A 70,569-nucleotide genomic window follows, 5' to 3' on the forward strand; every position below is an offset into this window, starting at 1 on the left:
AAGTCTAGTGGATAGGACTATTTGGAAAACCTCGAAGGCATGGTTACTTTAATAATGTCCGAGTGACTCACCATACCCCAGAAGTTTATCCATAGAATGTCTATCTGTTGAACCCAAATCTAAACCTGAATCTAACACAAGTTAAAAACAAATTCTATAATTGAATATAACTCATCTCACAAAATTATAGGATTCCTTGATTGATAATTTAGATCGGGTGAGATGAATAAGGAAATAAAATATTTTTTAAAATTAAATTAAAATTTGAATTAATTTAAATTTCAAATTAAATTAAAATTTGAATTGAATTAAATTGCTGTTTAAATTAAACTAAATTTTGAATTAAATTAATTAAATGTTTACTTAATTTCGAACTAAATTAATTTTAAAAAAAAAACTATCTTAAAAATCGTCTTAAAAAAAACTATTTTAAAAATTATGAAAAAATAAAAAAACATTAAATCATTTTGAAAAATTCTTTTAAATATTATTTTTCACTTTAATAAAATTTTGTTAACTTAAAAAAAATTAATAATAATAAATTATTTTCACTTTAAAAATTATTATTTAGACTTTAAACTTATTTTTAATCCTAAAACATTATTTTAAACTTAAAATTACTTTTAAACTTATCTTAATTTAACTGAAAATTAAAACTTAATATTGAAATTACAATTAAAATTAAAAATTTTTAACTTAAACTTAAATTGACCACTAATATTAATTTAAATCTAAAATCAAAACTGAATCAAACGTATGTTAATTGCCATGAAACATATTATAAAAATTAGTTTAAATTCCTTTTAAACACTGTTTTAGAAATCCCGTTAGAAATCCTTAAAAAAAATTTAATAATAATAATAATAAATCTTTTAAATTCATTTAAGACTTAGACACCTATCTTAAAAACTTAAATTCCATTAACTTAAACTTTAAACCTAATTATGTATAACTTAATTGTTTATGTCTCACTTTAGTTGAAAATCAAAATTGACTTGAATTAAACCTTACTTAACTGTGTTTAATAACTTTAACTTCATGCTAACTTCAAACTAAATTAATCCTACTTAAAAGGAAGTAAATAAAAATAATAATAATTATAACTAACACTTTCATTGACCAACTCAATCAATTAATACGAAATTTAAATTATTTCACTAAGTATTAAATTACTAAATCAATTAAAAACTAATCAATAAATTATTAACTGTTAGAATTAATAAAATCTTATCTTATTTAACCTTAAACTAAAGTTAAGCACCTGAATCTAAAATTAACTATTGATTAATCAAACTCAAATAAATAATTATACCAAGGATACAGAGATAATTATGTGTTACTAAATCCCCTAGAACACTCAGGTAGAAAAATGTGTTAGAGTTTTAAAATTTAACACACTCAAACCTTAGCAATAAATTAAGGGAGAGTAATAAAGGAGTATCAAATTCAGGGAGAGGTTTATTTTTTAATCTCCTTAAGTGTTATTTTTTTCTCTTTAAAATCTCTTTAGAAAATTCTACCTCAATTTATTTAAAAAAAAAATTCTTAGCAAATATTTTCAAAAGCTTTATTTCAAATGTCAGGTTTAGGGGAGGATTAAATCAACTTATTTTCATACTTAGTACCAAAATTATTTTCTCCACATTAAACATAATATCTTTTCTAATATTTTTTCGGTATTCAAATTAGTTTTTGGTTTCAAATTTAAAGTTTTTACAAACTTAATAAGTCTTGAAAAGAAAAGTTTTCAAGCTTAATTTTTTTGAAATCTTATGTTTCAAATATTTTTAAAACTAGCTTTTATAAAACTAAATTCTTCAATTAGATTTTATAAACTAAGATTTTTTCAAACTTAGTTTCAATCAGTTTTAAAAAGTAAATATTTGTTAAAACTCAGCTTTGAAATCGTTTTCAAATTTGAAAAAATGTTGTTTGAAAAATCTAGTTTTGAAAACTCAGCCTTACAATTTTAATTTTCAAAACTTATGTTTGAAAAAATACTTCAAAATTGAAACATATTTTGAAAAGTTACCTTGATCCTAAAATTTGACACTTATACACTTATATTAGAAAATTAGCTTTTCAAATTTTTTCTCTTTTAAGTTTGCAAAGTGAAAATTAAATTAATTTTGTAAATGATCCTTAAAAATTGGTCACTCTTTCAAAACTTAGCTACTTTCCAAAAGCTAAAGCTAATAATTTAAACAACCCCAAGTTTACTAGACATCATTCCTTACATTTTTTTATGTATACTGTATTTTTAAATGTTTAAATTATATCCTTGTTTGATGAATGCCAAAGGGGGAGGGATGGGTGGTTAAGTTAGAGAAACAAAATGTCATATTTTAAAAAACTAACTTAAACCTTATAAATCATGCTGGTCTTTTTTTTACTAGCATATTTTTCACTAACTTAACCAGGTTGTCATTCCATCAAAAAGGGAGAGATTATTGGTGCGGTTAGCAGTAACGATCTAACTCAGGTTTTGATGAATGACAAATCAGGTTAAGTTAGGTTTATCGTAATTTAACACTCTGACCGAGTGTGCAGGATAAGTCCAGACAAGTCGACGGGCTGACCGGATGTCTGGCACGAAGTCCAAGCGGGTCGACGGGCTGACCGGACGTTTGGCGAGAAGTCCAGACTGGTCGAAGGGCTGACCGGACGTCTGGCAGGTGAGTAAAGGTAAGTCACTGGAAGGGAGTGACTGTGAGGACGCGTTCCTAGGAAGGGTGTTGGTTGCTACTCGGAAAACCTAGAGGTTCCACTGTACAAAAATTTTGTACAAAGGTCTGAACCTTTTCCTAGCTACCATGTGTTCTTTTAAATTAAATTTTGGATCGCCTGCGGAACTTAACACGTTTGATCCAAAACTTAATCTATTCGTTCTTTTAGGTTTTGACTTGGGTCTCCTGCGGAACTTAACACGTTCGACCCAAATCACCTTAAGTTATTAATTCCATTAAATATTAATTTCCATAATTAGTTCCCAGTACTGACGTGGCGAGGCACATGGCCTTCTTGGATATGGGAGCAACCACCACCGACTAGACAAAACCTTTTATAGAAAGCTAATATTTAATTTTCTAAAATAACTTTAGGTTAACCGAAAAGAACAATCAAATCACAAGGAAAAATAAAATAAAAGAACACAACATTGAAAAACATATTCGAAATACTAAAATCGTAAGCCTCTTGTATTTGGTATTATTTCCATAAATAACTAGCATGATGCGGAAAAGGAAAAACTACTAGTTATACCTTCTAGAAAGACTTCTTGATCTTCTACCGTATTCCTCTTCTAACCTCGGACGTTGTGTGGGCAACGATCTTCCGAGATGAGAACCACCAAGCACCTTCTTCTTCCTTACAAGTTTCGGCCATCAAAACTTTTCCTAGGATGAAGAGGTTCGGCCACCACCACCATGCTCCAAGGGATGTTAGAAAAGAGACTTCTTTTCTCTCCTTCTTCTCCTTCTTATATCCGGCCACCAAAGCTATCTCCACCATGAGAAGGTTTCGACCACACAAAGGAGAGGAGAGGAAAGAAAGGGCCGGCCACACCCAAGGAGAAAAGAGAGGAAAAATAGAATAGAGTCGTTCGCCTTGAAGCCTCCTCTACCCCCTCTTTTATAATCCTTGGTCTTGGCAAACAAGGAAAATTTAATAAAAACTTCCTTAATTCTTTTGTCAATGAAAAGGAAAATTTATTTAATTAAAACAATTTTTTCTTTTCAAATTTCAATGGCCGGCCACAACAATAAACTTCCAAGCAAATAAAATTTTAAACACCAATTAAAACTTCCTTATTTGCTTCCAGAAATTTATAAAATTTCTCCAATAATTTTATCCCTTCATGATTGGTTTATAAAAAGGAAATTTAATAAATTAAAATCTTTCTTTTAAACATGTGGATAAAAAGAAAGTTATCTCTAAAAATTAAAATCTCTTTTAATCTACAAATAAGGAAAGATATCAAATCTTTTCTTAATCTTTTGTAGAAACTTATAAAAGAGAATATTTAATTTTAAACTCTCTTTTAAATCATGAACATGGTTAAAAAGGAAAGTTTTCTTAAAATTTAAAATCCTCCTTTAATCAACAAATAAGGAAAAATTTCAAATTTTAAACTCTCTTTTAAACATGTAGATGATTTACAAATAAGAAAAATTTTTACCAAAAATTAAAACCATCCTTTTAAACTACAAATAAGGAAAGAGATTAATCTCTTCTCTTAATCTTTTGTAGAAAGTTATAAAAGGAAATTTTTAATTTTTAAACTCTCTTTTAAAATCATGATATCCACATAAGAAATAATTTTAATAAAAATCCTTTAATACTAGTGGCCGGCCACCTAAGCTTGGGACCCAAGCTTTGGCCGGCCACCTACATGACTCATCCACTTGATCTTGGCCGGCCCTAGCTTGGGTTCCAAGCTAGCTTGGCCGGCCCCATTGGATGGGTAAGAAGGTGGGTATGCGGTGGGTATAAATCTCTATATGCTAGAGGCTACGATAGGGACCGAGAGGAGGAATTGGTTTTGGTCTCCCGATGAAATTAAGCATCCCGTGTTCGCCCCGAACACACAACTTAATTTCATCAATAATAATTCATTCCACTAAAGAACTATTATTGAACTACCGCACCAAATCCCAAATTACATTTTGGGCTTCTTCTTATTATGAGTGTGTTAGTCTCCCTGTGTTTAAGATAACAAATGCCCACTAATTAAGTAAGTTACTGACAACTCACTTAATTAATATCTAGCTCCAAAAGTAGTACCACTCAACTTCATCGTCATGTCGGACTAAGTCCACCTGCAGGGTTTAACATGACAATCCTTATGAGCTCCTATTGGGGACATTCTCAACCTAGATCACTAGGACACAATTTCCTTCTATAATCAACAACACACACTATAAGTGATATCATTTCCCAACTTATCGGGTTTATTGATTTATCGAACTAAATCTCACCCATTGATAAATTAAAGAAATAAATATCAAATATATGTGCTTGTTATTATATTAGGATTAAGATCACACACTTCCATAATAACTGAGGTCTTTGTTCCTTCATAAAGTCAGTATAAAAGGAACGACTTCAAATGGTCCTACTCAATACACTCTAAGTGTACTAGTGTAATTATATAGTTAAGATAAACTAATACCTAATTACACTACGACCTTCCAATGGTTTGTTCCTTTCCATCTTGGTCGTGAGCTACTGTTTATAATTTATAAGGAACCGATAACATGATCTTCTGTGTGTGACACCACACACCATGTTATCTACAATATAAATTAATTGAACAACTACATGTAGACATTTGACCAATGTGATTCTTATTTCTAGATAAATGTTTATACCAAAAGCTAGGCTGACCGGACGTTTGGCGAGAAGTCCAGACCGGTCGAAGGGCTGACCGGACGTCTGGCAGGTGAGTGACTGTGAGGACACGTTCCTAGGAAGGGAACATTAGGCGTCGATCCGGCTTAGATCCATTTCGGATATCTAAGTCGAGATCGTGACTAGATTCCGGTCTCGGAAAGACGAAATCTAAGTCATAACTTTTATGTTAAACTTATGAACTGTGCTAACACTCTGTTTTGTAGGATATACATTATCTATTTGCCTCGTACTAACCTTGTTTTGTAGGAAAGGTGTTCCCTGGAAAAAGGTGGTACAGGCGCCTGGAGGGGATCCGGGCGCCCGGGAGACAAAATTTATCCAAACGCGGTGTCGCCACATGGAGCTCACTAGTTGGACCTGCCACGTCTCACCAGGGCGCCCGGAAGGGATCCGGGGTACCCCGAGCTTCATATAAAAGAAGGGGCAGAGGCAGAGCTTCAACAACAACTCAGAATCTGCTTTCCTACATTCCTGCAATGCTGCGAAGTTCCAACAACGCTTTTCTTTTAATTTCTTCTTCTGTCGGTATAGCTTTACTTTGTTTTTCATTAGCATTCCTGTATTAGTTTGTAATAGTTATCGAATTGCTAGTGAATTGCCCATCGAAAGCACCCTCATGTGTGGGCCTTGGAGTAAGAGTCGACACAGGCTCTGAACCAAGTAAAATTGATTCTGTGTTAGTATTGATTTTCTTTTCCGCTGCGCTTACTCTTATCAAAATTTTCGTAATCGATATTCACCCCCCCTCTATCGAAACATCACAATCCAACACTTAGTTATTATGGAAGTGTGTGCTCTTAATCCTAATATAATAACAAACACATATATTTAGTATTTATTTCTTTGACTTATTAATGGGTGAGATTTAGCTCGATAAATCAATAAGCCCGATAAGTTGGGAAATGATATTACTTATAGTGTGTGTTGTTGATTATAGAAGGAAACTGTGTCCTAGTAATCTAGGTTGAGAATGCCCCCAAGAGGAGCTCATAAGGATTTTCATGTTAAACCCTGCAGGTGGACTTAGTCCGACATGACGATGAGGTTGAGTGGTACTACTCTTGGACTAAGATATTAATTAAGTGAGTTGTCAGCAACTCATTTAATTAGTGGACATTCGATATCTTAAACACAGGGAGACTAACACACTCATAATAAGAAGGAGCCCAAAATGTAATTTCGGATTGGTGCGGTAGTTCAATAATAATTCTTTAGTGGTATGAATTATTATTGATGAAGTTAAGTTGTGTGTTCGAGGCGAACACGGGAAGCTTAATTTCATCGGGAGACCAAAATCAATTCCTCCTCTCAGTCCCTATCGTAGCCTCTTGTATATAGAGAATTATACCCACTTATACCCACCTTTCTACCCACCTTAAGGTGGCCGGTCAAGCTAGCTTGGAGCCCAAGCTAGGGTCGGCCAAAGCTAATGGTGGAGCCAATTTTAGGTGGTCGGCCAAAGCTTGGGTCCCAAGCTTAGGTGACCGACCACTAGAAAATAAAAAGGGATTTTTATTAAAATTATTTCTTATGTGGATATCATGGTTTTAAAAAAGAGTTTGAAATTTAAATCTTTCATTTTATAGCTTTCTACAAAAGATTAAGAAAAGATTTGAAATCTTTCCTTATTTGTAGATTGAAAGGTGGATTTTAATTTTAAGAAAACTTTCCTTTTTTAACCATGTTCATAATTTAAAAGAGAGTTTAAAAATTATATATTTCTTTTATAAGTTTCTACAAAAGATTAAGAAAAGATTTGATATCTTTCCTTATTTGTAGATTGAAAGGAGATTTTAATTTTTAGAGATAACTTTACTTTTTGGAAATCATTCACATGTTTAAAAGAAAGATTTTAATTTATAAAATTTCCTTTTTACAAACCACCATGAAGGGAAAATTATTGGAGAAATTTTTATAAATTTCCAGAAACAAATTAGGAAGTTTTAATTCTTGTGTTAATTAAAACTCTCCTTGTTTTGTTTTTAAAAAGTGGTCGGCCATTACAATTGAGAAGAGAAAATTGTTTTTAATTAAATAAAATTTTCTTTTTCATGGCAAAAGAATTAAGGAAGTTTTTATTTAAATTTCTTATTTACCAAGACCAAAGATTATAAAAGAGGAGGTAGAGGTGCCTTCATGGCTAACGACTCTATTCTATTTTCTTCCTCTCTTTTCCTCCTTGGTGTGGCCGGCCCTAGGGTCTCTTCTCCTTCTCTTCTCTTCCTCCTTTGTGGCCGGTGGCATCAACACAAGAGAAGTCCATGGTGGCTGGTTCTAGCTAGGAGAAGAAGGAGAGAAAGGAGACTTTGTTTCTAGCATCCCTTGGAGCTTGGTGGTGGTGGCCGAACCTCACATCTCTTAGAGTTTATGTGGTGGCCGAATCTTGCTTGGAGAAGAAGGTGGCTTAGGTGGATTCTCATCTCGGTATATCATTGCCCACACAACGTCCAGGATAAGAAGAGGAATACGGTAGAAGATCAAGAGGTTATTTGCTAACAAAGAAAGGTATAACTAGTAATTATTTTCTGCATCATACTAGTTGTCTTTGTATAGTTATTTTTGGAAATACCAAACACAAGAGGCATACGATTTTAGAGTTTTTGGATTTGTTTCGAATTTGTGTTTCTTTTGTTTTATTTTTCAAATTTGTGATTCGATTGTTCTTTTTGGTTAACCTAGAGTTATTTAAGGAAATTAAATATTAGTTTTCCTTAAAAGGCTTTGTCTAGGTGGTGGTGGATGCTCTCATACCCAAGAAGGCCATGTGCCTCGCCATGCAGTCCTGGAATCCAATTTTAAAAATTAATATTTAATGGAATTAATAACATAGGTGGATTTGGATCAATAGTGTTAAGTTCCGCTTGCGATCCAAATCTAAACCATCAAGAACAGATAAGTAAAATTTGGAATCAATGATGTTAAGTTCCGTCTGCGATTCCTAATTTAACTTCTAAAGAACACAATATGTTATTTAAGGAAAGGTTCGACACTTGTACAAAATTTTTGTACAGTGGAACCGGTACGATTTTCCTAAGACTAACCAACAATTTGAACCATGTCTTTAGGGGGAGCTACTCTTTAAAGATATGAAAATTTATTTTCAAAAATCATGGAAGGTGGTTAAGCCTTCGTTTTGAAGAATGTTGAAGGTTGAGCATTGGGAAATGATAGAAGATTGGATATCTTCATTGTTGAAAAGAAGTAATTCTTGAGGGTGAGCATTTGATACAATGGGTATGAGACCTTCATTGGTGAAATGATGAATGCTCTAGGATGAGCATTGTGAAGTGGATCTTTGCTCAAGAGTGAGCATTGAAGACAATGAAGGGTATGTGACCTTCATTGTGGTGTTGTTAACAATGAGAGTTGTGAACAACGTGTAGATAACTCTCATGGAGAAGAATTTTTGATGTGTGTCAACGGGGGAGAATGTAGGGTTAAGTTAGGCCTTCATCCCAAAGAGAGAGTTTGCCCTCTAGGAAAGGAAGAGAATGAAGGAAATCCTCATTCATGCTTTGGCATGAAAGAAAGTTGAGGCTATAAGATTAGCTTAACTTAAAGGTATTGTCAAAAATAAAAAAAAGGGAAATTATTGGTGCAATATCCCTTGGTCAAAGTTGACCAAGTTGACTAAGCTTGAGTTGGCTAAAGCTTGAGTCGTGATGTTTGAGTTTCGATGTTTGACAATATATGAAAATTGTAGGTGTAATCATCCGTTAGGGGAGATTGGTCAAGGATGACCAGATCGATATGAAGAAGAAGTCAAGTTAGGTCAAGGTTGACAGGATACTTGACTGTGAAAGCCCTAACTGGAGGTTAGGCAAGGAAAACCTGATGAGTGAATCTAAGTGAAAGCTCTCGTGAGTGAAGCTAGGTAAAAGTGAAAATCCTGGTGAGTGAAGTCAAGCAGACGAAAAATCCTGGTGAGTGAAGCCAGGTGAAAGCCCTAGTGAGTGAAGTTAGGTAGAAGTGAAAGCCATGGTGAGTGAAGCCAGGCAAAAGGAAAATTCTGATGAGTGCAGCCAAGTGAAAGCCCTAGTGAGTGAAGCTAGGCAGAAGTGAAAATCCTGGTGAGTGAAGTCAGGCAGAAGGAAAATCCTGGTGAGTGAAGTCAGGTGAAAGCCCTAGTGAGTGAAGCTAAGTAGAAGTGAAAGTCCTGGTGAGTGAAGTCAGACAGAAGAAAAATCCTGGTGAGTGAAGCCAGGTGAAAGCTCTAGTGAATAAAGCTAGGCAGATAAAAGTCCTGGTGAGTGAAGCCAGGCAGTGGAAATCTAGATGGGTCAAGGATGACCGGACATCTGGTGATTGGAACTTCAAGTGGGTCAAGGATGACCGGACACTTGGCATGAAACGATAAGTCCAAATGGGTTAAGGTTGACCGGGCATTTGGTACGAGAAAGGTCCAAGTGGATCAAAGTATTAATTGAACACTTGGTGACAAGTCCCAGCAGGTTAAGATTGACCAGATGCTAAGCACGAGAGTCCCAACATGTCGCGGTTGACCGGATGTTGGGTTTAGAGAACCTTGGACTTGAGTTTAGCCAAGTCAAGGGTGGTTAATCGATTAACCGATCGATTGAACCATAGTCTAATCGATCAACCGATCGATTGGAAGTGTACCGCGAGTGGAGGCTGGCCCAATTGATCGATCGATTGGGGAGCATTATCGCGAGCACAGAGAGGTCCCCAATCAATTAGCAGATCGATTGGGCACCTCCAATTGATCAGTAGATCGATTGGGCACTGCCAATCGATCAACCGATCAATTGGGGATGGAATTCTCGCGCGGACGCGAGGAAACCTGAATCGATTAGTCAATCGATTCAGGGCTTTCCAGTGAGAGCACAGAGGCGGTCTGAATCGATCAGCCGATCGATTCAACCTCCCTTATCAATCAATCGATCGATTGGATATGACCGTTGTGTAGGATAAAGCCGATGACGAGCAATTTCTTCGCAGATCTTCTCATCTAGCACTCCCGATCTTCACGCGATTCTTCTCCACCGAGCTCAGCGACACACACCAGTTTTTGGAAGCTTAGAGAGGAGTGTTGTTGCACTTCCAAGTATCTCAATAGGTGTATTCAGGTAAGAAGAAGAGGAAGTTAGGATTTATTGTGTAATCTCATAAGATTCCTTTTTGTATTAGCTTCTTGGTTCTTTCTTCTTGTATTTTGTCTGTGTGAGCTTGTACGAGGCTTCTCTGCCTCTGGCTATGATCGAGAAGGAGTGTTTTTATAGTGGATGAGTGAGTGAGGGTCGGATCCTTGGATTAGTCATCTTTTCTTGAGGTAAATACCAAGTAACTCCTTTATGTTAGCATTGGAGAGTTGCTTCTAGTTTTATTCCACTGTAAATCATTATGAAGCAAGCCAACGATGAGCGCACAACAAGCTATTCACCCTCCCCCCTCCTCTCTAGCTCCAATCGACCCTAACAGATCATGCCTGAACCATGTCTAGTCCGGTTGATTCTTTTTGTCACCTCTACATTTTGATGAGTTATATGCTTCTTCTATTATTTTTCCTAGGGGTGTAATCGAACTGAGTCGAGCCAAACTCTTAAATATTTGAGTTTGGTTCGTTTATAATCGAGCCGAGCTCGAGTTTTATTTAACGAATATATTCATGGCTCACGAGTTAATTCGAGCTTTTTATCGAACTTAAATGAGTTTAATAAATATAAATTATAAATTTAAATATTCATACAAACTAAATTATATATTTAGATAAAATTATAATATTTTATTAAAATTTATAATTTTATTCTAATAAATAAATTTAATAGATTTGTCTATATTTTTTATAAATAATGAAAAATCTATAAATTCAATATCAAAACTATTATTTTTTTATTTAAAAGTTATTCATGAGCTTACTAACGAACATGTTTATGAGCTAACGAATGAGTATTGTGAAATTTAAACTTGATTTGTTTATCTTAACGAGCTTCATTAAACGAGATCAAATGAGTTTTTATCGAATTGAATTTCGAATAATTCATGAGCATCTTGGTTCATTTACGCTCCTAGTTTTTCCTAAAAAAGGTAGATCCGCTACCTTAGCGGCCTCCTAGTGCCGATCTCACGGATATAGAGGGAGGTACATGCAGGTACACAGGTCATAGACGCATAGTGAGGTAAACTCCAGGTCGTCAGTTCTTAAGAAACAATCTCTGACCATTACACCAGAGATATCATGTGCCCATTGTCTACGCTACACCCTGAGGGCTAGTTTTTCCTAAACAATTGACACTAAGTTTAGCTCGGTGCATCATCTAAATGGCCCGATCATGCTTAGGTCGTGTCTAGTCCGGTCGATTCATTTTGTCACATTTGTATTTTGATGAGTAAATTGCTTCTCCCCCGTCCCCCCCCCCAAAAAAAAAAAAAAAACTCTTTTGTCTCCCTTTGAAATGACCTTTCTGTTGGGACCGAAAAGTAGCTAGAGGGGGGATTGAATAACTCGTCGCGTGCTAGGTGCTCGTCGTTGCTTGTTTCTTCAAAGATGCGCAGTGGAAATACAAGAAACAAACCACACAACGCTAACAAGGTTGGTTTACTTGGTATCCACCTTACAAGAGGTGACTAGTCCAAGGATCCACACCTACTCACGCACCCTCCACTAAGAAAACCCTCCTTTTCGGTAACTACCGAAGGCGGAGAAGCCCTACAAGTTCACACTACAAGAGGAAGGGGAAAGAATACAAAATACAAGCACAAAGCTTACAATGAGTACAAGAAAACCCTAACCCTAGCTTTCTTCCTCTTGCAATAGATCCGCCTCTTGACTTGGAAGAACCTCCAAGAACTTCAAGCGGCGTGAGAGCTCGTGTGAGTCGCCGTGAAGATCCGACCTGCGCCGTGGAAGATCTGCAGGAAATGACGTCACGCTGCGCTATCCGGCGTTGATCCCGATCGATCGATTCCCATCGATCGGGAGGCTTTGATCGATCCACGGACGATCCAGCGCGCTCGATCGACCTGATCGATCGATCCGGTGGATCCAGGCTTATCGCGCGTAGCAGCCCCAATCGATCCACCGATCACTGACCTAGATCGATCGGAGGATCGGATCGATCCACCGGATCGATCGGCCGATCACGATCAGATCGCCGATCGATCCATCGACGATCGGATCAATCGGCCGATCAATCAAATCGCTAGATCAATCGGTGCCAATTGGCGCAGGCCGGATCGCAATCTCCGATCTTAGTTTTTGCCCAAACCAAGTCCAAAGCCCCTAAACCAACATCTAGTCAACCATGACTTGTGGGTACATAAGGCCTAGCATCGGTCACCCTTGACCAACTAGACTCTCTCACCAAGTGTCCGTCAACTTTGACCCACTTGGACTTTTCTCTTCTTGCAAGTATCCGGTCAATCCTCTCACCTACTTGGACTTTTTCTTCCTCGCGCCAAGTATCCGGCCACCTTGACCTATTGGACTTTCACCAGATGTCCGGTCAATCTTGAGTCATCTGATTTCTCCGTGCCTGGTTTCACTCACCGGGACTTCAATCCTAGTTTCCTCATTAGGACTTCTTTGCCTCGGCTTCACTCACGGGTCTTCACCTAGCTTCACTCACTGATTTTCACCGACTTCACTCACTCTTCTGCCTGGCTTCACTCACCAGGACTTTCACCTAGCTTCACTTACTAGGATTTTCCTCACTGCCTAGCTTCACTCACTAGGTCTTTCCTTCTGCCTAACACCCCAGTTAGGACTTCCCAGTCAAGTATCCGGTCATCCTTGACCTACTTGACTCTTCTTCAATCAACCTTGCATTGTCAAACATCGAAACTCAAACCAAGACTCAAGCTTGGTCAACCAGGTCAACCTTGACCTGAGGGATGTTGCACCAACACTTTCTACCCCTCTTTACTTGTATTTTTTTCCAAATTTTATTTAATTTTTATTTATTTTTCTTTTTTAATCAATTTTGTTTATTATTTTTATATCAATTTTTTTTATTTTATATAATTTTTAACCTTTGTCACTCATTATATGACACATGTTTATTTGTGGTACGAAGTAATAGGTACACCTTCAAATGCGTCGGAGCAAAATTTAAAGGCAATATTGATTAAAAATTTTATTTTTTATATATTTTAGTGTGTTTTTTTTATGTGTATTATTACGTGTCCTCAGGAGAAGCAGATCTTCTTATCCACAAAAAAGTGGACCAAGGGATAGACCATTCTTAATTGTGATCGGATCTTGACCACGATCTGGCCGCAATTAATTGCGATACCTTTTTAGATTGACTGTCCCATCTAAATTATAGTTTGGATCAGAGCGAGCGGCTGGAGGCCGCCTGAAAGCCGCCACTGCTCGATGCCCAGCAGCCTAGCCACTTGCCCACCTCCAGCGGCTTTCAGGCGGCCTTCGGCGACCCGCTCCGATCCAGACTATAACATGGAGAGGATGGTGAACCTAGGAAGGTATCACAATCAATTACAACCGGATCATGGTCACGATCCAGCCACAATTAAGAGTGGTTTATCCCCTAATCTATTTTTTTGGACCAGAAGATCTGGCTCCGTCCCCGGGTTATGATGCTGTGATAGGATATTCAGATTATTATCCAGACATCCGCGGTTAAATTCCCAGCTATGACATATTTGCAAAAAAATTGGGGTGGGCTCAAAAAGGAATGTATCAGGAGAGATGCGAAAAGCACTTCTCTTAAATTACTCATCCTTCAATTCTTACCTATATCAAAATGCTACTCTCCTTTTAAATTACTCTCTTTAACTCTTGACATAGGTCAAAATCTCTCTTTCCTTTAAATTATCTCTTTCCAAACTTTTAAAAAAAAATTGATAAAACAAAACCAATAAAAAAATAAACAAAATTTAAAAAAAAGGAAGAGAAACCAGATTGCGAAGGTGTAGATGGAAGATCGAAGATGGGGGTCAAGAGGGGGGCGATCAAACAATTGGCAATTTCAGCCCTCTTGTAAAAGCACCTCTTTTGATGATGTCTTGCCTCAAACAATTGGCAATTTCAGCCCAATCCGCTTCGACTCGGACCAATTAATTTCGGCTCGGCCCAATCGAAGTAGCGATCTCCGCTTGCGTTTATAAGGACGGCGACGGCGGGCCGGGACTCGCTGCCCTTCCACGCCGCCGGCGCGAGCAGAGAGGCGATGACGTTTCACCGGCGGGCTGCTCAGTATCTTGCTCCCTTTCTCTCCAACCTCAACAATTGCAACGCCTCCTCTTCCTCCTCGAGGTTCTTCATCTCGCGTCGTCTGTAAGCGATCTCTCACCTCTATCTCCTAATATTCTCTGCTGTTGATTCCATTCGGAGCTGCGTTGTGTTGATCGAATTCATCTCGAAGTTCCTTCTCGGCCGCTGCTTCCTCCGCTACGGAACAGGCTGATGGCGCCGGCTTCAGTGCAGGGAGGAGAACGAAAAAGTCTTGGGGTCGGCAACTCTTCCAGATCGGGTTGATTAGCCTGACGGGTGGTTTGTTTCTCAGTGCCGTCAACGATCTAGCCATCTTCCATGGGTGTAGCAGGTGCGACTTCACTTCCTGCTCCCTTGTTACTTCTAGTTCCTCTTACCCTGTGGATTTTTCCTAGAACTCAAAATTTGATCTTGCTGGTTAACTTGATTGCATGATGCCGATTGATCAGCTACAGCACCACTTATTTTATGCCTTGTGATAGAGAGAATGGATATCTCCTGATGGTCTGTCTTCTGCATAGCCGCAGTCCTCGTTCCAAGAAATAGTTTTCGGTTTTCCTGTATACAAAGATTTCATTTTTTTTTTTTCGATTGGGTTCCAAATTCTGGATTAGGTTGAATCATAATAAGGATAGTTGATCTTTGCTAGAAGTTTGAGACAATTGTAACCAGTATAAATGGCCTACAAAAATTTGTGACCAAAGTAGATGCTAATTGAATTTGATGATTTTATCACATGGATTACCATTCTCATAGCTGCTCAAATTCATGTTAGAATTTACCAAAGAACTCATAATCGATTGATAGTTTTTTTTTTTTTTTTTTTAAATTGAGCTGTTTTCGTGATGAGAATCTTATGGTTTCCCTCTTATGTTCATCTAATTCAGTAAGGCAATTGAAAAGGCTAGCCAAAATCAACAGATAGTGGAGTTGCTTGGCTTGCCGATTATAAGGGGCCCGTGGTATGACGCTTCTCTTGCAGTAGGCCGCAGAAAACATTCAGTGTCTTCTACATTTCCTGTTTCTGGACCTCAAGGAACTGGCATTTTCCAGTTGAAGGCAATCCGTCGAGGAGGTTTACCTTTTGTTCAGCAGCTTGTTTTTTTATCGTACATATTTCCATTTACTTGCATACTTTGCTGATTTACTCTATGTTTAAGGTGCTTGACGTCACTTTTTCTACTGATTCCTTATTTAGACACAAGTTTTCGTGCATGACGTTTTGTAGTAGGATTTTCTTACAAGAACTTTTCTTTCAATGAGAACCAAGGGAGGATATCCACACGATGCTTTTGTTTGGTGCTCTAGATAAAATTTTATACCTTCCATGAAATTAGGAAAATGAAACCTGCTATTAATATCTCAGTCCTCACTTTAATTAAAATTCAATCGACTATCAGCCATCCCATATGGCAATAAGCATTCAAAAGTTTCCATTCTTTGCATTCTCTTCTAGAGGTCAAATCACCAAGAACATCCACCTAACACTATAAGAGGAACTTATTGATTCTCTAAGTTAATTTTTATATTCCCTCTTCTGGATGGCAATAGAACATTTTCAATCGATATCCTTCCGTTGTCAATGGTTTTGAATTCTTGCAAATTTGCTTTATCGTCGATTTCTTGGGTCCAACTACTGAACACTTCAAACTTGGTTTCATTTCCATTAGACAGTTTGTTTTTTATTTCTACTTTTTTATTTTGTTTGTTCTCTTTGTGGCCAGTCATTGTTAAAACATTCAAAACTTAGAATAAATGACGAAAACTTCATGGCTACCTAGTCGTACTCAGTGTTGATCTAGATATCGATGTCCCCTCTAGATATCTATCCGATTAAGGACTGTTTTCAGATTAATATACCCATTAATCCGTGGGACTTTATCATTAATCATATACGTACAGAAAAGTAAATAATTAATGATAAATTCTTGCCTTTATTAAATAATTATCCACAAAATACATAAGGAGTGTCTTGGCACATAAGTGCACACACTAACAACAAGTACACAGGTCATAGGCGCATGGTGGGGTAAACCCCAGGCTGTCAGTTCCTGAGAATTGACCTCTGGCTATTACGCTAGAGATGTCATGCACTCACCATCTACGCTACGCCCGGGGATAAAGTTCATGCCCCTAGTTGGAACTCGGATGACTTTGTTACCTTATATGGTAAGGGGTCAATTCCTACTAACTCATTCTTGGAGGATTAAATATCTTCCCATTTAGGAGGCGGCTCGGTAACATAATTTACCTTCCCTTATCTTATTATGGGACTGGTGATGAGGGGTATTTGGGCGAACAAAATCATCTTTTTACTTCATTATCGAGTATATTCTTGAATATTTTATTCAACTCATTTTTTTTTTTTGGGTAATCTAATTATCCAATTCTTGGAACTGACTAATCTTTGCGGACGCCTATCCAAGCAGTTAACTTTTTTAATTTGTCATCCCACTAAAGGAAAATGCCTAAAAACTCTGTTGGAATTTAAACCTTAGATGTTTGATTATTTACTGTTTAAGAGGTCTAATCGTAGCCCATCCATTAGCTGATTTTATCCGGTTTCGACCAACAATCAAAAGAAAATCCATAAAATAAGTAAGAAGATAAAAGAATCACTTAGTTACAACGTAAGTGGTTGTTAATCCAAGGCAAGTGAAAGTACACTAGAAATTCTCCTTCATTGAAGGCAGAGTAGTCTTTTATAGACTTTGAAAGTTCACAAATTAGCTAGGAAATGATTACAGTGTTTGTTATTGAATTCCTAGCTCCAAAGAGTTTTTTATAGCCTCTAGAAAAAGAATTATCGTTACTTGAGGCGTCTGTAATGCCATCTAGGACCTCTCCAATGTAGATAAAGTTTTATTCACGTTCTAACGATCAGCCAACGACTCTGACAGGTTGGAGGCGCCTTCAATGTCATTGGAGAGGTCTCTGCACTTCTACTTGAGGCACCTTCGAACTTGTTCGAGGCGCCTTTATGCCTTCTTCATCCAAGCCGCCTTAAACACATTGGAGGTACCTCAGACACTAAAATTTGACAGATTTACTCTGGCACCTGAGGCACCCTCAATCATAAATGAGGTACCTCGGGTCTTCAAGATCAACCTCTAAATTAATCTTCTTCGATCCCGCTCGCTTGAGTGATGTTCCGGTCGTTCGAAATTGAGCTCACCCGCATCCAACTCTGATTTTCTCCTCGAGTAAGCTTCCTCCTCGGCTTCTTGTCCCTCTCGTCCATCGGTGTACCCTTCCGCAACACCTTGTCCCTCGGATGCACTGAACCTGTCAACTCGCTTCTCGTGTCATCTTTCTTGCTAACTGTGTCTTCTGCTCGACTTCTTATGTTCTTAATTTTTTGCACACTCAGACACAAGGCATCAAAATATCAGGACCTAACTTGACCCTGTTTTTTCATATCAAAACTATCCCCGGGTACTTACAAATGGACTTAGAGAGCTCGAAATGACATAAAATCATGTCTTATGTGTTCATATACTTCTTTTGATATATTCATGCCCTCAAATATTAATTTGACATATTATATTGAGAGCAGTGATTTTTAAATACGAATCAAATTTTTTTAATCAATTCATGTTCAAAAAATTATCATTCAAAATATATTGTGTCAGGTCATGAATTTAATAGGAGAACTAGACGAATACATATGATCTAGCTAGTTTCATGTCATTTCGAGTTCTCTAGATTTATCAGTCAATTTTGTCTAGTTTCGATCAAAAGTAATTGATAGACCTAGAAAACTCGAAATAATATGAAACTAGATTATATGTATTCGTCTAATTCCCCTGATTATATTATCTTCTTAAATATCATTTCCATACGTCATTTTGAGAGCAACAATTTATGAACACAAAATGAATAAAAAACATCTATTTTGTGTTAAAAAATTATTTTTCAAATAATATATTCTATCAAATTGATGTTTGTTTAAAGTTATGAATATAATTAGGAGAACTAGAAAAATATATGAAACACTCCTTAGGTCTATCAGCCGATTTTAACTTGATCTTGATTAATGGAACTAGAGAGATCGAAATGACATAAAACTATATATTATATATTATTATTTTAACTTTTTGCATACTATATGAAAAGTAATAATTTTTACAAGTTGTTTTTATGGAGTTAAATTTCACAAATTACCGATTCTTACACGACCACGGAATTATTCCCAATCAATTTCTATACTATCGATGGGCATTGATAGATGATTTTTTTTTTTCATTTTTTAAATTTAGGTACGTGATTCCAGAATTTTGTTAAGTGATTTGCCGTTAATTTTCAAAATATAAGGAATAATTAGAAATTTAACAAAACAAACTATTCTTTTAGCATTTTGCCCCCTAAATATAAGCATTATTATCATGGCAATCGAACAAGATCATCATCAAGTCTTCAACGACTCCAGCGATCTGTTCGTCAAGGTTCGTCTCCTTCCCACCCGCCTGCTCACGGTTCCACTAATTGACTAACGGAGCTCCGATTGCAGCAAAAGGCGGAACCCTCGCCCTACCCACGGTCATTATGAGAGAGATAAATCATAGCACCCGAGTTAACATGGGACGGATTGGATGAGATAGGAATAGAGGATTTATTCTCCCGTTGCCACTGAATTTCGACCCGATAACCTCATTGCAGCAACTTCCGTCCCATGCCATCTCCGATGACCCGGGGTCGACTAGCGGAGCTCCAAGCCGCAGGAAATGGTGGAGCAAGAGCGTAGGTCGTAGGAATCCAAGGGCGTCCGCATCTAGCACGCGTTCCGCACCAGCCGGAGCGGCTACCAATCCACCGCTTTCCCCCAAGGCCTCGAGTAGCCCTACGCTGTCGATTGGGGTTTCGTCGCCATCTTCGACGCCGAGTTCCAACCCCGACCTCGCTCTGGTGCAGGTCAGTTGTAAATTTGGTGAGCCTAGTTGCAAAATCGAATTCTCTTGATCCCCAATTCATGCATTGTTGAAGCTTTAAAATGTTATGCTATCTTTGCTCATCGATATGAATTCGCAATCGTGCAATGTTGGAGTTGAAAAAAAGAAGTCATCTTGGTTTCGACCTAAAAAGCTCATCTTAGTGATGAATGCATGCTGACACAACTCCAAGACGTGGGATCATCGTCTACCCACACATTTTTCAGATACAATGGTGAATTCTGCTAGCTTCGCAATTGATCTTTAGTACTTGATCTCAGGTTTAACTTAATTGCAGGGACTTCTGGAGTGTGGAGGATGCAAGCCCTGGCCAATGCCGGTGGATGGAAAGATCAAACCACTATTGGAGACATGGATTTGGCTATTAGAGACTCCTGAAGGCTGGAAATTTCTGTTCATTGAAACCTAGCAGGGGTTTGTTTTTTGCTTGAATTATGTTGTTCAAATTTTGAGGTGTTTTTTTGCTTCCAAAGTTTGTACCTTGCAGGCAAAAAATGAACTACCGAGCATGTTCAAGATATATACATTTCAGCAACACAGATGGTCTTGACTCGTGTCGCCCTGCAAATTTGTTTAGTAAGATGTTCAAAGAAACAATACCCTGCAAGGTAATACGATTTGTTTCAATGATATACTCATTGTCAAGTTCTTCTACTTCAAATTTATGAGCACAACAAAGACGATGATCTAACACCTCTCGCAGTCAATCCAAATGAAATTTAAACCTTGATTGAATCATAAAAAGAATACCAAGCTCAAGAAAGCTTCCTAATGGCACAAAGTTAGAAGAACAAATATAGAAACAACAAGTTAGGGTTGGAACATTTTGCTGATAAATTTATTCCAGAAAGTTGAAATTGTTAGATAACTACTGAATTTGTTTGTTTACAATTCAAAGTTGGAATGTTGCAGAGGGTTTCAGTGTGGAAGAAAGTTCATCTATTCTATGCATTTTTCTTTGCAGGAAGGCCTTTTTCGTCTATTGAGTGATCATTCCAGCTTCCACTCTGCTATCAGAAGTTCATCATCCAAATTTTATCGCTGTATATATTCCACGGTATATCAACTCCTTTTCAGTCACTTGTTTAAGATCGAACCTACAGCTTTAAGTAATTAACCACAATGCATGGCTTCTCAAGCAACACTCTCAAGAATGTTATTTACTACTTTATGTTTACAGTGCAGGGCCTTTCATCTCATCATCTCCTAGATCTTGTTTGAGAATGCCATAGCAATGCACTTGCCAAAGGAAACCATATCTACGAATCGATCGTCACTGCAAAGCTAGGGAATCTGCAAGAAATAAGAGCAATTTCTAGATCACAAAAAAGATATCATTGCCACATCACACACAAAGGTATGCCATGAAAGATCAACATGGAGCCTTATACACCATGTACCTTTTGTGTATCAGGATTCACCCAATGAAGTCTCGTCGACTTGTTCATCCAATCTATGCCATTCTTCCTCATGAGATTCAGTAGATGTGTTTCCAACTGATGAAGATGATGCTCATTACCTTGGTCAACATCAATGGAGTAAGAAAATATGTTCATAATGTTAAGATGAGTATTTGTTGTTTATGTTGATGAATATGGTTCATAAGCTTTATTCGTGGATACTTTATCGTCTCTACCAAAACGAACATCAAATTTTGTATGTCTAATTGTTTATGTCGATGAATATAGTTCATAAGCTTTATTTGTCCAGACTTTATCATCTCTACCAAAGTGATTATTTTGTATGTTTAATTTGTGTGCAACATAATTCTTTTAGATGTTTTTTTAGGCATAATAATAATTTATTATAGAATATTTTTTTTCTGAACAAGATATTTACTTCCATTATACTGGTAATGTATTATCCACTCTCTTTTTATTTATATGTATAAAAAATTATTTACCCATTCGGGTGCTGCTACGTGTCGCAGCGTAGCGAACTCTTCTCCTGTGATGGTCCACATCGGACGGCTCTCCTGCGCCCGCCAAACCGCCACCGCACGTATTATCATTGCCTGCATGACCGTCTCGTAACTAATGCGTGAGAATCACCCGCTTCTTCACCGATAATTTCTATTGGCTGTTTTTGAGGAAGAGCATTCTTAATTACATGGGTGTTCGTTGGGTACGTTGGCGCTATTGATGTCTATATATTGCCTTCGGCCACCCCTCCGATCACCCCCTTCGCCAGGTTCCATTTCCTCTCGATCCACATCGAAAAGGAGAAAGAGAGAAGGCGAAGAGTGGCCGCCATGGGAAAGGTACGATCGAGTTCCATCCTCTCCTTCTATGCATCCTCCGATCGATCGTTTCTTTGATCCATTGTATGCTCGTATTGGCTTTCGCCGCAGAAGAAGCAACAGAGCGAGGACGGGCCGGCGATGGCCGGCAACGCTGTGGTCGAGGCGACGGACGAAGGCGGAGAAAACGATGAGGAAAAGGAAAACAGAGTCGGAAGCAAGGGAAAACCGGAGAAGAAGGACGATGGAAGCATCACTGTCGTCTTAAAGGTCGACATGCATTGCGAGGGCTGCTCCAAAAAAGTCATCAAATCCGTCCGAGGCACCCAAGGTATGAGCCATCTCGTCGTCTCTTCCTTAATGCATTCCTCTTCCGATCGATATCTCCGTCGAGGGTAGGGGTGGAGGCGGTGAAGGCGGATGCTGGGATCGGGAAGCTGACGGTGGTCGGGAAGCTGGATCCGTGGAAGCTTCGAGATCAGGTGGAAGCGAAGAGCCACAAGAAGGTCGAACTAGTCTCGCCGGCCAACTTCCCCAGGAACGCCAACGCCGCCAAAAAACCCTCAGCCGCCAAGCAAACCGACGAGAAGAAGAAACCTCAGGAAAAAGTATACCATCATTTCTATCATTTTTTTTTCAAAAACAAAACAATTATTAACATTAATTTTCAATTATTTTTTCACGATCCAAAAATCTTCAGCTGGTGGTGACGACGGTGACGCTTAAAATTCGATTGCACTGCGAAGGATGCATCCGTCGAATCCGCAAAACCATCCTCAAAATCAAAGGTGAGTTTTAATTTCCAATTTATTTCTTCATGTTTTTTTTGGGTGCAAAATTCTCGCGAACTCGAAAACGTAGAAATGACTTTTGGCTGACAAATTTCACTCTACCCGTCAATTTTTTTTGTTCAAAATTTTCAGTAATACTCCTATAAGTTTCTTCAAAGCATCAGTTTATTGTTTTTACGATCGATGATGAAACGAACGGATTTGAAAATCGAAATTCCAAGGGGCTAAGTGAAATTCCATCAGTTTTTTTCTGTTGCGCCGGATTGAACATGTACGGCTTATAACGTACCTTCACCAGCAGCATCGAGGAATATTCGCAGGCTTTTGGCTTTCTGCCTCCTTTCCGATTCGACCCTGGTATCGACTCTAATTACCGTTGTGCCACTCAGGTGCCGAGAGCGTTGTATTCGACACGCAGACGGATCAGGTGACCGTGAAGGGGACGATGGACGCGAAGCCGCTGCCGGAGAAGCTGAAGTCGAAGCTGAAGCGAGACGTCGTGGTGGTGCAGCCTAAGAAGGATAAAGACGTCGGTGGTGGCGGCGACGGGGAGAAGAAGACTAAAGACGGCGGCGTGGATAAAAAGAAAGGCGGAAAGGGAGGAAGTGGCGGCGGAGGGGAGAAGGAGGAGATTTGGAATCCTGCGGCGGCGGGGGGTGCGCCGGCCGGATACGCGATGGAGTACTACGGTGTGCACGCACCGCAGCTCTTCAGCGACGAGAACCCCAACTCGTGCTCCGTTATGTGAACCAAACCGGTTCAAAGACGATGTAAATAACATAGTTCATGCGTTTTGATATCAAACAAATGTTACGATACGGCAATATACCGCCACGACCCGGATGTGGTACCCTCTTCGTGGGTCTTTTTCTGCTACAAGCGTTACCCGGATGGTGTAGCACTCTTATTACAAATTAGAATTTTTGATTTCGCGTCTGAATTTTGTATGAGAAAATGTACGAGTTGTTCACCTCAAACTAGGGTGGTCAAGGAGCCCAGCCGAGTTCAAACCCGCCTAAGCTCGAGCTTGACTTGGCGATTTATGCTGGTTCAACTCGAGCTCATTTGAACCTATAGAACTGATATTTAACTATGAGCTCAAGCACAAGTTTGATTTTTTTTAAAAAAAATTAATAAATAAATTTATATATATATATATAAATATAAATTATTACCAGCTCATTTGACCGAACAAATCATTGAATCAGTAATAATTAGATTTAACCTCGGTTTGATTTCTAATCAAGCTGATTTGAACTCAGCTCCATCAATTTTGAACTTGAGTTGAATTTTGATCAAGCGGCTCATGACTTGATTCACTTACACCGATATCTAAAACTATTTAAATCACATCCTTGCAACAATCACACAACCACACGCAATATTTAAGAAGGGTAAAATGAAAAATTCAACAACTCAAGCAACGTAATTTAGACAATTTCAAAACCATCTAAATGATTTGGATAAATAGCAAAATCAACTACATTATTTAGAAAATCACCGTTAAATTAATTATAATTTTGTAACTAATAATATTAGATCATATAACCATTGCAACTATATATTAATAATTATGTAACTTATACAATATAATATTAATCAAAAATAAAATATTCATATTATAAAATTTTAAACTTTAATTATTATAATATAATTTGATTAGTATTGATTTAAATTAAAATATTCATGTTATAATAAATCCTTTATCTGCTACAATAATATTTAAAATAAAAATATATTTTTTATAAAAATATAATAAGATAAAATATCATTTTAATAAAAAATGAGAAAGAATTCTCTATTAACCATTCGAATAAAAAATATTTTTTTTTATTTTTGCCCTAAGAAAGCAATACATGGTTTAATTGAATAAGGATATTATATATCTTTATTTATTTTTTTTTTGTTGTCAATCATCGCGATCGGCCTCTTCTTTGGCTTTCTGCGCCTATGTCTATGTCGATCGGCGTGTTATCCCTCGCCTAGGCCCGGCCAACCCCCTCCAAACTTCTTCTGATCGGACGAGGACGAGGGGCCTTCTGTCACCGACTAGTCTCTCGGTTGACCACCCTTGACTTCGACATCTACCAAAGCACTGAACTTTCTTAGAGAACTTCCTTGGAGATGGACCCTTCTGGGTCATCACCGGATCAAATATTATTTAATAATAAATAAAAAAGAGTTCTCTATTAACCATTCGAATAAAAAAATGTTTGCTGTTTAAATTTTTGCCCTAAGAAAACAATACATGGTTGAATTGAATAAGGTTATTTTTTCACATTTTCAATTGTCTTATTCAAAACTAGGGGCAAATAATTCGATTTGTTAAAATCGAATTGTTCACTAACTTTCCAAACCGAAAAAATATTCAAACCATATTTGAAATTATTAAATTCAAACCAAACTCAAATATATGTTCGATAATTTTTTTAAACTGAATTTAAATCCATCATATTTCATTCAAATATCTACAAACCAAACTCCAATTAAATTCTAATTATTTTTTCATAATTTTAATTTAAATAACTAAATTTAAATTTAAATTATTTCAAATTATAATAAAAATATGCTCAAATTAAGATTCTAACAAATTGAAATTTTATTTCAAATCAAGTTCAATTCAAAATTATTTGTATTTTCATATTATTCCACCTGATTCCATTCGTTTGCATCCCTATCCCAAACTCATCTTTTTCTTACCAAAGTCGTCTCATTTGTTTTAACTTACGAAGCGAGTCTGATCCTGATCTGACTCCGGCTCCCCACGTATTTTGGATCAATAAATAAAACCTACCAATGGTTTTGATGACTCAGAGTACATACATACTAGAGCAAATCAACTGATGAAAATATTTTCCAAATGTCAATAGTCTGGGTTTCATGCATGTCGATGTGTTCGAGGTTTGAATGCTTCTGTACAGACATCGTTTTTTTGAAGTTACCTACCAGCGACGGCTACGTTAACATAAATGCATAATCAAATTTAATTTGTCTTACTGCTAGCAGCCTGCCTACAGATGATCGTGTCCCATCAGTAATCAACAATAATTATGGATATAGTAAAGTTCCGCGTCCACTAAATTCGTGTGAAAGACAAACGAAACAAACTTCTTGCTGGAACAAAACTCCAGGGACAAATTTTAGAAGCTGTAAAATGGTTAATGCAGAATATATTTGATCCCAGGATTTTGCAAGAATTTATACCTGCAGATGAGACGTGCACCTTAATAAGGCTTGCATGCCCACTTACAGATGATTGACAAGTCGTTTAAGAATTTGTAGGACCTATGCAGCATTCAATTTCCTATCATTATAGAAAATTTGTCAGAAACGTGAAAGAAAAATGGATAAGAAAATCATCATCTACCTATCAGTCAGTCCAAATTCTGCCTGTCCAGTAATACCAGTGTAGGTAAAATAGCTGTCGTTTCACCACCAATAACAAGAGAACCCCCACCGTTTGTTGAACATTTTGAAGTAAACTTCACACTGTACGCTTACAAAAACAATTAGAAAAAAGGTAAAAGTAAATTTTGAAATGAATATAGTGAATTATTGATTGCATCATACATGTATCTTTTCTTGTGTTCCCGCAAGTATGTTGCTTCTACTTCAGCGAGAACCTCATCACCAATGTAGACTGGCGAAATAAATTTTAAAGTCTGAGAAACATATACAGATCCTGGCTGCATGTACATTTACAAAAATGTGAGAGCACATGAAACCGCGGTGAGTCACGGAAGGCAAGAATACCAAAGGCATGCATGCATGATCCATTGATAAACAACTAGTTTAAATTGGTCTTCTTTGATTTAGGAAACCACAAATTAAAAATCAATTTCAGTTTTTATCAAATAGGTGCCTTAGAAAGACACCTATTCTATCTAAAAGAGAAATCATTCCAAAGAATATTCATAAGATCATGAATTACTTTTTCTCTAGAGCTAGCTTTGGTGTTCTTCTCCTAGCTATTTCATATGTTTTATCCTTTGATGTTTATAATTATAAACCTAAAATGCTCAACATTGAAAGAGTCTCTGACACCTCTCAAAAAGCAATTGTCGTCGACATGGATATCACCAGTCGAATCCTTAGGCCGCTAGAGAACTAGATCAAACCCACATGAGTCTCAGAACCTCATCTTATGGTAGAGCTTTAGCTTGTCTTTGTGTTCTATTTCTTTATTTATTTATTTGATTAATTTGGTTTTTACCTTTTATAGGTTTTAATCTGTTGATCAAATTTTGGTGTAAGTGCGCATTTGTTCAATCATTTAGAAGTATTTATATGATTTTCCCCTGATAATCTCCAGTTAACCTCTCCTTTATTTTGATCTTGAGATCCAATAGCAACACTTTTAAATTTGTCCTACATAAGCTATATAATGGCTTAACAATCACAGTCTGCCACTGACATGGGATCTCCTCCTCTTTGGCTCAACAGTTGAAGATGTCGGAGTTCCATCCCACGAAGATGATGCATCGTCATATAATCTCCAGGTGTTACATCGGATGAGTACCATGTGGTATGGATTCATCTGAGCTGGAGCTTTGCCTAGTTCTTGGTGGGGCTGATCTCCATCAACAATGCCATTGTTTCACATGCAGCAGTGTAGCATGCATTGGTTTCATGAAACAAGTGGTGGCATGGTTCAATAAAATATACATCCAATTCCTCATAAACTTCCTTTGAGTAAGAATGTTGATCAAGAAGGAAAAATATGTACAAACTAATGGATTCATTTGCACGTCATCCTGGGGTGCAAAACCAAGTGAAGTGTACTATAACTACTTACATTACATATCATCATTATTAATTTCATTTAATATTTGAATCATGATCGTTTAGACCATGTGATCCCACTGAATGTGTTGAATACAGAAGCAACCCACAGATCTTTTCTTTCCTCCTCCTTAGTGACTCTCCCTATTCTAACTGTCACCTCCTTTAATAAAAGGGCAGGCCGATGCATGAAGGTCCCACCAATGCGGGGTCCCGAGAAAGGGTCTATTGTACGTAGCCTTACCTTGCTTTATAAGAGGTTGTTTCCGAGTGTTACCTCCTTTAATGCTACATAAAAACCCACCCTTCTCTTCTTAGCACTGTAAAAACTCTCTTTGATCATGGGAAACACCATTGAGTAGCCGAAGAGTGTGTTCTTCCTCCGATCTCTCAAGCAATGGTTTCCTCTAGCACTTGGATGATTTTTGCCTGTAATATGCAAGGCAATGTGCATCCCACCAGTAATTCATGAGGTGGTTTCTGCTTGTTGCCCTCCAAGCAGTAGTCTTGTGAACTTAGGTTGGTTGTCGGCAGTTGAGAGCTCCATTCAATTCAAAAAGTTGGATTCCTCACTATCTTTTTGATGTCTCCTACCACTAGTCTCCTGATCCTTTCTAGCTCCATGATCATCACCACAAATAATTGAATTTGAAGAGCCATGCTTAAAGAGTTGTAATGGCTTTAATTTGTGATTGGTCAAAGCTAGAGCACCTCACTACTCATCACCCAAGTTATCAAGATGTTTAAGTCCAAGACCTAAGAGAGTGCATTGATGCTAGGTTATATGCTCTCCTTTGGCAACATTGATACCAACCTAATGAGCATTTTCTATTATTTCTTCTCTTGTCACAAGGCTTGCACATAAGCTAAGGATCTATATATAAGGCGACATCCCTGATCAATTTGGTGTCTGGTTTTATAATTGGAAGACAATACTCATATTGGCTAATCCTAACCTTTTGCAGTTGATTTTAGCGACATTTCCTAAAGCAATTCATATTGTCGGGTCATGCAATAGCGCTGATAAGCTCCTGAACATCATGTTCCTTCACAATGCTCTTCCTGAGTTTAAGACAATGAAGAGTAAAATTTTATGCACTTTTATTCCACCCACGTGTACATGCAGGTCTCACAAACTTCTAACTCAGTCCCATCATTTTCTAATCTAACAGTGGATCAATCCACCACTATAATGGTCTAGTTTCCATCTAGAGGATCACATGGAAGTGAAAGAGATTATCAAAAGACTGTGGCTAACAATCTAGTGGGCAATGCAAGCCTAAGTGACCCCAGATGATAAATTTGGCAATCTCAAGAATGCTTGCTAGTCTCTCTATGGTACCCATCTCCATCCTTTATACAATTCATATAGTCCAGTAAGATGCTACATCTCAGGAGGTCCATCAACCCATACCTACAACTAGTTTGGTTCCACTAATGTAGTTCTTCCTAAGAAGTATTTACACTTCTTTCAATTCTATGCTATTTAATGCTTCATCTCAGACCAAGGTACCTCTTATAGCCCAAAAGGCGTACATCTATTATCTTCTTATTTCATATATATAGATCATTCCCTCAAATTCTAGATGTAGGAGCCTCTAAACACATTTCTAGTACCATCTCTTTTTTCTCCACTCTTAACCGCCAGCATATCTATCAATGTCACAATAGCCAATGAGTCTCACTAATGGGTTAAGAGTATCAAAAATGTTACTCTTTCACTTGTTATCTTTATCCTTAATATTGATGTTTCTCTCTCACTTATTGCCTTTATATAGTATCTGCTTGAACTTCCATTGCTTTTATTGTCCATCAGTAACCTCAATAAATTCTTGAATTGTTCCATAACATTCAATGACACTTTTTGTTTTAATTCAAGACTAAGGGTGGAAAAGATGAAGTAAGGCACATAAGGTTTGAATCAACTTCAATTCTTGCATTTAAGTATTCTCTAGATGACTATTCTTAAATAACATGTTTTCCTATGAAAGAACAAAATTTCTTTAAAACATGAAAGAAAATTGAAGAAAATTTTGCAATAGTTTAAAGATTAAGATCTTATGCAAAAGGTGATCTTGTTCTTATTTATTAACCATTCTTATACCTCCCACCACTAGAGCATACACCCTCAACAAACCGTCTCTACAAGTTTATAGCTAAAGGTGCATGCTCCAATACTTCTTTTCCTTGACACTATACGACCCTCTGATTACCTACCTCATCCTAGATGCGATTTAGACCCTCCCTTTATTTTTTGCAAAGATAATTCAAAGTGTTCTATTGCACATCCATTTTCTTATTATTTATCTTATGTCACACCACAACAACAGCAACCAAATCTAATCCCACTAGATGGAGTCGGCTATATAGATCCTCATTGAGCTCTATCCCTTACTATATCATCATTTATACTTGAATAAATTTTATCTTATTTTATTATTGCTAACCAAGTCTCATGTACTTTGTTATTTATTTTATGTTTCATTGACACCTAAATATTTGGCATTTATAAAATCTTTAGTTTTACAATCAAATTCTAGACCTATCTTAGAGGCACTTCCAAATTTAGGTGGGTGGCAAGTTAGGTTGATGCTCTATAATCTAAAAATATGTTTAATTTCTACTTCTCAAGGAAAGTATTGTGGGCACAAGTGAATTTTTACTCTCCAATGTTGGAATACACTATTAAAACATGAACATGATCAAACCAAAATGACTTTGGAAACTTAATTAATCTAGCTTTCATTAATCCTATCTTGATTCCTAGAGATTCACATGAGAGAAAAAAAGTAGAGTCTTTCTTACCCTCTTTAATTACCTAGCATCGCCACAACTTGAGATTACAAGATCAAGGATCATTCATTCAGCCTTGTCATCACTCATTAGACTTGATGACCCTCATATTTTTCTTGCTAAATATTTGTCCAGCATGGTTATTATGCATTAACTTTCATCTATATGAGGTTGGCTTTACAATTTTATCCCTCTATTGAGCTCAATGCTAGACAATAAAACCCAAGCAATATATATACACACATATATATAACATGATTTTCAGCATCAAGATACGAAAGAGTATCACAATTTGAGGAATAAAAAATTTGTAGTCCCAAATTGTGCTAATAGATCTCATAGTAGTTGAAAGGAGGAGATTGTGGTTTTGCTAAAGCTAGCTAAGTTATCCTATTTTCTGATGAAAAGAGTAGAGAGCTAATAAATAGGCCTGCACTACCAAGATTATTAATAATGCAAAAAAACACTTATCTGTATCGAAATTTTATAACTATGTGGCAGAACACTAATTGGATAGAAAGTCCTGATGAAGTAAAAATTGTCATGGTTTGGAATATGATTACTTAGGAGGATAGATTCCCATTCCATGGAATCACTCTAACGAATCATAGTTATTTAAGGTGTGAGGCGTCCAAAAGCATATAGGTGTTATGGGGTCTGAGGCGCACGACGCAAGGTGAGGTGCATGTGTTACCAAACTAAGACACTCTGGGTATAACTTTTTTATAATTCAAACATATATAGGGAATTTCTGCTAAAATATTTCACTAACAACACACTATAGTCCATAAAATATTAAACAATAATATAAATATAAAATTCACTAGCAAATAAATATGTTATACACACAATTCAAATTAAAAAAAAATAAATATTTATATCTTCATCATCTTTCTCAATCATATCGTAATCATCATCAACATATATTTCATATTTATATAGCTAAATCTTCATTAGTTTCCTCAAAACCAATTTCTACCTCCTCTTCATCAATAAGTTGACTTTAGAAGATCTTCTCTTAGTTCATTTTGATGTAGTTGTCCTTTTGAAGAAGATGAAACTCGAGATCCAAAAACATTTTCACCAACTCCAAAAACTCGTGCAACTTCACTCCCAATCAAATTGTCATAATCAAATACTAAATCATTTTCTTCATTAGTGTTATCATTCAATCCCCCATCAACCATTCATTACTATCGTCTATCACATTCAAAGAAATAGGATCAAGAATGTCTCGCATATGGACGCCTCAAAGTCCAATTATACTTAATAAAAACTAAATCATTTAGTCTTTTTTGATTCAATCTGTTTCTTCTTCAAACAAAAAAAAAATTATTTTAATTTTAATTTTATAATAAATGTATTTAATATTTCCTTAAATATTTATACTTGCATGTTCAAAAACACTCCATTTTCATTCACAAGTAGAGAAATAAGTGTCGCATGGATGCTACATAATTAATTCAGAGGATAACTAAAGGTATGAGCTGGGCTTTAAAGAGGAAAAATGGCCTGATGTGCATCTTCGATGAGGGGAGAAAAATCACACGCGCACTTAAGTCGACTAGGCGCAAGAGGCTCGCTAGGCGAGCGCCTTTAATAACTATGTAACGGATTATAGATAGAATGGACTCCACGGATGATTATGCAAAAGGATTTGGACAAATTTTGCTTCCTCCCAAATATGTATGACAATGAAAGAAAAAGTAGTCAAATGGGCAAAAAGATCTCTTTGCCTCCATGATCCAATATAATGCTCATCGTTGATGATCCCAGATGTGGACTAGGAGGGATTTGTCCTCTAAATGATGAGCATTGCCACTGGAATGGATTTGGAAAGATGGATTTAGTATAGAAGGTGAAAGATTGTGTTCCTTCTTATCTCACTTCCATTTTTCCTTATGATCATCAAGCAATCCACCTTATGGTTTTCTCCACTCTGTCACAAAGTGTCCCTCTCTCACACAGCCTTTTCTCACCACTAGGAGTACGGTTGTTCCAAAGGGTAGCTGGAATCCTAATGATAATATGTTGATCATTGGAATCCAACTGATTCAGTGGCTATGACATTGTTTTTTTTTTTTTTTTTTGTGCTGCTATATATCCTAAATTTGCCTCTTTATAGTTAATAATGCTCACACATTTAAGGGTTTTCATCAAGTAATTTCACTGCAGATCGTTCAGTCATTCGTCCCCTTCATATGTTCGATAAAATTTCCAAGAAAAGAACCATTATTTATCGATCAGATTTATCCTTAATATTTCAGACAAATCTTGTCGTCATGTATTACATGTTCTACAAATGTTCGAAGGACAACCAAGGACTAGAAACATCCTTAAAAATAGAATAAGACGGAGAATACGAAGAAAAGAGTCGAAGGACGTACGACATGCGAAGCGATGATGGAAGAGAATAGCGAAGCGACGAGCATTCCATGGACGACGCGGCCGCGGTCGAAGCAGCCGATATCTCGTGCGAAGCCGTCGTCCAGGTGGATGGGGTTGCGGTCGCCACTGATTTCGGAGAAGCGTGCCACATCCGACTCAGAGAACCGCCTAGACTCCCTGAGCACGTCGCCGACACGGAGAAGACGCGCGGTTGCTCGAGGTGAGGAGGAAGAGTAACGCGAAGAGAAGAAGAGGAGAGCAGGGTGAGGGCTAGCGGAGACGATCCGGAAAACCCGACCAATGCGAGTCATCACAAATAGTCCAACTCCAGGAAACGGAGGCGATTTTGGCCCGAGGAAGACGATGCGATGCTCTCGTCTTTGGGCTCGTGGCAGCTGTGAAGAAAGCGGAGGCAGCGGCGTCTACAGTGAGGAGGGACGACGGTGGCGACGTGAGGAGTAGCAACGGCGACGACGGCGACGGCGGCGTGAGTGTGAGAAAATATGGGATTGGAGGAGAGAGTTAGGGTTGGAGAGGTTTAAAAAGTGGGAGGAAGAAGTCACGGCACGAGAGCGGAGAGGAGAAGACAACCCACTTTTGCAAAAGATCCAATAGTTTTAAAATAGTACGACTGCACCCCTATTTTTAGATTTTTTATCGTAAATATAACAAAATATATTTACAGCATTTATATGGTAAATATTTAAACTTCGGGGCCACGATGTAAATATCTGTCAACAGAGGATAAAATGGCCAAATTCGTCCGCTGTTTTTTCCATGGAAATCTCCGCCGTCCTCGTCCCCGGCACCGCCTCTCGCCGTCTCCACTGCCCTCCTTCTCGGCCGGACCACCACCACGTACGGAGGTCTCCTCTTCTCCTTCTCTGCCTTGACCGCAAAAGCCCCTCCTTCTTGACTTCCTCGATCAGGCCGCACAGCGGGGCCGTTTCTGCTTGCGTCACCAGAGGCACTGCCTCGTGGAGTGAGGAGGAGGTCGTGCCCTCGAGGGAAGAGAATGAGTCGCCTACCTCCGTCCCACTAGAGCCTATCGCCAACGAGGAGCAGTTCAATCGGGTCATCGCTGAAGCACATCGACTCGAGCTTCGGGTCATTATTCTATGGTTCGCTACTTTTCCTTTCAATGCTTCCTCATCTTGATCCCAACTTGTGAGTTGGTATGTTTAATGTCTGCTCGGCTTTTCTGTCAAGAACACCCTAGTTTGATTTGATTCTTTGGTGACGGTAGTTAAGCTGCTGGTCAAACTAGGGTTATTGTTTCAGCCAAGGGGAAAAATTGTTGGTAGTTAGTTGGCATTCTATGCTCACATTTCACCCAATGATTAGATAGCACAAGTGGATCACAGGGAATCTGTTCTTCGTATTCCATTATTCATAGTGTTCTATGGTATGGTAACAGATCCTAAAGAGCTTCTGAGTTCAGTTTCAGTGTTCTCCTAATTAATGGCATTCAGAGCTGAAAGAATGGGAAAATTTGGCACCTACTTGACTAAAGGCTTCTATAGTTGATTGACCGAAATGTTGATGCCAAATTGGATGATAAATGAGTTTGACATGTTTCCAATAAATATTTACCTTGTCTATTTCATTAAGAACTAAACAACCAGCTCAGAAGCCAACAACTATGTAGTATTTTAGAGGTTGAAATTTTGGTCCTTGTATCATTTTTCCCCTTTCACCACTTGGGTTCTAAGGTGCATATTGATGTTTGTTCAAATATGTTAGGGCTTCAATCCCATAGTAAGGGAGAACAACTGAATAAGGAAAGAAAGATATGGGTGATATGCTAGTGGAGAGTAGTGTGTTGTAACAAGCTGAGTCGAGCTTGATTGTGTTCGAACTTGTTTGATTATCTTATTGAGCAACAAATGTGGTAAATCTTAGTTATTAAAACGTGAGCTCAAGCTTTCACTGTGACAAGATTGTCTTTATAACTTACTTAAAATATAGGACCAATAAATGAAGAATAAATGAAGAGCTTTATTCGTAAATATTAACGAAATGAGCTCACTACTGTTCATGCATATATATATATATATATATATATATATATATATATATATATATACACACACACACACATGATCATTCTTACGATACTACAAAGCAGGTTCCAAAAGCCACATGACTAATATATATTAGATTGTGTCACAACAAAAGACCAAGAGAGGTAACTTGTTGGAGGAAATTAAACTTTTTCTAACAGAGAAAATAGAACAAACTACTAATTCATTGTTCAATGGGTCATCATATTGACCCGTTCCAAAGCTGGATCATATCATTTTGTTGTCCTTAAAAACAATTTGAACAGATATGAACTGAGTTTCTCAGTAAATTTCTCTTAAACCTTGTCAAAATTCTCCCATTTCCCCTATTCTCCTATTCCTCTCATGTTGAATTTTTGTGCTAGCTTGCATAAAACTGGCTCTTGCAGATCGCTTGAGACTTCTCAAGTCAGGTAAGGCTAGGAGAATGTGCTCGAGTCTTCATCAAGTGGAGGAGTGGCTGTTGAAGGTGATTGAGTCAAGGTGACATAGTTGGGAAGGCTATGACATGGCACACTGGTATAGATCTGTAGGTGGTCATGAATGAGGACAAGGCCACTAGATGGGATGACTTCAACCTTGTTGTGATGATTGCAGTGCCTTTTCCCATTAATGTAGATACTTTGTTTGATGATGTGCTTGTTAGGCGATTTGACTGAGCTCTGATTCCAAGTAGAGGGTTGTTTGAACTGCCTTGCTTGGGTTGGAAAATATTGTTGTGGGAATTGAGACAGATGGTTTTAAAAATGAAGTTAATGATGGTGGTTTGTGTAGAACTTTAGTGCACTAACTTTGGGTAAGCAAGTCAAGAGCCCATGACAGCTATGACTGATAACTATGTTCTTTGTGCCACTCCTAACAACCCAACAAAGGTTGGATCAATGTGCCATCTAATTTGAGTGATTGAACCAATTAGCCACTGGTTTGTCGATATAGGCAAAATCAAGGGAGGTGCTTGTCTACAAGAAATATTCTAATAGAAATTAAAAATAAATGACTAATTATTTATTGAATGGTCATCCTATTGTGCCTTTGTAATAGGGTTTGCATCACTGTATTTTCATTGAATTGTGCATGTTTAAATCTGATAGATTAAAATTACCTACGTATCAACTGATCTGAATGTTGCATTTGATTTAATGCAAATAATGAACTAGTTCCTTTCCATATGTAACAAAATGCTTCTAAGAAACATCCTCACCTGTTGAACTTCTTAGATGAAGTTATTCTGTAGGAACAACCTCCACATGGCACCTAATCATATTAGTGATATTTTAGAATTTTGACCTATCTTTGTATTAAGGTTGGCAAGCTGGTGCAGAAAATGTATATACTTGAAACCCAAATTGGAAAGACTGGCAGCTGATTATTACCCAAGGTCAGGAATTGATTTTTCTTGTAATAGATTCACCTTTGTAATTTTAGACTAATTCACAGAATTTTTATGTTCTTTAAGTAAATTTTTATGTTGTTTTGAGATGCAGCATAAGGTTCTATAGCATTGATGTCAACACAGTTCCTCAAAGGCTTGTAAATCGTGCTGGAGTTACTGTAAGGCCTTGTACCTCCATTGTCCTGTCCCATCTTCTTTCTGATATTATTTGCTTTAAATATGGTTATCAATTGTCTGATCTGATGTTTGTGACTTTGTTCACCTCACTTTTGTTTGCTTGCAAAAGTTTAATCATAATTAATTCAAAGTGCTGAACAGTTTGTAATCTGCCATAACTAACTTAATGCCAAGTGGTTGGGAGGGCTGACTACTAACAGATTTGTTAGAAACATATCTGTCCATGAAATCTCACGAATTAGGACTGGTATTGTTTGTTCCTAAAAGTTGTGAGACCCTTCATCATTAGCAACAAAATTGTGAAAACAATGATAGATCAGATGATGGAACATGCCTCCTATCCAAAAAAAAAAATAATAATAATAAAACAGATAATCCCAGTTAGCCTCACTGACTATCTCTGGGGTGACCAGTCCAGTCCCACGGAAGTTTCCCACTGGTCACCAGGGTAAATCAGGAAGCGCACGCGGCGCCCAGCCCAGGTTCGAACCGCAGGTACCTAGGTGACAACCTGGATGTCCTACCGCGGCACCATGGCCCCGGGAACATGCCTCCTATCTAGATGATATTGTTGATGTCATTGTTACATGAGGAATTCAAACTTCCATCTGTACCAAGACAAATGGGTTGAATTTGTAAGTCTCTCTGCTTTCCATCTAAGGTTTGAAATATCATTTGGAGCTGGGGTTTGGTCCCTGGCCAAAAACGATATACTATGGTGTTGTTTCACCTATGCCGACACATGATGCCAATGACACCCATTAGGAAGAGGAAGGTGCTGCTTTGCAAAATCTAGATCAGTCTCAAGTCAAACTCTAATAGTTAAAGAAGAAGAAAAGGAAGAGGAGCAGGAGCACCTTGTGAGCCATCTCATTAAACATCGACGTAGTTGAGACAAATCCTCATTTTCACCTTGTGAGCCATCTAGCCACGGAAGCTTATCCCTTTCACCCTGTTGCAGCTTGTAGAAGTTTGAAAGAAGCGTCTGCATCTAATTGTGGGTCAAGGAGGCCTGGAAACTCATTGCTGAGCTCTATATCTTGTGACTCACTTCATTCTAAAAGCTCATCGTGAAACCCTATTGCTGTTGCGGAAGGCTAGAAGTGGCCCTTGCTTCATGTTGCAGCTCATGGAAGGCCTGAAAGCTTGCTCTTCTCTCACCTTGAGTCTCGAAGGAGTTTCGTGTGATGGCCAACAAGTGGAATGATATTTTTACCTGTGCCAACAGAAATAGGACAAGATATGAAACCCAGTCTATGCCTTTATTTGATCCAATAAATGACCATATGAATTATTATTCCAATGGTTCAAAAAGCTATCACAGACATCTTATGAGATGCATTTATCAGAATGACAGTAGAAACTTGACGTCATTTCTCGATATGTTCCACCTATGAGATCATTATGCTTTCAAAGTTTCAATCATGTTTTAGCTAGTTTTTTATCATCTCTTCAACTAGAGATACATAAACATTCATTTTTGCACAGAAAAGAGATTGTTTTTGCTCCACACTACTCAATCAATGTAGTGTGTAATCGATTAATTTTCCTAATGGTTTCCCTTTTTGTTGCAAATCGTGGAACTCGAGCAGAAAATGCCGACAATACAGGTAGAACTAGCAACCTTTCTTTGTTGAAGTGGCGTGCAATTTTTAATTTTTTTTCTGTTTGATAATTTCGATCTGTACAGTTGTGGAAGGACTCTAAACTTCAGAACGAGGTCATAGCTGGATATAAAGCATGGATGGCCGTAGATGACATTCGAAAGATGATCGAAAATGAAGAGTGATCTGGTAAAACTTTTCTATTTCACTAATGATGCCATTTTGTGATAACTAGGGGAAATTCCACAACCAACGAAAACTCCGAGTTCATCTGTTCTCGTAAACGACATCGACGAGAAGATTTGAATCTTGTTGATTAATTAGCAACACTGCAGTTTGCTGTATCATACTGAACTGTTAACTTCATCTTCTGTATTAGATGGTTTTGAGTTTTGACTCAGTCGCGAAGATTATATCTTCAGTTTTAAGATCTTGTTAGAACTGGCCACGGGTTAGGGTTTCTGCCTTGTGAAGTTGTTGGACTTCACCTCGGGTCGTTGGATCAATGAATTCACCAAAAAAAAACCTTTTAATTCTGGTGTGGTTGCATAGAGGATCGCCGTCAACCTCTGGTTAGTGTTTGGTCATTCGGTTTTTTGTTGTGATTGCGTAGTGGACCATCAAGATATCGCGTGCTTTTGGACATGAAGACTTTTTACATTAGTTTTTTCTTCTCATGTGGACACTTGAGTATCGATTGGAGGAATTGAACACAAATAGAAAATAAGACAAAGAAACACGAATTGGTCGACATGACCCTAAACACAAAGTCCACTTCATGGACTTGACTAATGCTCTTTGTTCTTTCAATTGGAATAAATTTAGAGATGAAAACGCTGAACAAGTACTTTTTATTAGGGTTGTAAATGAACCAAGTGTTCGTGAACAAGTTTGGTGTTCAGTTTGGTAAAAATTTATTTATGTTCGTTCAATATACACAAAATTAATTAAACAAACAAGCTTGAATAGCTTGTTAAGTTAAACAAACAAACTTGAACACATATGTGATCAGCTCGTTAACGTTCGTGAACAATGTTTATGAATAACGTTCGTGAATAATGTTTACAAATCATATTTATTAATAAAACTCATTTAAATATGTTAAATAAATAAATTTAAACTATCAAACTCAATAACCAATCAAATAACTAAAAGTTTCAAACAATCAAACATACTTAAATTGAGAGCTCGATAATATCTAAATGAACCAAGCTCAAGTCAAGCTTGAATTGAGAGCTTGATAACATCTAAATGAATCAAACTCAAGTTAAGTTTCAAATGAGTTCAAGTTCATAAAAAATAAACCAAGCTAAGTTTGAACACTCATTTCAAAAACTTGGTTCATTTTAAACTCGACTCGGCTCAGCTCGATTATCTTATCAAACAAGTTTGAACATCTCAAAGCTCGACTTAGCTCGACTTATTTACAACCTTACTTTTTATGCACACACACTGAATTGGTTTTACCTTTTTTCTTTTTTAATGATATTTTACTGAACCCCATAAGTTTCGGTATTACCTCTTCTTTCTTTGATAAGTGTTTCATCGGATGGATTTAGAGATTTGAATCGTTCCAAATTAAAATCAATATATTTCATACTATTTGAAAATTTTAAAGTTTGGTATTTTAATAGATCTAGAAAGAAAGAGAGATATTTCAAAATTATGGTATGTGATTTGGGTATTATAAAAATTGAATATCTAATTTAGGCTAAAAAAAAAAAAAAATCTAAATTCTGTTATTGCCAAAATAACCCATATCTTTAAACCTCATTAAATTGCTCAATCCTAATCCACCGGAAAGTGAAACCTATAACAACATGAAACACAAGCCTCTCCTTTATCACGTTCTCAGTCAGCTGAACTCGATCCGATCCAATTGAACCGAGAGAGCTGCGACTTGAAGGAAATGTCGAACGTGAACTCCAACTGATCTAATTGAATTCTGAAATGCAACTTGAGGAATGATCGGTCGAATCTAATAAATGAACCGCGAATTGAAACACTAGAGATGTGACTCGAGGATGATCGATGGATTAGAACATCGAAGGTGAAATCCACTTGATTTAGTCGCGAACAACAATTACTAGAGGAATGATCAATAGAATCTAATAGTTGTCGCCTTGGGACGGTTTAATGACTATCGCATTAAATGTTGTCATCATAAAATTTAAGGTTCGAATTTCGATAAAATCGAGGTATATGTTTTCCTTATGTGTTAGTCATTATTCTAAAGACTAGTAGTTATCCATGATTTACCTTCTCTGTGATTACTCGATTCGATCAGATCAAATTGAGAAATATAGCGGGAGGGATGATTAAGTCAAATCGAACCTCCGGTTCAACAAAATTTCCGACCGGTAGACGTGGTCGTGCTCGTCGCCTTCTTCTTCCTCTTCATCAGCGTTTGCCTTGTTTCGTCTCTTTAATCATGGCGCTAAACTTTTTGCTCTTCCAGTGATTTCTCTCTCTCTCTCTCTCTCTCTTCCTCCTCTTCGTCTGTTTTGACCTTTTCCGGTATCATGTCACGGAACGAATTCCGGCAGCCGACGAATCTTTCACCACTCATCCCGTTCCCGTTCCAGTTCCCGCTCCCGTATTTTCCACCGTCACCGCCACCCCCGCCACCCCCTACGTCGTCCGGTAACTTCCCCGTGCTGACCTTATCCATCCTCAGCATCCTAGCCGCCGCCATCCTCCTCCTCGCCTACTACTTCTTCGGCGCCCCGTGCTGCTTCTGCCGGCGGAGGCCCGACGCCCTCGGCGGCTCTCGGCGCCGCCTCCGCGACAACTTCTTGATGTTGTCGATGGGGGCCCGCGGCCTGGCGGCGTCGGAAATACGCCGAATCCCCACCTTCCAGTACCGCAAGGAAAGCGGCGCCGGCGGTGGCGTCGGCGACTGCGCGGTCTGCCTCGGCGAGTTCCGAGAGGAGGAGACCATCCGGTTGCTGCCGGATTGCTTCCACGTCTTCCACGTGGACTGCATCGACACGTGGCTTCATTCCAACGCCAACTGCCCGCTCTGCCGAGCCACCATCACGCCGGCGGGAGCCGGCGCCCCTCTCCCCGTCGACAGGCTCCCTGCTTTCGTCCGGAGCAGTGGATTTGATCAGAGGAATCGTTCCGACGACGTGGTGATCGACGTGAAAGATGATGAACGGGAAGTCGAGCGGCCGAGGCAGCTCCGGCGCTACCGGAGCCTCGGCGCACGGCGCCCGCTCCCGGCCTCCGGGCCCATGCGGCGGTCGTTCTCGGTGGGCTCGGCGGCGGCGACTGACCGGCGGCTATACGGGGAAGTGCAGAAGATAGTGCAGGACAACCCGCACTTCCAGGAAGCGGCGGCGGCAGCCGGGGAAGGGAGCAGCGGTGCCAGTAGAATCCGACGGGGGTTATTTTCATTTCACCGGCGATCGAGCAGTGCGGCGGCGTTGAATTAGTGGATTAGTTTAGAGGTAAAAAAGAGAATGGAATATTAATTAATTTAGAGAATATAATTTTGGTGGCGATTTCCTTTGTTAATACAAGTTTTCTTTTTAATGTTTAGCCTCCTAACAAATTTAGTAATATATTTTAAAAAATAATGAAACATATATATATATACACACACGACTATCAAGGCGAACCTCAAAAATAAGTTAAAATAGGAAAGACCGATTGATATAGTAGTCAAAGTTAAGAAGGAGTCAAAGACACCAACAATAATAGAGGCGTGCCCAAACTGGTCACATGGTCGGTCAGATGTAGGTGTCCAACAGGGAGTCCCGCTCGGTCGAACTTTGTGTCTCAACCTAGGATAGGTAGCCCTCCTCATCACTAAGTATTGAGTAACTTGACTAGCGCCCACAGTCGACCGGGGATGTGAGTCGATCAAACATGATGTTCCTTTATGGCCAAATAAGAGGCCAAGTGAAGATCAGGTCATCGGTGACAACCCATAGGGCCGAGTCAACGGTCTCCCTCAGTGACGGTTGGTCAGCCTAACGCGGGTCTCATGTTCCTTCCATATCTTACTTTTTTTGGAAGTTTGTGCTATAAAGGATAGAGAATATCCTGTAGGTAAATCGTATTTTAAAAGTTTCCAGTTTATCAAATTACATAGATTTATGCGCTAGTTTAAAGAAAGATGTCAAAAGCACTTTATAATATGTTCTTTCTTAGAAAAGCTTTGAAAGAAAACGTTTTGAAAAACATGTAAATACTTTGAGATGCATGTATAAATACAACAGTGACATTATAAAAGAGATTTTCATTTACAGGTAAAGGTTCGTGATGCTCTATAATTTTGCACGCTCATTTACTACTATTCATCTCTACTCTTTTCTTCTCGAATTGTGCACTGATTTGAATATCGGAGGATCAACGTCGAGACAAAAACACCCCTTGCTCACAGGCCCATCGGCCGCCTACGGGCTAGCTTGATCATGAGCTTGCTACATGCCTTCGAGCTCATTGCTGAGCCTACAATCTTGCTCATTGTCATTAGTTTGCGAGCTCACCATCCGGCGATAAATTTATTCCTATCTATGAGCCCATCGGCCGCCTCAAGCCAAGATGTTACTCATGAGTCTATCACTCCGTGTCCGGCGAGACCATAACTTGCCATCCATCTTTTGACGAAAGGATCTTTAGTCAAGCTAGTTCTATGAAAGATGACAATATCGATTAAGGGTGTAGGATCTTGAAATTAAGCTGTTAAACATGGTCTGACCTTCCTATTGCTCAAACAAGATAAGAAGAGAGAAGAACATGGAACCAAACAAGGAAAAATATACATTTTATTCTATTTAAAAGTCAATATACTATTTTTCTATAGAATAAAATAATAATGTAAATAATTAGATACTAAAATGGTAAGAGATTAAAATGAAAATTTGAGAGGGAAAATAGACTTTTCCTTGGAAGTATCGACATCATTTCAACCTCTAGATTAGACTTTGAAAATGAACAAGTTAAGAGAAGTAATTAATGGTTGACTTTGATCATGAGCCCGACTGGCTTTGCATTGTTTGACTAATTAAATAAACTGATCATTGAGAATGACTTTGACAAGTATCTCATTGTTGAAAACATGATTGGTGTTTTGTTGGGAAATGATTCATTATTTTATCTTTCAAGGAGCTCTAACACAAGCTTCATCACAAGAGAATAATTAATTTTTAGCGAGTTCAATTTTTAAGAATACATCTTGCGTTATACGAAGGGGAACTAAAACAACTTTTTACAAAATATAAAATAAAATCATCTATAATATTATCATGAATAGATTAAAAATAATTTTAAAATATCAATAAAATTATTATTCTCTAATGATACAAGGGGCGGAATGAATTAAGCAAATTTAGTAGATGGAAAGGGTGGCGTCAACCTTGCAAGCTAAAGTCCAGGTGCATTGTGGAGCTATGACCAAGGGTAAGATGACTTGAAAGAGGTTCTTCGAAGGATAATTTAGAGAGAAAATTTACAACAAATGAAGCTCGATGATGATCAATGATTAGTAATACGCCATAGAGATGTACATAAATGATTCGAGAGCGCCCCGAGACAATCAATACTAATAGTATAATGGCAGAATGCCTTCTTAATTTTTTTTAAGCATCTTGGGATAATTTAAAGAGAAAACTATAACAAATGAAACTTGATGATGATTAGTAATACGCCGTAAAGACGTACATAAATGACTGGAGCAAAATTATGTTAGGAATCATAATTTGAATTTGGATAGTGATGAGCTAAGGCAAAGGTCCTCTTAAAAATTAGTGAAGACATCTAAATCCTTTTTTTCTCCGCTTGGTATAGAGTTCTTGAAAAAGATAAGATCCAATAATAAATATATAATGACGACGAAGCTTCTCTTCATAAAAATAAAGAGGGCTAGGAGCAAAGTGACCATAAATCAAAGCACAACAAATGGATAGGTTTGGAGCATTATGCATATGCTTTCCGTCTTCTATATGCGCTGCTCGGCACACTTCAAAGATGGAAATGCCTTCACTCTGTCGACGTTCTTACTCTACATTGATTTTACGAAGTGTGTTCATGTAAGTATAAGTGGAGAAGCCAACGAACAACTTCCGAAACCTGTAAAGCCATCTTTGATCAAACACCAAATGGGAGAAAACTAAACTAATAACACAAGAAAGACGACACTGAACAATTGGAGATAAAGTCGATGCCCTAAGATTGAAAACAAATGATGTGCAAGTGAAAGGACTTCAATATTGAGAATCCATCCTATATAAAATGAGGAAATATCTAAGATTGTTGGTGTATAATGATCTAAATTTGTAACTTTAGGAAAAAGATTGTGGTTTTTCTCCATGGAGAAGATTGTCATGTTTGGATCTTCCTTCTCACACTATGAAATTTTCATGTTTTTGTTTGCATTGTGAATTTTCTATCTCCCAAGAAACTTCTACATTCTTTTTGATACTCTCGAACCGATGGCAGCAAAATAGAATGGATGATTTTGGTTGTTCATTCCTGTTGCCTTCTCATACAGCATATAGGTCATGAAGTATATATTCCAAAGGATGCAAAAATACAATTATATTTAGAAATTTGAAACATATTGTTATTATCGCCATCATATTTTTAATCATGGATAGAAAGTTACATACCAAATCCATTGGCTTCGGTGCGCAGCCATTGCGAGAAAACTTAGGGATGGATTATTGTTGAGCAAGCAATAGATCTGTTTTCGTAAATAAAATGAAGAGAAGATAATAGATAGCCAGACATCAACCGGGCCAGAGTATTTTCGGAAAATGCTTAGGCTGACCTGAAATCAAGATTGACAATATAAAAAAAACAAATTCAACCTTTTATATATGGCTAAGAAAGAAGGTTGATTGAAGGTTAACAGCATGGATAGAAACAAATTCAACATTTTAGTATACACCAAGTTTTACAAACTATTAACCCAATTTGAATTTTAGGTAGCATATTATATTTATCATCACAACTATCCACTATAATTTTTTTTCTTGAACATATTATCTTATTTCAAGTTGCTAACTAAATACTATAATCATAGACTAGCTTGTTTGACACTGGCCTAAAACAATGCAAAAGTTGTAATCCTATAATCATTTGTCTATTAATTATGTAAACCTTGAATAGAACTATTAATTTAGGCAGTTTACACTACGACATAACTGAGGGTAGAAAATTTTGAAGTTTCATATAGCTATTACCTAACAGTTTGCAGAGTAAAGCTTAAGGTGACCAAGGCCTTTCTCTGTATAGACTCAAAAGTGATATCACAACCCAAACAAAATGATTCCAACAAATAAAATTCAGTTATGAAATAAATTAGTGAGCAATTGACCAAATATCTTCTACGACATAATTGCTATCACATGCTAAATGATGGAGTATAATAATTCTTTAGAAAATGCAAACGTACTAGTTGGAAACAAAAAAAAAATGAAAAATCAACACAAATTTCTGGAGAAAGATCCTTACAAGTTCCCAGGCTTCAATATACTTCTGATTACTATCAGATAAAAGCATGCTGTTCACCAATCAGTAAAGAAAGTAATTAGTAAAAACTATCTTGTAAAGAAAGTAATTAGTAAAAAATGTCTTGTAAGCAAATCCTCTGAGGTTCCTTTTGATTATTCAGTAGTCAATTAAATTATTCCACTTCTAAGGAAGGATATGATATGAAATCTTAAGATATTAATGATTAGCATGAGAATTATCCTTCATAAGTTTAATTGCAATACACAGTTTATAACTGCTGTAGTTTATCTTATTGGCATCATCAAGTCATGTCAATGCCACCTATTTGATATTCACTATATGGATCTTATTCCTCTATTGAATATTAAGCAACGTAATATCTCATCTAATACAAGCATGGCCACGCTAAGGGAAAAAACCAGGATGAGATGGCATGGTAAGAAAACTCGTGTTGATCTGACTTTCTTCATGTAATAAAGTGCTGCAAATGGAATTATGTTGTCACAAAGGGAGAATGCAGCAAAAGATGATTGACAGTTGATATGAGTGATAGGAGGGATAGAGTGATGGATGAATGGCTTGTGTGAAGCAAATAGATGAAGGTGATCAGTGTTGGGTAAGGGAAGGCTATGGTGTGGATTGGATGGTCTCACCGGCAGTGAATGTAGGGGTCAAGATAGAAGCATATGAACCAAATTGCCACAGAATAGGAGGCTGTAATACCTAACTAATATATGGAACTGATATGGCACCAAATTGATACAGAACGAGTTTAGGTAGGTACGAAGGTAGAGGGACAGGGAAGAAAAGAATCGAGAAGCATGGAAAGTAGAGAGGATAAAGGGAAAGAGGGGAAGTAAATGGAGAGAAGAGAGATTACGAAGAAAATATTTCCATTTACAATTCGTAACTTAATTTAACTAATACCTATATGACTTCACACTCAAAATAAAAGAACTTAAATGACAAGAAATATGGAATTGCTAGAGATCGTGAATATCCTCATCAGTTGTCTCATTCTAGACCTCTTACATAAAATAAAATAAATAATCATCATTAAGAAGTCTATATCTTGGCAAGGTTTCTGAATCACATTATTTTAAAATGATGTCATGACTCATGAACATAACAATAATTTAACGACTAACGAAGCCTCTTGCTAACATATTGATGGTTATCAAAAGAGTTATTGGAAAACACTATACCGGTAACAACTTTATCTCAAGATTGCTTCAGAATTGCAAAAAATAGAATCTGATCTTAAGTATTCAAGGTGGCATGACATCTGACTCTTGGATATCTTGTCTAATACTAGCACATGATATTGAGAGGGAACTTACTGCATTTATATTAAGATATATTGATAGGACCCAAATTATCGTATAAAATACTTCAAATGTCAAAAGAAAACAATTAAAGAAATAACATCCGTGAAGATTGTTGGCCACGAAGAAATAGCTTCACTAGCACACAAATATTCTTCAAAAATGAAAACAAAGGAAAGATTCTGTCCATAAGCATTCTCGAATTAAGGGAAAAAACCTAACCATATTCCATGATGAACAGCACGGTGGTTTGGATGACCTGACACTCCAAACTTATCAAATGAGATTAGCTGAAAGAAAAAAGGAGAATAATTTAGAGTATAAAATGTAATCCACCCAGCGTGCTAGAGTTAATAAAACATAACAGACATAGCTATAGCACCCTCGAGTTATTAGATTATTGTAAAATGCCAATGTTCTCAGTACACACAGTGAATAATCTTTTCACTGTTCATATGATTAAAACTTGAGAATCAAAGAAGCGAAATAGGTTCCTTCTTTGGATGTAAAATAATTTTTAAGATGTCTAAGAGAACTATGTATATGCAGTTGTCACTAATAGATACATATCAGATTGAGTCATTTTTTAATCTACGAGTTATATATTGGAAATGACCCAATAAGGAAACTATCTGCAATGGAGCATTCCTCAAGAAAGGTTTATACATTCTATGGTTATAGAGTATGTTCATATAAAATGTTCAGCTGTGACTGTAAAGGAACCTAACCAGCATGTTTGTTATTCAAGTCTATTAACATAAGAAAAGTAGATAACTTTCTTAAGTTACTAGATTATTGTAAAATTAAAGCCTTTACAAGGTGATATAAACCCATGCTAATTCTACATACCACATTGTTCTTCAATCTAATTGCATTATTCCTTTAGCTGAAGTGTCTGAGATTGCTTCACTTTATGAAAATCTTACACAACACTGAACTGGAGCAATGAATACAGCATTATTTCTCTCAACTAACACGAGCAACAAAAATAGGAGATTCAGCAATTGGAACGAACACAAAAATGCCAGAGGGGTTCCAATTGGATAAATCATATACGCAACTGATTAGAACACCTATGAATGGAACTTCATTAACAACTTCATCATCCTACTCCCATTTTTATATGTAGCCAAACGAGAGATCATAATGGTCAATGTGAAAATATTTTTGAAAATTATCTCATCAAAAATCCAACAGGCCATTTTAAGATACCCATCATTCATGCATGAATCACAGGATTATGTGCAGCAACATTACAAACCACATTTCTCTAATTGATCTGTACATGAAGGGCATATATCCCAAGGAAAATGTGCCAATATCAACACAAGCAAAGAGGGCACCCAAGCCTGATCAAGAATATGATCCTCTGATTTCTATTTCTATTGCTTCAACTCAATTACTTCGCTTGAGGATGCAGATTCTAATCCCACTCCAAGTACCCATGCACATATTTACAAGATACATTATGAGCATACTCCATACATCCTTTTTTTACATCTATCCACTACACTGCTAATACTGTGTCGTCTTACAAGTTTCAATGGGACACCATGTCATGAAACACCTTTCTAACTAAATTGTGGCTGATCCTGCCAAAACCCAAGAGGGCTCCAACAACAAAGCTATTAGGAAAGCCACCTGAGTGAATGACGCCAGAGAACAAGGATAATGCTTTGAACATGGGATCTAATGCAAAGCAAAGCTAGTGATGGAGATAAGGCAAAAAAAGTATCTTGTAAAGGTTATAGGTGTTAGCAGTGCCATCAAAATAGGAATAGGCACTAAGGTTATTTCAAGAGAGGGTTTCGAAGTGGGGAAGGAAGCCTGTCCATGGTTGAATTACTTCAAGGTGGGGCATTTCCTTTGGAGGAAGTGGCAGTAGGTAGTGAGACGAGAATATTCTACTTTCTGAAAAACAAAAATGTTATCCAGTTCTCTTAATGAACATAACCAGATCAAACAGTTCCTAAAAAATAAAAATGGCAAGATAGCACACTTAACACATGCAGGAAACTCAGACTACTATCTAAAAGCCATCTGTTATTGCTCATAGAAAAAAATCAATCAGTTAAATAGGCTTACTAAGTCAATATTCCACACTCTCACTTCATTTTGAATTAGTTTAGCTAATAAGCCAAGGTCCCAAGTTTCATTAAATCCATCCTGTTAAGATCAAACAAAATCAAATGCATCGCATGGTAAGTGATATCCGATAAATTTCTCCAAATGCAACATATACCTGCAAACCTGGATGATCTAAGACTTTCACTTGTTGGAGGGGAACCTACCAGTAAATGGAAAAACAAGAACTAACACTATAGGAAACATAAAACAAACAATTAAGCATCTTCTAACAACATTTAAAAAAAATAAATTAAAAAAAATCACCTTTAATATAGAACATGCCCGGTAGATTTCGTCTTTTCGAGTATTTCCAACTCCATCCGCATTACCTTTTGATTCACCATTGAGAAGTTAAAATATGCAACAACTAAAATTCGAACTTCAAATAATGTTGAAAGAATAAGATCTTCAAAACTTGACACTACTTAACTGTGTCAATAGAATGACAATGGTACATCAGCATAGTGCTAGAGGAAGTTTGCTCCATATTGCAAGTAAATCTTGATTTTATATCAGTTACACAACATCATAATTGAATCTAATTGATGCCAAGGTATGAAATGTCATTCCGTGCCGCCCGGCACGGATGATTTTTACCGTTCCGTCGGACGGTCGAAACCGGCACAGGAAACATCCCCGTCTTGGCGGCGCCGGAGGAGACGCGGGACGCCTCCGGTGGCGGGACGCCTTTGGCACAGAAGGCGTCACCGAAAGCATCCGGCGACCCTGCCGGCATCGCCAGACGCTTCCGGCGACCCTTCCGGCGCCACCGAAGGCATCCGGCAGCGCTTCCGTTACTGCCAGACACCCCCTGCGAGATCACGAGTGATCTCGCATCCGCAATTTTTTTATTTTCAATAATTATTTATTTTATTTAATTAATTTAAACATTTCCTAAAGAGGATGTGTGATATTTCGAAGAGACTTTTATAAACCCTAATTAAATTATCCTAATAAAATATATAAAAAATATATTTAAAATTTAAATAAATTTAATAAATTTTATTAATTAATATTCTGAAAAAAATAATGTTTTAAATTTCATTTATTTTTTATTATTTTAAACTTCATTTAAATTTAAAAAATTTCTTTAAAAATTCTAAAAAAAATAAAACATTCTAATAAATTATATTTATATTCTAATATTTTTTTTATTATTTTAAATTTTTTACTTGATATTTTTTACTATTTAAAATATATATTATTTAATTAATAATTAATTAAATGAATAAATAGTTAATTTATATAATAATAATAATAATAATTATTATTATTATGATAGATACTTCCATTTTAATTTGAATTATTGATATATCAATTCTATTTAAATAAAACTATGTTTAATTATTTTTTCTAACAATATTAAATTATTCAATAATTGAGAACTTATAATAAATCAATATACAACTTATTTTTATATACACCATAAATATATTTATCTTATAATTACTATATATAAATAAAAAAATACCGAAACTGTATTGGCACGGCACGATACGATACTAAAATCATATTGTTCCGGTCTGAGACCGAAACCTCGGTACGAGTCGAAATTTTAAATCTTGATTAATGCTTTAAAAAGTTGTCTAGGCAGTCATACATACAACTGCATATGTGGAGATCAGGGGACCAAATCCCATATAACATGTTCCCCTATAACATGTGTGGTTAGCTTCACTACGCATGATCAAGCAATCTATCAGTTTGCATACACTGAGACAGAAAATTGAGACTGCAGTAGATTCTAATCAGTTTGGTTCAACCAATCAAATAAAAAAGTTGTGCTAGCCTCTGCTAGAACAATAAGAATTTCTGTGATTTTTTTCTTCTCTAGGGTAATTATCAATCTGCAACTCCAAAATTTTGTTTTTCATAGTGCCAAGAAAAATTAAATTAAGAAATTAGGAGAAAAACTCGTGGCATCACGCATGTCAAGCAATATAACAGCCTATTAACCTCAACCGGATTCAAATTGAATTGCAGGTAGTATCCGTAAATCGGATTCCCCTCCATATGAGATACCTAAAAGTCATAACAGCATCCGGAACATACAGTGACAGGATCAAACACTGATAGGATCAAACAAATTAAAGTTCCCTATGTAACCAAAGAGGTTCAGATTTCTTAAGAATGTAGAAGTTGGCTTAAAATAAAAACAGAAGGAACAAGCAAACCAACATTCTCCTCTCTATCCCATTATATTATTCATTGTTCTGAATGAACTTGTCTAAGTCCTTGCAGATTAAGAAAATGGTTTTAGAGTTTGATTCACTTATGCCATGGTTATTCACTGCAGCCATGTCTTCTCTGGTTCTGGAAAATATCATTCAGAACTTTCTACTTGGAGAACATTTATCAGAACTTTTCATATGGGAGTTAAGCTTGCTAACTGCTCTAACAGCCCCAAAAAAAAACTTATCCCTTTTGAACCAAACTTCCATAACACTTGGGAAATAACTAGGCAAGCTCTATATCATGTTTCTCTTAGATTAAATTTGCTATTGGTGTCTCAATTAGAAAACCCCTGTTGGCTACCTTTGTTGGGAGGATGTCAAGGAATCTGCCATCTCGAGTTCATCCTTACTTGACTATCATTGGAACAGTAGTTGATGGTCTCTCTTTCATTCATACATGAATAAACAATTTATTCACTTTAGATTTATACGGTTGTACAGTTTGTTTAAGAAGCCTATTCTGGAATTTTGTGGTATTTTGTTAGAACTCTGATTGGTTTAGAGTTATTATGTTCCTCAATTTTGTTATGACTTCTTTGATATAGTCATATAACTTAAAGTAAATGAGGACATGATGAGATCTATGCCCAAAAATCTTACAATCACATAACTCTGCATTTTTCTGATGATATCAACGATAATCTATGAAAACTCCTACAAATGTTTTTCTTTGTAGTTTTGATAGGATTTCATAAATAAATTTTTGAAAATTTAGATGTCAAATAAGACAAAAAGCAATAGTTCCACAGTCATCACTAACAAACCACGTATTTTGGGTAAAGTGAAATTAGACGCTTTAAACATGCTAATACTTTGAATATCCCAATTCCGACCTCCCCTTGCTTCTTTGTTAAATAGAAAGGACAAATATGATTGTCCAATATAACAAATATGCAAATTGACCTGCCAAATGAATTCAAAATATTCATACCGGTTGACATGCATAAAATGTGGATATTGTGTCCTCCATATTTCAAGAAAAGAATAGTTGGGGTGAAAAACCTGTGTGAATCAGAAAAAGGAATTGTAAATGCTATGTAATTATATTACGAAAAACATGATGTTCCATCAAATTGCTACATCACATTGTATTTGTGTGAAGTCAGTGCATGGACAAACGTAGCCTTATGATATGATAACTTGATTCTGTGTAGTTGTATATCTACATACACTAGAATGAAAAGATAGCATGATCGTATGCAAGAAAGAAGGAAAATTATGCCATAGAACTGTATCTAGAGGGAAGCTTAAAAATACAACAAAATGGCTATTAATTATCTAATTGTTGAGAAATATATATATGGTTCTTTGGAGTCTGAACTGTAGGTAAATCCCTATATTTTTATGTTAGTACCGGCTCAATCCACCAACCATATTCAAGTTCAGTCTCTTTGGTTTTACATTTGCAGAAGTTATTGTATTAATTGATATAATAGTTTAATCTAGAAATCTAAATTGTAGGGGGAAAAAGAAATAGATAGTAAACGAACCCTAGTTAAATATAACCAAAATCATATTGTCAAATGTAGTTTCACAGTAAGAAAAGAACGGATGATATAGATAGCATGGATGGAGATATATGTTGAAGATATAAAAGTGACTGGGGATTGGTTGAAATGGAGAAATGCTTCTGAAATCTTGTGTGATTGTCATGAATCTCTTAGGCTAAAAGAAAATTTTTGTAAAGTTATTTTACAACCTAGTTTATTGTTTAAATTGTAGGATTAATAGAAAATTGTATATATATAGACACATACACTCTATTAGAAAGGAAAAAATAAAAAAGTTTATTATGCAAGAGCAATTAGCTATAACTCCAAATATGGTTTAAAATCTCGACCCTAAGGGTTCGGTCCTAGACCGAAACGATAGAATTTCGGTACCGTATTGCGCCGACATGCTTTCAGCAGTGTTCTAAAAATTGGCCTAGCCCGCCGCCTGGGCACTAGGTGCCAACCAACCGCATCGAAAATATGCTAGTCGGTTAGCCTAGGCGGCCTTAGCACCTAGGCAGGATTAGGCGGCCCTTGGCGCCGACTAATTAGTTGAATCGTCTAGGCACCATGGAAATAGTGTAGGATTTTCATGATTTTTTTTACTTTGGCCTTTTAAATTTAAAGCCCAATTAAAAAAACTGAAATGTCACTTTTTTTTGTTGGGCTTAACTTCTATAAGCCCTGAACTTTGGTCCAATAAGAAAAATAATTTGTTGGCTTGCCGACTAACACCAAACTTCATCTTCATCGTATTGAGTAACAAAGCTGGAGAAATCAGAGCGAATGAAGAACCTCACATTTTGGAGAAATCAGAGTTAAAAGGTTGGAGAAATCGATTTGAAGAAAAATTTGTTGTCAAATCTTTCTTAGCGACTTAAAAGGGATTGAATTGAAGGTTGGTCAAAGCCTCCTCCTTTAAAAACGTCGTTTCATCATACACTCGCAATATTCATTGAAGTTGAAATGAAATTTGTGTTAATTATTATGTAATTTATGTTGATGTCGTGGAATCCGCCTAGCGGTGCCTAGTCCCCGCCTAGGCGCCAGACGCTGGTCTGACACCCGACCAACACTTAACGAATTTTAGAACCTTGGGTTTCGATATTTTTTAAATATAAAATATATTAATTAAAAATAAACAATTTAATCTAAATATTTAAAAATAAAACGTATAAACAAATAAAAAAACATTATATATATATATGGGGTAATTCTATTAGGCTTTAATTAATCATATTTAAATTATCTTAATCATAGTTACAAGTTGATTAAATTTATTAACCTAAATTTTTAATTAAACTCTAAACCCCCTCCTATTTCGTTGTTTTCTGCAACACTCCCGGGATTGCACGACTCGTTCGGAGGCATCATTGGGCTCACGTGATGCTTTCGAGCGCGTCACCGAGATCACGCGAAGCACCCGGACACATCATCGGGCTCGCGTGAAGCGTTTGGTCGCGCCGCCGAGCTCATGGGGCCTCGAGGCGCGCCAACGCCGGAGGAGCGCCTATGCCAGTCCACAAGCGGCAATTTTAATCTACCAATATAACATAAACAATGGCTCGAGATTTTAATCCACCAATATAACATAAATAAAGGAAAATAGGTTTCCACCGAACAAGTTGAATTTATTGGATTGGAAGGTGTAAGAACTAGAGAGACAAATGAAGTAAGATCCATATAGTTAATCGCAAATCCAGAACAAGGCTTACATGGATTCGTCATCAGGATGAGCAATAACCAGGAGGACATTCCTTCTCTTTCCAAAGCCTACCGGAGAGAAAAAGTGTGTCAAAGAGACGAATTGAAAGATTTTGCATTTGAATCAGCTAAGAAAAGGCAGATTAATCTAGGCAGAACTCACCAGAATGGAGGAATCCAGGATCTGATGGCACACAAGAAGAGGAAGACAAAATTCTTGCCAGAGAAATGACCCAAAACGAGATCACTGCAGCAACAGCAGCCAATAACCAAGACATCCTTTGATGGAAATTGAATATTGCAGAGATCTAGAACAAAGGCAAAGCTTTAAAACCTGTAAGTAGTTGTCAAAGCAGTTGAGTTAGGGCACAGAGCCCAACCATGTCAAGCATAATAAATTTATACTAATCCAGAGTTTAAGCTACAGACTAACAAGGCCAGATAGTTGCAACTATAGGCACAACTTGAACTCAACATGATTAATGTGAGTCTAACCAAACCTAAATCAAGCCTGACTAAATGTTTGTTCTTCAATTTTTACTTGCAAATTCTCAAGCCTCCACTGTACCTTGTGTTCCTAATAGTTTCTCCAAATCTACACTTTGACACCCATGCATTGATTAATTAAGATTTGGACCAAGTCAGTTAACATAATCTCATATGCAAAGCATACAACACCAGGCAAAGTTCTCATTATCTCCGTAAACTTATTGTCATGCCCTGCATGAGCTAGGCTTGTCATGACACTAACTTTGCTCGTCACGTGTGAACTGCAATAATATCATAGTAAAATATACACAAAGGCTAACTAAACTAACTAATGCATACCTTTGGGGGAAAAACTCCACTAGTAGCTAGTGTTATGTAATCATCACAACAATATAACCTAGAGGCCAAAAACTCTAGAAGTGAACATAAAATGCAAAGCAAGTATAAGAAAGAAGTGCATGATATAAATATATCATAAAAGAATCCAACATATAACAAATAATCAAGATTTAATCTCATTAATGTGTCAGTACAATTTTTTTAAAAACAATCCCTTATACGATTTCATCATTTCTCGTGTTTTCTCTTTTACACTCTTACAAGAATGTTCTTTTAAATTTCTCAAGGAATCAACCACATATATATACACATTATATAAGAGCAAAAACCCTACAATTTGCCCAATAAAGGATCCTTGTATATAGGGATGAACGATCCACAATCCATATAGAACGAAGTGCATCATAAACACATGGTAAAGATATATCTTATATTGAACAACCCATAATCCATCCAATATGAAATACACCATATATAAATATAAGATATAGGTGAACTACCTCCAATCCATCAATGACCTCACATAAGAATAGAGTGAACAACCCGCAATTCACTCAATGAAAAATTATCTCATATAAAATGACCAAAACTTACCCATATGCGAAAAGACTCAAGGACCCTTTTTTAGCATAGAGCCAATGTCTATAGTATAAGCAATCAATTTGCTTCATTAATTCAATACAAGTCGTTACACAACTCCTTTAGAGTGCATATATATATAAACAGAAAACAGGTATACTACATGAAGCCAGCATGCTCAGTAAGATATATAAACATACAACATTCAAAGCAAGTAAACATAGTATCTAGTATCTGTATATATCCAATATCTAACATACAAATGGATGTATATATCTATACATCTATTCACTACTAATTAATCTAAGCATAGATAAAGCCCTACAATCCATTAAACAACCTAATTTAGCAACATACAAATGAGAAAACCAAAAATACATCACTGGAAGACACTTACCTTGAGGTAGGGCAACTAATCCAGTAGCTCACAGCCCTACAATCCACTGTCCGGAAACTACACAAGAACATCCACACACCAATCTTCCAAGAATCAGTATAGAACTGATCTATAAGTAGTAGATTGCTAAACCCTAACAAACTAGACAACACTTACCTCAATAGAACCCACACCTCCTCACCCGAGACCTCCACAGCTTCAAGAAGTGGAATTGGCAGTGACCGACAACAGGGAAGGTCCACCGTACACTGACCCAATGCTTCCTCTAATCCAGAACAGGAAGATCATCACGAAAAGAAACAAATTCACACAAGATTCTTGAATCCACCGAATTTCTCGACAAAGCCTTACCTAAATCAATCACCTACAGCTGGTGTCGCGCGATCCACCTCAGCTGGCGACGATCTGCAATGCCCTCCAGTGAACAGATCAAGGAGGAGAAATGAAGAGGATCGATCTGCTGGAGCCGACGCGAGTCCCGTACCTCGCGATGCCCTAGATGCCGAATCCTGTCGAACGCGCGCAAGAATCTGTCGAGGAAGCGATCGCTCCACCGGAGGTAGCTTGGACAACGTCAAAACCGTCGAGATCCGGTGACGTTCTTCCGGTGACGCGGCGAGGACGAGATCGTCGGGGAAGATCCATCATCCATCTGCGTCGGATCGTCCGAGAGAGAAAATCGAGAGAGAGAGGAAAATAAGAGGAGAGGAAGAAGAATTGGTAGCTTGCTTCCTCCTCAAAGCTCCGGTGGTTGCTTTGCGCCGGCGCGTTCGCGAGCAAAAAGAGGAGGAGGAGGACGTCGGTGACGGGTTCGTCCGCGCGAGAGAGAAAGAGGAAGAAGAGAAGAGTCGGGTGATTTAGTTAAGGAAATTAAACCCTAAATAACACCTCAATTAAAAACTAATAATACGTATTTTTAAATCGGCTTCTTTCCCCCTAATAAATTTATCCCCTTAAATGATTTATACCTCATTTAAATTTAAAAAAAATAAAAATTCCTAAAAAAATCTAATAAAATTATTTCTCAAATTACCTTATTATTTAATTTACGATATCTTACACATCCCAACCTACATGAACAAATATATGACCAACATATAACAAATATATAACAAGCATTGACTGTAGGAGAACGCTTTATCACGAATAGTCTGATGGGCAGCTAGGTAAACAAATAGTCACCGTTTACAGGTAAACTCGCTACCACGAAGGGTCTCGTGGATAAGCCAGATAAGTAAATAGTCACTATCTATAGGCGAACTCGTTACCACGAATAGTCTCGTGGGCAGACAGAGTATATATGTAGTTGTATATCTACAGACTGCACGCGAACTCGCTACCATGAATGTCTCATGGGTAGTCGTATGTATTATGATCCCTGACAACTCTCTCAACCACAAATGGGAGACAATGGTCGACAAGATATATCAAAGGTCACTAACGACTCTCTCAACCACAAATGGGAGATAATGATCGACAGGCTATAACAACGATTGCTAACAACTCTCTCAACCACGAATAGGAGACAATAATCCACAGGGTATAACATTGTAGGTCTAACATCACTAGCGTTTATACATGAGCCTAAATAACAATCAAAGTCTAGTAGGATACCAGGTATCCTACAATATGGTATGATCCTACTAATACCCAGGCATGAATAAATATTAAGCTGATAACTTAGTCTGATATTTTATAGCTATGCTACAATATAGTGTCGCTAGCATAATGGTACGAGCATAAATGATCATAAATAACATGGATAACGAGACTACAAAGATATCAAAATAGATCAATATACAAGATCAAGCTCAAGAAATAAGAGTGAATAGAGTCAAAGTAAATACAACAATCAACCAAAATAATAAGTCATGCACTAAGGTCAATGAACTATGAAAGCAAGGGAAAAAAGTACCCGCCTTTATCTATAGTTTGTATTGAAATAAATCTCATGTCAAGATGTCTGTCTTATATCAATGTCATGCATAACCGGATATATATATATATATATATATATATATATATATATATATATATATATAATATTATAACTAATTTCCAACATAAGCCAAATAGCTAAATCTAATCCTAAACCTATTAGACAACCATGTTTTAATTCCATTTAACAACCCATCACTTCCTTCAAGCTAATCTTCTTATGAATTAATCCAACCCGATTAGTTAACTATTCATGTTAACATACTTCAATTATTCAATAAGATATAAACTAACAATTCAACTAATGAGTTCAACTAATGAATGAATCTCCCATCCATTATCTCTTAACACTGTAATTGATTAAGCATCATGCATCATTTATCCAAATCAATCCAAATAGCTATTAATTCTTCACTTAATCAATTAATCCACATATCTATGAGTTAATCCATAATTCCAGTATCTCTTATCAATTCCATGATTCAATTAATCACAACATCATTTTAACTAACAACCCAATGCAGAAAATGAAATCTGATACTAAACACATCTTCCCATTATCAACTAATTAATCAATCCAATGAATCTGTAAATCCATTTAATCACACGATTCACTAACCTAATGTTCCAATCAACCATGAAAATGGATCTACCCACTTATTCCATAAACTAAAACAATCACGTTTACACAACCCTAGAAATCAAAATCAGAAATTACCTTATCCGGCCTATCCCTCTCCGATGGTGGATCCCTGGCGGCAGTACACGACGACAACAATAGTGAGCAGAAGGGGTCAACAATTTGCTCACAGTGAGATTCCGACAACATGCTATTGTGGATGACGCGCTTCAGTCCCGATCGAAATAGAAAACTTGCAACAGGGAATATAGCAGAAGCTATGAAACTTCAAAGCTTTCTAATGAAGTATACCGTGGATGGATGGGACAGGGAGGAGTTGTCAGCGGTGGAATAGATAATGGCCTCATATTAGAAAGAAAGCTCTCCGGTGGTAGCACCTGGTCTGGACTACGCTGGAGGTGGCGTCTAGCGTAGGGCTCTCTAAGATGGGCATGGCACGACAAAGAGGGGCGGTGACGAGAGCGATGGCGTCAGAGCGATGGTAGAGGTCTAGGGCACGACAAAATGGTTGGTTGGTTGGTTGTATTAGTCGTGCCCCCTGGCCGCTGCTACGCTGGTAGCGTTAGCCTCGGAACTGCCCGACAACTGGCGGTGAGGCACGGACGGCGGTCGACCAGTCGACGCAGGAAGGAGAGGATGAGAGACAAATCGGGAAGAGGAATCAGGAAAATGATTTTTTTTTATTTTTAAATGTTTTTCCCAAAACTTGGAATAAAGCTGTCAATCCCGCAAGAACATATATTAATAAATCTAGATCTGAAATTGGATGGTCAATTGTAGCTAAATTATTGACAACGGTCTTGATTGGTTGTATATATTCATTGATAGACTTATCTCTTCATTGCACCTATTGTAACTGCATGCGAAGTTGAAGAACACGTGCTTGAGAGTGTGAAGCAAAGGTTTGAGCAAGAGCTTCCCATATTTGACGAGAACTAACAAGCCTTACAATTGTAGGAAGTATAGGTTTACTAATCGTTGAAATCAGTCATATCATAATTAGTTGATCCTTCTTACTCTATATAGTATAGTTTGAATCATCTTCTTACGGTTTAAGAGACATACCATCAACAATTCTGAGTAAATCATGAACATGAAGTAGCGAAATAAATTGCATCTTCCAAAACATATAATTATCATTGTTGAGTTTGATGAGTAAATAAGACATGTCATTTAGGGGTAAGGAAGAGAGTTGTGTCGCAAAATTTGTTTCTATGGTGAATGATGGAGAAGAAAGTTATGACATTATAAAAATAATGAGTTGTGTAATGATAATTTATCTGTGACGAAGGATGAAAGAGAGATTAGGAGCAAAGGAGCAAATTTATAGTTGTGAGCAACGTGAACAACAAGTTTCTTTGGCGTGGCAGAAAACCAGGAAGAGTGACAAATAGAAGGCCAGAGCTTCTCGTGGTAGAAAACCAAGATAAGCAGTAAATAAAAGGCTGAAGCTTCTCCTATTGGTGGCTTGTCTTGGCCGGAACAGTGATTGGACGGCAGAGAGGATGCAGCAGCAATGAGTGACGTCAACAGTAAAGAAAGGAGAAAATCACTTCTCGACTACGACTACTACTGGAAGATCCCTTGGCTGCTGCTACTAGCAGAAGAGAGTCCTCCTGTCGGTGTCGCACAAATCTTGGTTGTAGATTACTGGTGTCGCACAAAGAGTTCTTGTTGGATGGCGACGGTGGAAGAAAGGTTTTCCTTCATTTCGACGCAGAAGAACAAAAAAAGGGAGAAGTATGAGAGAGAAAGAGAAGGCTAATTAAAAAACGATGGAGCATTTTAGAAAAGCATGAAACGAGGGATTTTAAAAAGATGGCAACAGTGCAAGCATCAAATGCACAGACATAGCAAAAACGAGAAGAGAGAAGAGGTTAATCAAGAGTTTGTCTTTTATTAGATCTCTACCTCAAGAAGTTGAGGGAAGAGAAAAAAAGATGACCCTGATACTGTGTAAGAATGACTTAGCGAAAGGATCTGCCAGGTTATCTTGATGCAATCTTAGTGACAACAACATCTCCTCGTATTAGGTGGTACTTGTACTCTATGTGTTTACTTGTTTTATGGACTCATGGTTCTTTCGAGTTTGCTACTGCACCACTATTATCACAATAAATTGTAATAATTTTGGGCAAACCAGGAATCACATCAAAGTCCATTATGAAGTTTCTGAGCCATACAACTTCTATGGTTGCCTCAGAGGCTGTCACATACTCAGCTTCCATGGTGGAGTCCGAAACACATTTCTGCTTAACACTCCTCCATTGCAATAGCTCCACCTCCTAAAGTAAACACAAAACTCCGAGGTTGACTTACTATTGTCCCATTCAGTCCGAATCTGTGTAACCCACAGGGAGTAAATCATCTACCTTGTAAACTAGCATATAATATCTAGTCCTTCTCATGTACTTTAATATATGCTTTATGACAGTCCAGTGTCCCGGTCCTGGGTGACTTTGATATCTGCTAACCATGCCCTAACAAAACAGATATCCAGTCTCGTACATAGCATTGCATACATTAGGCTTCCTAGAGCCGAAGCATAAGGAACCACCTTCATCTCCTCTATCTTTGATGTTTGAGGAGACATCTCTTTATATAAGGGTACTCCATACCGTAAGGTAAGAAACCTTTCTTGGAGTTTTGCACGCTAAAACGAGCAAAGATAGTATTAATGTATGAAACTTGAGATAAGGACAATATCCTTTTCTTGCGATCCTTATTACTTTGATCCCAAGAATATGTCCACATTCTCCCAAGTCCTTCATACCAAAACACTTGAACAACCATACCCTTACGTCTGACAATCGCTTTGACATTGTTACCAGTGAGCAAAATGTCATCTACGTATAGTACAAGAAATACCACTGATCCTGTCTGAACGCTGACTCAACGGACGCTGGGCACGGGGCTCTCTCCTTGTCGCTGACGTAGATCTTCGGCCAGTCTCCCGAAGCTCTGGCGAACCTGCACAGAAGTCGGGCCGGGAAGGGGTTCCCGGCGGGGACCCTCCGACGCTCAAGTCAGGCAAGCAAGCAACAAAGCAGCGGCTCCAAAAATCGTAGAATGCGTACCTCCGGCGAAATCTGCGGCTCTTTATATAGAGCGGTGAAAGAGCCTCTACACGCCCACCGAGGCGCGTACGTGTCCGCAGCCCATACCTCGGTATGTGCTTGTCAGAAAACTTACCTGACGCCATACCGCTACAGTCCAACCATGTCTTCGATGGGACAACAGAACACCTTGTTGTCAGACTTGGAGTATGGCCTAGCCATAGGACTTGACGGCTGTCAGAAGATGTTCCTGTCCTTCTTTACCCACCACCGACCGGGACGTCCGTCCGGCCGGCTGGACGAAAAGCTCCGTCCGGACGGCCCTCATCCCCTGCGCCGGCCGGGCGGCACGCCCATCACGTCCCGCCTGTCATTTGCATTGATATGCTGGGGAGACTTCCGGGCGGGTGCTACGTAAGGACTGTTAGCAGTATGTCACCTTCTCTTAGGCCTTCCACTTGGCTCTTAGCTATTGTTTCATTGAGCGTCGGAACCCCAATCCTTGTCAGGGCGCCTTTTACTATCAGATATTTACTGGCAAACCGATCGGCTTGCCCTTTTCTCATGAGTCCGGTCGGCTCACCCTTCTTCGACGGACCACCTGGCCTTTTGACCTCCACGTGGCGTTGACCCCTCGTTAGGGGGTCCCGGGCTTTTACCACCGGATCACTTGCCTTCCCCTCGAGTCTAGTCGAAGGAGGCGAAGTCCGACTGACTGGACTGCCGATCTGATTGAGCAACGATCACTGCATTAGGCCGTTCGGCCAGGCATAGGGATACTCATCCGTTCGGCGATATCTTGTCCATGCCTTGTGTTCTCTTGGAATCCATGTCCGATGCTCTTCCCTAATACCCATCACGTGCGCTGCGCACGGTAAGGGGAGCTCATTAAATGCAGCCAGTATCCTGCTGACACGTGGCAATCGTGCGTTTGTCAGAGTATGGCGGTGACGTCACTTCCGATGGGACATCCGCCGTTTGAAATGAACGGCTGGATGATGACCTCGTTATCGTCGACCTGGATCGGACGGTGTAAATTGATCGCGGCCGCCCTTATAAAGCTCCCGACCCCAGCTCTCCGCCGCATTTCGGCCTCATCTCCTCCCGACGTTTCGCTGCTCCTTTCTTCTCCGGCGACCCCACAACCCCCTTCGATCATCCTCTTTGCCCGTAAGGATTCCTTTTCCTTGCCGCCTCTCCTTTTTTCTCTCTATTAGCTATTTCTTTCATCATCCCGCATTCTTTCCCTGTTTTTATTTCTCCCTCCTTCCATCACACGTCCATCCCTAGCCTTATACCATGACCAATACCTCACAGCCGACCGGCGGTGCTCCGGGTCTTTGGTATTCAGCCATGGAAAGCCAGTTCAACGAGGAGGACGCCTTGCGCCTCACTCGAACCTATGATCTACCGACCGACCACCAAATAGTGTTAGCCACACCGACCGATCGACCTCATGAACCGCCGCTCGACACCGTTTTATTCTTCCGAGACCAATTTTTGGCCGGGCTACGCTTTCCACCCCATAAGTTCTTCTTACAAATCTGTAATTATTTTCGCATTCCGCTCGGCCAGGTAGTCCCTAACTCCATTAGGCTGCTGAGCGGAGTGATAGTCCTTTTTAAACTGAACAACATCCCCCTCGACCCTAAGATTTTTCACTACTTTTTTTATCCCAAGCAAGCCGAGTGGGGTACCTTTATTTTCCAATCTAGGATAGGCTTCGTCCTCTTTGATAATATGCCGAGCTCCAACAAACATTGGAAGGAGCACTTTTTCTATGTGTGTTTTCCCGAGCGGCCAACTTTTCGCGATGCCGGCGCAACCGGAGCTCGGCAAATTTAGAGGCAATGCAGCCTACCTTCATGCGGCCGAGCGGTTGGTGGGTCAACGCTATCACATTGACAAGCTGCTACTCCCAGGAGTAATGTACATATTTGGCCTGTCTTCCACCCCAGCCGATCTGCCTTGCAGCATGAGTAAGCGATTCTCATCCCTCCTTTTTCTTTTGTTCTAATTGATTTAATCTTTGTTTCTGCAGCTGAAGTCATGTGGCGTGCTAAGGCGACCGAGAAGCTCAAACTGAAAGCCGCTCAGATTGAGGCGGTGAAGAACAAGGAGGTCGCCGAGCGGGGCCTTGATCCAGCCGATTCGACCGGCGAATTAGGCGAGGGGACCCAGGATGCCCCTGAAGCCTTAGCAGCTACTACCTCTCACAACGAGGCAGCGGGCGGCACAGAACCTTCTACCCAAGCCAAGGTGGAGGGTCGTTCGGCCGATGATGTTCCGCTAGTCACTCGGAAGCGCCGACGACCGGAATCTGCATCTGCCTCAATTCCACTTTATGATCCACAGCCCGAGCGGGGCGCGGATGCTCCGGTGTTGTCCGGGACGGTTTCCCTAGAGAGTACCCCGACCCTACATGGCTCTCCGAGGGCAAGCTCCGAGGTGCTGCCGTCCAGCCCTTCAAGAACTCTGCGCCGTATCAGGCGTTTGGGCGAGCTTCCTTCCTCGTCCACCGGTGGGCCATCCGGTAAGACTGATGCTTCTCAGGGCGAGCCGAGCGGCTAGAACTTAATTAAAACCGTCCTACACCTCCCCTCGGAGGAATACATGGCTGCTGCTGATCGGCCAGTGGTCCCCGAGCAGCAGATCACCTTGATGGGCCCTCTTGCAAAAGCTTGGGAGGACGCTCGGCGCCGAATAAAAGTAATGACTCCCGGGCAGCTCGGCGACAGCAACCTTCAACAGGCCACCGGGGTATGCTCTTTTTCTTTGTTCGTGTATTTGAATTAAGTTTTTAACTCGTTCACTTTTGCTCGTAGAATTGGGTGGAGCAAATTGCCGTTAGCAATCGGTTGGCCGAACTGGAGGATGAATTGAAAAAACTCAAGGCCGCGGGGGACAGCCAACAGTCGACGGCCACTCTGGAGAAGGCCAAAAAATTACTGGAAGCCGAACGGAAACGGGCTTCCGATTTGGCGAGCAAGGTCGTTCGACTTGAAGCGATGGTCAAACAACGAGATAAGGAGATCAAGACGGCGATCACTCGGAAGCGACAGGCCATCGATGACATGGATCGAATGAAGGTGGAGATCAGAGGGCTAGAGCAACGCATCAAGGATCTGGATGCCCTTCTGGCCACCGAGAAGGAGGGCCGCTCGGCCGATCTTCAAAGATTTGATGGAGATTTGAAGGATCTTCAAGCCGCCAGCGACGCTGCCCATGCCGAGCTCAAAGAGTATCAAGAGGGGGAGTCGGCTCGCTCCGACGAGGTGAGGAAGGCATTCGTCCACTCGGATGCCTTTGGGGAGAAATTTACTGACAAGATCTCCCTCACCTTTGAAGAGGCGATCAAAGCGGCTGTGGATCACTTAAAGGCCAAAGGCCACCTGCCCGCCGAGCTGACCATCCCTCCCGAGGACCTCGCGACCGTGATGGGCGCCATCCCTGATCCTCTTTTTGATTTCGACGCGTGAGGAGTATTTCTTATGAACTTTTTTGTATCCCCGCCGTTCGGCCAAACTTATTTCTGCTGTAACCTTTTTGGTTAGCCCTGTGCTTAATAGATAATCTTTTCCTTTCCTTCAACTTTTGTTTTGGCAAGAAATTTCTTTCGTCACATTCAAGTGTTCTTTAAAACCCCTCCGCTCGGCTTCATACTCTAATACGGACTCAAGTCGATTGTTTTCAGAAAATGTCTTTTCCCCATGCGCCTGCATAGCCGCTCGGCGCGCGAACGTCGCACGCTCACGTGCTCCCATCTTTAATTCTTATTAACCATCTTTTGCTTTGCACCTTACCTCACAGAGGTTTTCCATATATTCTTGCTAAGCGAGCCGCTCGGCTGTATGTTGGCCTTCAAGCACAGGCTCTGTCGTCGGTCGGCTCTTACCGCCGGAATGTATCACTTGGATGGACATCCGCTCGGACGTTTATAGACGCCGGCTCGTCTCTCGATATTTAACGTCGGAGCTCGACGGTCTTCCGCTCGGACGTTTATAGACGCCGGCTCGTCTCTCGATATTTAACGTCGGAGCTCGACGGTCTTCCGCTCGGAGGGTATATAGACGCCGGCTCGTCTCTCGATATTTAACGTCGGAGCTCGACGGTCTTCCGCTCGGACGTTTATAGACGCCGGCTCGTCTCTCGATATTTAACGTCGGAGCTCGACGGTCTTCCGCTCGGACGTTTATAGACGCCGGCTCGTCTCTCGATATTTAACGTCGGAGCTCGACGGTCTTCCGCTCGGACGTTTATAGACGCCGGCTCGTCTCTCGATATTTAACGTCGGAGCTCGACGGCCTTTATGGCTAACTTCGATACTACCGATCGGCGCAACCCTTGGCCATCCTTTGAATTAATTTTGATTCCTGCATTACAAGGACACGGACTACTAGCATATACACAAAAATGAGTTACATTCGTGCACCTTTCATCCAGCTCGATAAGGCTGGAGATGATTTGCACTCCACGATCGATCTAGCTGCCGCCCGTCTTCATCCTCCAAATAATATGCGCCCGAGCGGAGCTTTTCAATAACCTTGAAGGGGCCCGCCCACGGTGCCTCCAGTTTGCCGACGTTGCCGACCGACTTGACTTTCTTCCAGACAAGATCGCCGACTTGGAATGATCTGGGGATTACACGGCGGTTGTAATTTTGCTTCATCCGTTGCCGGTACGCCATCAGCCGGACGGACGCCTTGGCTCTTTCTTCTTCGACCAGATCCAGCACCATGTTCCTCCGCTCGGCATTGTCCTCATCGTAATGTTGGATCCGAGCGGACTCGACGCCGACTTCGACCGGAATGACCGCTTCGCCACCATACACCAAATGGAACGGCGTGACGCCCGCCCCTTCTTTCGACGTCGTTTGGATGGCCCATAAGACGTCCGACACTTCATCCGGCCAACTTCCTCCCAAATGGTCGAGCCGGGCGCGCAGAATGCGAAGAATTTCCCGATTGGCTACTTCGGCTTGACCGTTGCTCTGGGGATAAGCCACGGACGTGAAGTGTTGCTCGATGCCGTAGCTTTTGCACCAACCCTCTAGCATCTTCCCTGTGAATTGCCGCTCATTGTCGGAAACCAATCGGCGAGGGATGCCCAACCGACAGATGATGTGTTGCCAGATAAATTTTTTGACCATCTGTTCGGTGATCTTGGCTAGCGGCTCGGCCTCCACCCACTTGGAAAAATAATCAACCGCCACTAGCAAAAATTTCCGCTGCCCGGTCGCCATCGGAAATGGACCGACAATATCCATTCCCCATTGATCGAACAGACATGAAACGGTTGATGCCTTCATTTCCTCTGCCGGTCGGTGGGAGAAGTTGTGATACTTTTGGCACGAAAGGCACGTAGATATTGTCCGGGAGGCGTCTGCTTGTAAGGTTGGCCAAAAGTACCCGGCCAAGAGGATCTTCTTGGCCAACGATCGTCCGCCCGGATGTCCTCCGCACGATCCTTGATGTACTTCTTGGAGGATGTAAGCCGAGTCCTCCGAGCTCACGCATTTCAACAACGGGCGTGAGAAAGCCTTTTTGTAAAGCTGATCACCGATGAGTGTGAACCGACCGGCTCTCCTCCTTAGTAGCAGGGCTTCATACTCATTGGATGGTGTGGCGCCCGAACGGAGGAACTCTATGATGGGTGCCCGCCAGTCGCTTGGAAATGTGAGGCCTTCCATCCGGTCGACGTGCGCCACCAACAGTACTTTTTCAATTGGCTGCTGAATGGCGACCGGCGTTATTGAGCTCGTGAGTTTGGCTAACTCATCAGCTGCTTGATTTTTTGCTCTGGGTATCTTCTGGACAACAACCTCTCTAAAATCGGCTTTGAGCTTCTCGAAGGCTTCAGCGTAGAGCTTGAGCCGAGCATTATTGATTTCGAAGGTACCAGAAAGCTGCTGAGCGGCCAACTGCAAATCTGAGTGAAGTGTTACCCGACCGGCTCCCACATGCTGGGCGGCCTGCAAGCCAGCTATGAGGGCCTCATACTCTGCTTCATTGTTGGTAGCTTTATAATCCAGCCGGACGGATAAGTGCATCTTTTCTTCTTGAGGGGAGAGCAACAATATTCCAATCCCGCTTCCGAGCCGAGTGGACGACCCATCCACATATATTCTCCACATAGCTTCCGGCTCTGAATTCTGAACTTCAGTCACAAAATCCGCCAAGGACTGCGCTTTGATCGCCGAGCGGGGCTGGTATTGGATATCGAATTCACTTAACTCCGTCGTCCATTTGATGAGTCGTCCGGATGCCTCTGGATTTAGTAGAACACGTCCGAGCGGGCTATTGGTTTTGACAATGATCGTATGCGCCAGGAAGTATGGACGAAGGCGCCGAGCGGCGAGGACCAGAGCGAAAGCTAGCTTTTCGAGCCCAGTGTAGCGAAATTCAGCATCTTTTAAAATGTGACTAAGGAAATACACAGGCTCCTCTCCGCTCGCCCTCACCAGTGCTGAGCCGATTGTCTGCTCGGTCGAGGATAGATAAATACAAAGTGACTCCCCAATAGTCAGCTTGGCTAATACCGGGAGCGAATTCAAATATGCCTTTAAATCTTCGAACGCCCGGTCGCATTCTTCGTCCCAGTGAAATTTTGTAGCCTTTCGTAAGATCCTAAAAAAAGGAAGGCTCCGGTCGGCGGTTTTGGAGATGAATCTGGACAGAGCGATTATCCGACCGGTCAAACGCTGCACTTCCCTTGTATTTCTTGGAGGCGGCATATCTTGTAGGGCTTTCACCTTGCTTGGTCACTATGTACCCCAAGAAACGCCCTCCTTTTGCTCCGAACAGGCACTTCTGGGGATTTAGCTTGACTCCATATTTGCGTAGCGTTCGGAAGGTTTCTTCCATACCCTTGAAGAGATCGGCCGCTCGGACGGACTTAATGAGAATGTCGTCCACATAAACTTCTAGATTTCGCCCGATCTGCTCTCTGAATACTTTATTCATCAAGCGCTGATATGTGGCCCCCGCGTTCTTCAATCCGAATGGCATCACATTATAGCAATAAGTACCGTCAGCAGTCACGAAGCTGACTTTTTCTTGATCTTCACGGGCGAGCGGCACTTGGTGATATCCCTGGTAGGCGTCGAGCATACAGATTAATTCGTATCCGGCCGTAGAGTCCACCAGCTGATCTATCCGGGGCAGAGGATAAAAATCTTTCGGGCAAGCTTTGTTGAGATCCCGAAAATCTATGCACACTCTCCACTTGTTGCCTGGCTTGGAGACTAATACTACGTTAGCCAACCAGCTCGGGAACTGCACCTCTCGTATATGGCCGGCCTCCAGAAGTTTTTCCACCTCCGCTCGGATGATGGAATTCTGCTCGGCGCTGAAGTCCCTTTTTCTTTGCTTTACGGGCCGTGCGTCTGGTCGGACATGTAGCTCATGCTGCGCTATGCTCGGCGAAATTCCAGGCAGCTCATGCGTCGACCAGACGAAGACATCGTGATTTCTTCGGAGGCATTGGATTAGCTCCTCTTTCTGCTTCTCCTCCAGATCGGACGCAATAAAAGTCGTGGCCTCCGATCGGGATGGGTGAATCTGCACTTCCTCTTTTTCTTCATAAACTAAAGAGGGAGGCTTTTCTGTGATGGCGTTTACCTCGATCCGGGGCGCCTTCCGAGCGGAATTGGCTTCTGCTCGGACCATCTCGATATAGCATCGCCGAGCTGCTAGTTGATCTCCCTGTACTTCTCCCACTTTGTCCTCTACGGGGAACTTGATCTTCTGATGGAAGGTTGAGACGACCGCTCGGAATTCGCTGAGCGTCGGTCGTCCCAAAATGATGTTGTAGGACGAGGGAGAGTCGACCACCACGAAGTTTGTTGTTCTTGTCCTCCTGAGCGGCTCTTCTCCCAGCGAGGTAGCCAGCCGGATCTGTCCGACCGGCTGAACTTCGTTACCCGTAAACCCGTAGAGCGGAGTTGTCATGGGCAACAGCTCGGCTCGATCAATTTGCAGCTGATCGAACGCCTTCTTGAATATGATGTTGACTGAGCTCCCTGTGTCAACAAATACGCGGTGAATAGTGTAATTGGCTATTACCGCTTTGATGAGTAGAGCATCGTCGTGGGGTACTTCAACTCCTTCCAAGTCCCCGGGCCCGAAACTAATTTCGGGTCCTTCCGCTCGTTCTTGGCTACAACCGACCGCATGAATCTGGAGCTGCCGGACGCTCGCCTTTCTAGCTCGGTTGGAGTCTCCTCCGGTCGGCCCGCCAGCAATAACGTTGATCTCGCCTCGGGAAGTATTGCTTCTATTTTCCTCTTCCCGAGCGGACGGTCGAGACCGTTCTCTGGACGCTCGGCGATTCTCCTACCTTGGAGAACGATGCCGATCGGGAATCTGTTGTCGTGGCCTATCAGCTCGCGTCCGATCGGCTTCATGAGTTCTCTGTTGCCTGTCGACTGAGGGAGACCGTCGTCCGGCTTTCCGGGGCACAAGATGAGCCACGAAGGGAAGACTTCGACAATCCCTTGTGTTGTGCGTATCCGTCCGGTGGAAGGAGCAGAACATCGGGGTCCATCTCTTCTTTGGCTTGGGCCGGGCGGCAGCTACCTCTTGCACATGGGACCTGGCGTGGGGGGATCGGATTGCTTCGGCCCTTGATCCTCTAGGCGGTTGATGAGCGGCGTGCTATTTCCGCTCGGCCGGAGGAGCCCGCTCGGCTGGAGTTTCCTTTTTCCTTGCCGCTTGCGCTTCTTCCACGTTGATGTATTCGTTAGCCCGGTGTAGAATGTGATCGTAATCTCGGGGCAGCTTTCGGATGAGTGATCGGAAAAAATCCCCGTCCACTAGGCCTTGTGTGAAGGCATTCATCATGGTTTCCAAAGTGGCCGTTGGAATATCCATCGCCACTTTGTTGAATCGCTGAATGTAAGCTCGGAGCGATTCACGGGCTTCTTGCTTGATGGCGAACAGGCTCACGCTCGTTTTCTGGTAGCGTCGGCTGCTTGCAAAATGGTGGAGGAAGGCCGTTCGG

General features: G+C 39.3%; 6 protein-coding genes across 17 annotated transcripts; 4 read left to right on the top strand and 2 right to left on the bottom strand.

Moving 5' to 3' along the window:
- Positions 1–14,484: 14,484 nt before the first annotated feature.
- Positions 14,485–16,338, top strand: LOC122040253. The gene is made up of 3 exons (XM_042599586.1): positions 14,485–14,668; positions 14,757–14,936; positions 15,493–16,338. The coding sequence occupies exons 1-3, from the start codon at positions 14,562–14,564 to the stop codon at positions 15,746–15,748; spliced, it is 543 nt and encodes a 180-aa protein (XP_042455520.1). The 5' UTR covers positions 14,485–14,561; the 3' UTR covers positions 15,749–16,338.
- Positions 16,339–19,173: 2,835 nt separating this feature from the next.
- On the top strand, positions 19,174–23,469 carry LOC122043093 (heavy metal-associated isoprenylated plant protein 3-like). Of its 3 annotated transcripts, none has more exons than XM_042603554.1 (10): positions 19,174–19,516; positions 19,832–19,968; positions 20,042–20,162; positions 20,519–20,611; positions 20,735–21,092; positions 21,485–21,814; positions 21,905–22,124; positions 22,193–22,401; positions 22,494–22,581; positions 22,974–23,469. In XM_042603554.1, the coding sequence occupies exons 6-10, from the start codon at positions 21,806–21,808 to the stop codon at positions 23,330–23,332; spliced, it is 885 nt and encodes a 294-aa protein (XP_042459488.1). In that variant the 5' UTR covers positions 19,174–19,516; positions 19,832–19,968; positions 20,042–20,162; positions 20,519–20,611; positions 20,735–21,092; positions 21,485–21,805; the 3' UTR covers positions 23,333–23,469. The 3 variants fall into 3 exon arrangements, with proteins under 3 accessions (XP_042459488.1, XP_042459490.1, XP_042459489.1); XM_042603556.1 differs by having other exon boundaries at positions 20,740–21,092; XM_042603555.1 differs by lacking the exon at positions 19,174–19,516 and adding an exon at positions 19,530–19,768 and having other exon boundaries at positions 20,519–21,092.
- Positions 23,470–25,413: 1,944 nt separating this feature from the next.
- LOC122043094 ((R)-specific enoyl-CoA hydratase-like) lies at positions 25,414–33,122 on the bottom strand. 2 transcript variants are annotated; one of them, XR_006129436.1, is made up of 5 exons: positions 32,547–33,122; positions 26,155–26,270; positions 25,952–26,073; positions 25,789–25,888; positions 25,414–25,698 (listed from the first exon to the last, which is right to left on the bottom strand). XR_006129436.1 is itself a non-coding variant. In XM_042603557.1 (4 exons), exons 1-3 carry the CDS (start codon positions 32,856–32,858, stop codon positions 25,959–25,961), a joined length of 543 nt encoding a protein of 180 aa, XP_042459491.1. In that variant the 5' UTR covers positions 32,859–33,122; the 3' UTR covers positions 25,415–25,888; positions 25,952–25,958. The 2 variants fall into 2 exon arrangements, 1 of the variants encoding a protein (XP_042459491.1); XM_042603557.1 differs by having other exon boundaries at positions 25,415–25,888.
- Positions 33,123–33,297: 175 nt separating this feature from the next.
- LOC122043095 (thioredoxin-like 3-2, chloroplastic) lies at positions 33,298–38,320 on the top strand. Its single transcript, XM_042603558.1, has 5 exons — positions 33,298–33,668; positions 35,914–35,988; positions 36,095–36,161; positions 37,773–37,790; positions 37,871–38,320. Exons 1-5 carry the CDS (start codon positions 33,325–33,327, stop codon positions 37,967–37,969), a joined length of 603 nt encoding a protein of 200 aa, XP_042459492.1. The 5' UTR covers positions 33,298–33,324; the 3' UTR covers positions 37,970–38,320.
- A 1,986-nt stretch (positions 38,321–40,306) lies between these two features.
- On the top strand, positions 40,307–41,221 carry LOC122044223 (RING-H2 finger protein ATL16-like). The gene has a single exon (XM_042604749.1). The coding sequence runs from the start codon at positions 40,307–40,309 to the stop codon at positions 41,219–41,221; it is 915 nt and encodes a 304-aa protein (XP_042460683.1).
- A 2,354-nt stretch (positions 41,222–43,575) lies between these two features.
- Positions 43,576–56,806, bottom strand: LOC122043096 (N-acetylglucosaminyl-phosphatidylinositol de-N-acetylase-like). 9 transcript variants are annotated; one of them, XM_042603559.1, is made up of 15 exons: positions 56,420–56,806; positions 56,287–56,340; positions 56,092–56,200; positions 55,936–56,018; positions 54,960–55,017; positions 54,295–54,439; positions 54,143–54,200; positions 51,866–51,936; positions 48,965–49,029; positions 48,816–48,860; positions 48,659–48,739; positions 46,796–46,863; positions 45,249–45,297; positions 44,402–44,562; positions 43,576–43,862 (listed from the first exon to the last, which is right to left on the bottom strand). In XM_042603559.1, the coding sequence occupies exons 4-15, from the start codon at positions 56,004–56,006 to the stop codon at positions 43,790–43,792; spliced, it is 945 nt and encodes a 314-aa protein (XP_042459493.1). In that variant the 5' UTR covers positions 56,007–56,018; positions 56,092–56,200; positions 56,287–56,340; positions 56,420–56,806; the 3' UTR covers positions 43,576–43,789. The 9 variants fall into 9 exon arrangements, with proteins under 9 accessions (XP_042459493.1, XP_042459499.1, XP_042459500.1 ...); XM_042603565.1 differs by lacking the exon at positions 54,960–55,017 and having other exon boundaries at positions 55,936–55,992; XM_042603566.1 differs by having other exon boundaries at positions 55,936–55,992; positions 56,287–56,806.
- Positions 56,807–70,569: the final 13,763 nt, after the last annotated feature.

Source organism: Zingiber officinale, chromosome 2A (genome assembly GCF_018446385.1).
Source record: "Zingiber officinale cultivar Zhangliang chromosome 2A, Zo_v1.1, whole genome shotgun sequence".
NCBI classification, from domain to species: domain Eukaryota; kingdom Viridiplantae; phylum Streptophyta; class Magnoliopsida; order Zingiberales; family Zingiberaceae; genus Zingiber; species Zingiber officinale.

Coding starts and splice junctions, on each gene's coding strand:
- LOC122040253 (XM_042599586.1), top strand. CDS start 14,562: ATGACGTTTCACCGGCGGGCTGCTCAGTATCTTGCTCCCTTTCTCTCC. Junction 14,669..14,756: donor TTCTTCATCTCGCGTCGTCT/GTAAGCGATCTC, acceptor TTCATCTCGAAG/TTCCTTCTCGGCCGCTGCTT. Junction 14,937..15,492: donor ATCTTCCATGGGTGTAGCAG/GTGCGACTTCAC, acceptor CATCTAATTCAG/TAAGGCAATTGAAAAGGCTA.
- LOC122043093 (XM_042603554.1), top strand. Junction 22,125..22,192: donor ATCCGTCCGAGGCACCCAAG/GTATGAGCCATC, acceptor CGTCGAGGGTAG/GGGTGGAGGCGGTGAAGGCG. Junction 22,582..22,973: donor AACCATCCTCAAAATCAAAG/GTGAGTTTTAAT, acceptor TGTGCCACTCAG/GTGCCGAGAGCGTTGTATTC.
- LOC122043094 (XM_042603557.1), bottom strand. CDS start 32,858: ATGACTCGCATTGGTCGGGTTTTCCGGATCGTCTCCGCTAGCCCTCAC. Junction 26,271..32,546: donor CCATCATCGCTTCGCATGTC/GTACGTCCTTCG, acceptor ATGTACATGCAG/CCAGGATCTGTATATGTTTC. Junction 26,074..26,154: donor GAACACAAGAAAAGATACAT/GTATGATGCAAT, acceptor GTAAGCGTACAG/TGTGAAGTTTACTTCAAAAT.
- LOC122043095 (XM_042603558.1), top strand. CDS start 33,325: ATGGAAATCTCCGCCGTCCTCGTCCCCGGCACCGCCTCTCGCCGTCTC. Junction 33,669..35,913: donor CTTCGGGTCATTATTCTATG/GTTCGCTACTTT, acceptor CTTTGTATTAAG/GTTGGCAAGCTGGTGCAGAA. Junction 35,989..36,094: donor GCAGCTGATTATTACCCAAG/GTCAGGAATTGA, acceptor TTTGAGATGCAG/CATAAGGTTCTATAGCATTG.
- LOC122044223 (XM_042604749.1), top strand. CDS start 40,307: ATGTCACGGAACGAATTCCGGCAGCCGACGAATCTTTCACCACTCATC.
- LOC122043096 (XM_042603559.1), bottom strand. CDS start 56,006: ATGTTCTTGTGTAGTTTCCGGACAGTGGATTGTAGGGCTGTGAGCTAC. Junction 46,864..48,658: donor GAGTGTGGAATATTGACTTA/GTAAGCCTATTT, acceptor TTTTTCTTTCAG/CTAATCTCATTTGATAAGTT. Junction 44,563..45,248: donor ATATTGAAGCCTGGGAACTT/GTAAGGATCTTT, acceptor TCTTGATTTCAG/GTCAGCCTAAGCATTTTCCG.